Genomic DNA, 62082 nt, shown 5'->3' with positions numbered 1-62082 from the left:
CCCCTCTGAGATGCTTGCTCATCCAGCTCGGTCTAAATCTCCTGCCTATGAACCGTTTTCCCTTTCTTGGGATACACGCCTCTGACAGCTCCTGCAACTTCAATTTGAAATAATCCCAGGCGCCTTCCACCTTTAGATCCCTAAATATGTTAGTCCAATCCACTTCCCTAACCAGTCTCCTTAATTTATTAAAGTTAGCGTAAACCTTAGTCTCCGATTTAATTCTGTTAATCTTTCCATTTAGTTCAAACTGAATTAGCTCATGATCACTTGAGCCAAGGATGTCCCCTATAACCATTTCCTCAACGAGGTCCTCACTACTCACCAGCACCAAATCTAAAATGGCATCCCCCCTCGTCGGTTCAGCAACTACTTGATGAAGGAATTCATCAGCTATTATGTCTAGGAAAATCTGAGCCCTATTATTGTTACTAGCATTTGTTCCCCAATCTATATCTGGGAAGTTAAAGTCTCCCATGATTACACAGTTCCTATTAGTATTTACTTCCCTAAAAATGTTAATGAGTTCTCTGTCCATATCCAGGCTAGATCCCGGTGGTCTATAGCACACCCCAAGCACTATCCCAGGGGAGGCTCTAGTAGTTCTTTTACCCAATGTGAGTAATGCCCAGACAGACTCCGTCTTATCCATTCCATCGCTTATTATTTCTTTACAGTTTACCTCATTATTGACATACAATGCTACTCCCCCACCTTTACCTTTGATCCGGTCTTTCCTAAACAGCACAGACCCTTCCATACCTGTACTCCAGTCATGACTACCGTTCCACCACGTTTCAGTTATTCCTACGATATCCGGTTTCATTTCTCGGACCAGGAGCTCCAATTCCTCCATTTTGTTACCTAGGCTTCTCGCATTGGTGTATAAACATCTTAATTTATGCCTTTTGGCCTCTCTCACATTCATTCTCCCATTTGATATGGACACCGTACTGCTAGTATGACCCATTAGTCTGGTATCCACCCCCTCCGCTCCTCCTTATGTCCAATCTCTTCCCCCTGGCTGTATCTGTTCTTATCTCATTGTCCTCCCTCTCAATGTTATAATCTGGTGTGGAGATTAATTGGACATCTCCCAACCGTCTCCCGCAAATTCCTAGTTTAAAGCTCTTTTGATGAGATGAGCCAGCCTCCCTCCCAGAAGTCTATTTCCTTCCCTACTCAGATGAAGTCCGTCCCGTGAGAACAGTTTTCTGTCCCCGAAAGCCTCCCAGTGGCCATACATCTCAAAGCCCTCTTTATAGCACCACTCCCTTAGCCAACTATTTGTCATCACAATCCTTTCACCCCTTTACTGCCCTTCTCTAGGAACAGGCAGAATCCCACTGAAGATGATCTGAGCCTCGAATTCCTTAAGCGTCTTCCCCAGCCTGGCATAATCTCCCTTGATTCTCTCTAGCGAGAACCTAGCCGTGTCATTTGTTCCTATGTGAAGGATGATCAAGGGGTTCTTACCTGCTCCTTTTAGGATCCTTTTCAGCCGCAAGTCCACATCCCGTATCTTAGCACCCGGGAGACAGCACACCCTTCTGTTCTCTGGGTCCACCCTGGTTACAGGCCTGTCCAATCTCCTCAGTAAGGGTCTGGCTGGAGAATCTTGCCTACATGCTCGGGTTTCTACTGATCGCCATATTTGGGGTCGGGAAGGAATTTTCCTCCAGGGTAGATTGGCAGAGGCCCTGGAGGTTTTTCGCCTTCCTCCGCAGCATGGGGCGGGGGTCGCTAGCTGGAGGATTCTCTGCGACTTGAAGTCTTTAAATCACAGGATTTGGGGACTTCAACAGCTGAGTCAAGGGAAAGGGGGTGGGTCAGCTTTTGTGGCCTGCATCATGCAGGGGGTCAGACCAGATGATCATAATGGTCCCTTCTGACCTGAAAGTCTATGAGTCTATGAGTAAGGAGTCCCCAATCACGTACACCTGCCTTTGCCTGGTGGCAGTGCGATCTACTAATCTATCCCCGTTCCCTCTAGTTGCAACCCCTGTCCATTCCTATTTTCCCTTATAGTCCCCCTTACGTCATCCTGTATCCTCAGAATTGGTGCTGTCTCCATCAACTCCTCCCCTCTTTCTATGGGACTAGCTGCTCGTCTCTTTTTCCTCACCCTGCCCCCTTCAGTTACCACCTGCTGCACCCCTTCCTCGTTCTCCAAACACCCAAACCTGTTCCTGAGCTCTATTTCTCCTTCACTGGCCCTCCTTTTCCTTTGCCTGCTTCTCACAGTCACATGCTTCCACTGCCCTTGTTCTCCCCCTGGCATTCCCCCCTCACAGGTCTTAGCCCCTGCTTCCACCTGTGCCCCTGAGCATTCCCCTTCAGCCACTCCTTGCCTTTGCTCCATCAGCTGCTCGAACCCCCTTCTAAACTCTATCAGGGTATCTACCTGCATCTCCAAGCCTCGGATCTTTTCTTCCAGCAGTTCTATTAGGCGGCATTTCATGCACGCATACCTGGGGAAACACAGCACACAGGGCACCATGCCCTCCTGCCTCCCCTTCCACCTCCTCCAATGGAACTCCCACTCAAACTCCCGTTAGCAGCCCTGTTCGCTGCCTCCTGTGCCGCTGCTTGCAGCTGTTGCCGCTGCCTGGCCGGGTGGCCGCTTTTATAGGCCCTCTCCTCAGCCAAGCTCCACCCCCATTCAGGGCTCAGCTGCCCGCCCAGCACGTTGCCCCTACAGGCCTCTACACATACAAGCAATACAAAGACAGACGCAAATACAGGTACCTTCTCCTCCAAGATGTGTGGGAACTCCCACTCAAAGATCTGTGTGTGTCAGGGCACTGGGGGTCTGTGTGGGGCATTGTTTAGTTGTGGTGGTGGGGCTGTGGGGAAGGGCACTGAGAGGGAGGGAGGAGAAATCTGTGTGTATTGGGAAACTAGCGAGTGGGGGGTTCTATGTGGGGTGCTGATGTGTATTAAGAGTTACCAGCTAGACTGAGGACTGATCTTATTATTCTGTTCTCTACTAAGGTTTTTCGCTAAACTGGCTGCTTTAATTATTTTTTCATTTGGGCTCAATTTGGCGAGATTGGGATGCTTAGTTTCAAAGTGCCACCAAAGGTTGTATTCTTTCGGAACGGCTAACGTTTCGCGACACACGAGGCACAGTATTTTGTCTTTGGAAATAGTACATAAGTATTTATTCGTCCATTCAGTGTTGAAAACTCTGTGCTCTGATTCTATTTTTCTATTTTTCTTTTCACTCATGGTATCCATTATGAAGCTCAAGATTTTGTTGAATAAATTCACACACAAGGGAAACACTCACAGTCACACACAAAGAGAAGAGATATCTCACGGCGCATGGCACACTAGCAAGGCACTGACGGCGTGTGGAAGCCTGTAGGTCCAGGGGTCACTATATTACTGCACACAGCAGTCAATCAATGCAGTTGTAGATAAATCTCTGCATTATGCATTTTTGTATAACTTTTATATGACTTTGTATTGAACCTTGGTACTATGTTATAGCGGGCTCCTAAGATAGTATAATTAAAGTAAAAGAAAAATTTCTTCTGTGCAAATTTTTGAAGCAGAGTTCAAATTTGTGTGCCATGAGGCAAATGCGCCCAAGTGAGTAAAATGCTTATACATTTAAAAAGTTTTAATTTGCAATTTGTGTCAATTTATATGGGTTTTCAGATAGAGACATCATAAGTAAAAAAAAGAAAAACAAAAGTTTGTGTTTTAAATTGAAAATTTTCCTAAGAAATATCAATAAATGATTATCAGCCAAGAATAAGATATGTAATTACAAATGCATTTTGATTTCTTTATTTGTCGAAATGTCAAAGACTGCTAAACTAACCTTACTGTTTTTCCCTGTGATCTTTTTCATTTGCCCATTCAAATAAACTCTGTCCAAATCTATCAGTCCTCAGTCCAGCTGGTAACTCTTAATACACACCAGCACCCCACATAGAACCCCCCACTCGCTAGTTTCCCAATACACACAGATTTCTCCTCCCTCCCTCCCAGTGCCCTTCCCCACAGCCCCACCACCACAACTAAACAATGCCCCACACAGACCCCCAGTGCCCTGACACACACAGATCTCCCTCACTGCCCAGCACCCCCCAACAGGCCCCCACTGCCTAGCACCCCAAAACACACAAACCTCCCCCACTGCCCAGCGACCTCCACACCCTCACAGCCCAGCACCCCCCGCACACCTCCCAGACACTCACTCCACCACACCCTTCCCCCTTCCCTGGCCGCACTCACCAGCCCTGCTGGGAGGTCTCTGGCTCCTAGGGTGAGAGCGGCAAGGGGAGTCTCCAGTGGTGAGCGGGAGCCGGTTCGCGGGAACCGGTTGTTAAATTTAGAAGCCCTTTTAGAACCAGTTGTCCTGCACGGGACCGGTTCTAAAAGGGCTTCTAAATTTAACAACCGGTAAGTTGAAGTGACCAGGACCGTAGCTGGGGGGGAGCAGAGGGAGTGGCTGCTCCCCCTGAGCACATTATCCAAAAGTGGTGCCTTAGGAGCCGACCCCATGGGTGCTCCAGCTCTCCGCCCCGCTCCCCGGCCCCAGCTCACCTCTGCTCCGCCTCCCTGGGCCTGAGCGCGAAGCCGCCGCTTGCTTTTCAGCCCTCCCAGGCTTCCTGCGCGAACAGCTGATTGGCGGGAAGCGGGGGGGCTGCAAGCTCAGACTGACCCGGTGCTCCAGGCACTGTGCGGTAGCAGTGTGGCCCGGCTCCAGCCGAGCGGCGCGGCTGTAGCACCGCCAGCCACCTCCAGGCAGCGCGGTAAGGGAGCAGGGAGGGGGTATTGGATAGAGGGCAGGGGAGTTCAGGGGGGTGGAGGGGTGGATAGGGGTCGGGGCGGTCAGATGGCAGGGAACAGGGGGATTGAATGGGGGCAAGGGTCCCGGGGGGCAGTCAGGAAGGAGCAGGGGTTGGATGGGGTGGTGGGAGGCAGTCAGGGGCAGGGGTTCCAAGGGTGGTCAGGGGACAGGGAGAAGGGGTGGTTGGATGGGGAATCAGGAGAGGAGTTGGATGGGGCGGCGGAGGGCAGTCAGGGGACAGGGAAGGGGGTGGATGGGGCAGGGGTCTCGGTGGGGGCATCAAGGAACGCAGGGGGTTGGATGGGGCAGGAGTCCTGGGGGGAGGTGGGCCAAAAAGCGCTCAGGACGGGGGCGGTGGCTGAGCCCCATGTCCCGCTGGGGGGGGGGGGGCGAGGGCTCCGTGCCCGTGTCCCGCTTGGGGCAGTGGGGAGGGGCAGCGGCGTGCGCGGGCTCCGTGTCCCGCTTGTGGCCGGGTGGGGGGTGGAGGCGTGGCGGCGCACGAGGGCTCCATCCCTGTGTCCCGCTTGGGGCGGGGGGGGTGGAGGCGCGGCGGCGCCCGAGGGCTCCATCCCTGTGTCCCGCTTGGGGCGCGGGGGGAGGTGGAGGTGGAGGCGCGGCGGCGCGCGAGGGCTCCATCCCCGTGTCCCGCTTGGGGCGGGGGGGGGGGTGGAGGCGCGGCAGCGCGCGAGGGCTCCATCCTCGTGTTCCGCTTTGCGCGGGGGGGGTTCAGGCGCGGCGGCACGCGAGGGCTCCATCCCCGTGTCCCGCTTGGGGCGGGGGGGGGTGGAGGCGCGGCGGCGCGCGAGGGCTCCATCCTCGTGTCCCGCTTGGGGCGGGGGGGGTGGAGGCGCGGCGGCGCGCGAGGGCTCCATCCCCGTGTCCCGCTTGGGGCGGGGGGGGGGGGTGGAGGCGCGGCGGCGCGCGAGGGCTCCATCCTCGTGTCCTGCTTGGGGCGTGGGGGGGTGGTGGAGGCGCGGCGGCGCGCGAGGGCTCCATCCTCGTGTCCTGCTTGGGGCGTGGGGGGGTGGTGGAGGCGCGGCGGCACGCGAGGGCTCCATCCTCGTGTCCCGCTTGGGGCGGGGGGGGTGGAGGCGCAGCGATGCGCGAGGGCTCCATCCCTGTGTCCCGCTTGGGGCGCGGGGGGAGGTGGAGGTGGAGGCGCGGCGGCGCGCGAGGGCTCCATCCCTGTGTCCCGCTTGGGGCGTGGGGGGGTGGTGGAGGCGCGGCGGCGCGCGAGGGCTCCATTCCCGTGTCCCGCTTGGGGCGTGGGGGGGTGGTGGAGGCGCGGCGGCGCACAAGGGCTCCATCCTCGTGTCCCGCTTGGGGCGCGGGGGGAGGTGGAGGCGTGGTGGCGTGCGAGGGCTCCATCCCTGTGTCCCGCTTGGGGCGCGGGGGGGTGGTGGAGGCACGGCGGCGTGCGAGGGCTCCATCCCTGTGTCCTGCTTGGGGCACGAGGGGGGGAGGTGAAGGCGCGGCGGCGCGCAAGGGCTCCATCCCCGTATCCCGCTTAGGGCGCGGGGGGAGGTGGAGGTGGAGGCGCGGCAATGCGCGAGGACTCCATCCCTGTGTCCCGCTTGGGGCGGGGGCAGGTGGAGGAGCGGCGGCGCGCAAGGGCTCCATCCCCGTGTCCCGCTTGGGGCACGAGGGGGCGAGGTGGAGGCGCGGCGATGTGCGAGGGCTCCATCCCCATGTCCCGCTGAGGGCGGGGGCAGGTGGAGGCGTGGCGGCGCGCGAGGGCTCCATCCCCGTGTCCCGCTTGGGGCACGAGGGGGGGAGGTGGAGGCGCGGCGATGCGCGAGGACTCCATCCCCGTGTCCCGCTTAGGACGGGGGCAGGTGGAGGAGCGGCGGCGCGCAAGGGCTCCATTCCCGTGTCCCGCTTGGGGCGCGGGGGGGAGGTGGAGGTGGAGGAGCGGCGATGCGCGAGGGCTCCATCCCCGTGTCCCGCTTGGGGCGGGAGGGGGTGGTGGTGGAGGCGTGGTGGCGCGCGAGGGCTCCATCCCTGTGTCCCGCTTGGGGCGGGAGGGGGGGGTGGTGGAGGCGCGGCGATGCACGAGGGCTCCATCCCTGTGTCCCGCTTGGGGCGGGGGTGGGGCCGGCAGCGCGCGAGGACTCCGTGCCCTGCTTGGGGCAGGGGGGGCGGTGGCGCGCGAGGGCGGAAAAATATCCTTTCGCCGGCGCTGGCATCAGGTCGGGGGGGGGGCGCCTGAAAGCCCCGCCACCGCAGCTCTGATTGGGCTGGACTCAGCCGCCCGCATTGCTGGCTCCTGTCGGCGGGCAGGCACGCCACCGCGGGCCGTATGTTGTGCAGGCCTGCTATATGGCATGAACCTGTTAGTCCCTCGTAGATTCGTCCACACTGCATCTACTTCTGCTGTCAAACCTTCTCGTGGCTCCGTAGCATGAGAGGGCTAATGCACAGATTCCATCTCTTCCTACAAGGTCACAAAGACTGTATCAGAGATCGGAGGCTAATCAGAAGAAAGGGAAAAGGTCAATAATGCCGTGGCTGATGTAATGAACCCGCTGTCTTGCAACTCATCCTGTTATGGAAGGAAGACAGAGACGTGAGAGAAATGAGGTTGCAAGGTGCCCCAGACATATATATGGGGCACTGCCAGTTGTGAGAATATGGGACTGAGCAACGCTTTGCAATCTCAGTTCAACAAGTCAACAAAACTTACCTCAGCAAAGAAGGCAACTGAGGTGAGCGTGTGCTTCTTCCTGCCCCACTTGGGCCTTGGGCCTGAAATCCTTCCCTCTCTCATGTGGGGCTCTGGAACATAAATACCCATGAGTAACAGGGACAGCAAGCTCTACAGAGCAAATCCGTATGGCAGATGGTAGAAAGAATAGCTTATACTATCTATCTATCTGTCTATCTATCATTACATGTTAATTCACTTACAGCATCTAAGCCTCCCCATTGTAGCTGAATGGCTCACAGTCAGAAGCTGGGATGTATCTGTTGAGGGGTTGGATTGTAGGATGAGAGTCCATGCATAGGCTCAGGCCAATGTCTTCCTATGTCACTGTCCAAAGTCTGGCACTAACATTCATATTCAGGCATCTAAACGAGTGGATTGATTTTCAGAGGAGCTGAACAGCCACGGCTTCGGCAGATTCGAGTGAGAAGTTCTTGGTATTCAGCATTTGAGAAAGGTCAGGCCATTTATTTAGGTGCCTGAGTGTGGCATTGCAGCCTCTGCCATGGGTCGTTTACAATGAAGACGGAATCAACATCACTTCGGCACGACAACCAAGTTCAGGATCTAATCGAGCTGTATCCTCTCTGTACTGCTGTACGGTTGCGAAACATTGGGACTGCGCCACTCAGAGTGGGCAAAGCTGGAGGCTTTCCACATAAAATGCCAACGTTGTATATTGGGCATAGAGTGGAACGACTTCATTTGTAAAGCAGATGTTTATGGTCGCTCCGGTCTACAGACTACTGGGGCCATTGTCCGCAGATGGCGTCTTATGCTTTTCAGACATGTTGCGAGTATGCCACAAGATGTTCCGGCAAACGCCGTTCTCTGAGTGGCTCGTAACATCCGAGAGACAATTCCACCAATCAAGGGGTGCAGGCAGCCCAAAGGCAGGCCCCCTATTACATGGGTGCCTCAAGTCTATTCCGAAGTTGGGCTCTCGGCCCGTCAAGCACAGGAATGGATCAATGGTGAACAATTGCTACGGCCGACCGTTCGGCTAAGCGTTGAAGAAGAAGTATGGATTTAGGTATCTAACTTTTGACATCCATGTTTGAAAGTGCTGGCCCAAGTGTCTAAAGAAAAGTGAGATTATATAATGTCAATGGATGGAGAGACGAAGAGTTTTATTTAACTGTCCAAGGGGAACTAGAGGCCTGGAGCATACGAACAGCCATATTGGATCAGACCAGTGGTCCATCTAGCCCAGCATTCCATCTTCTGACAGTGGCCAGTGCCAGATACTTCAGAAGGAATGAACAGAACAGGGCAATTTATCAAGTGATCCATCCCCATCATCCAGATTCCATCTCTTCCTACAAGGTCACAAAGACTGTATCAGAGATCGGAGGCTAATCAGAAGAAAGGGAAAAGGTCATTAATGCCGTGGCTGATGTAATGAACCAGCTATCTTGCAACTCGTTCCATTATGGAAGGAAGACAGAGATGTGAGAGCAAATGCCCTTGGTTTTACACTAACAGTCTTGTCACCTTTTTGTTTAGCTGGAGCCAGTAGCCATCATTCTGCTGAGTACTGGGGTCACTTAAACTCATCCCCAGCTGCCTACATCTCATGGGGAACAATGCAGGTAATTACCACAGGATCATGCAGGCACTGGCTTCGGGGCTGGGGTGGTGGCTCAGCTGACCTCCTCCAGTCACCAACTTGTCTGTGGGAACTCAGGGCCCTCCTGAGTCCCATCGGTGGCTTTGGGAAGGGTCCGGGCCACCCAAGAGATCTCTGTCAGGAGCATTTTCCCTCTCCTCCTGGCCAGTCAAGCAGCAGAACAGGTTCCTGAATCTAGCTCCTAGGGTCTGAGGTGACTGGTTTCTGCCACCATCCCGAACTTGCTGAATGGCCCGTGAGACACTGACACGGACAGAGGAATCCGGATCTTGCTGCAGGCCACTGAGAGCTGAGACAGAGAGAGGAAGCTCAGGTCAAAACACATATCGTATTAGCATGCCCTAGCACCTGCACCATGGGTCTCTGTATCTTCCACAGGGGCGGCTCTATGTTTTTGGCCACCCCAAGCACAGCAGTCAGGCGGCCTCTGGTGGCATGCCTGCGGGCGGTCCGCTGGTCACGCGGATTCAGCGGCGTTTCTGTCGGTGATCTGCCGGTCCCGCGCCTTCAGCGTACCTGCCGCCGAATTGCCGCCGAAGCTGCGGGACCGGCGGTCCTCCCGCAGGCATGCCGCCGAAGGCTGCCTGACTGCCGCCCTCACGGCGACCGGCACGCCGCCCCCCGAGGCTTGCCGTCCCAGGTACGCACTTGCTGCGCTGGTGCCTGGAGCCGCCCCTGATCTTCCACAGCAACTAACTCCTCCCAGATGCTCTGGACCCACCAGGGCTATCAGTGTCATCGCCAGCTGATAACCGCTTAAGTCCTCAGGGACATCTGCCCTTGGCAGCACCATCTTCCACTGCATTCTGGGGCATCCACCTCCTTAGCACCATCTCCCTGACACATGCCAGGGCTTCTCACCCTGCCTGGCATTTACTTTCTCCTGGTAAAACCTTCTGGCACCTGGAGATGGAAGTGACGCCTGACATCAGAGAAAACAAAGCTGGGACTGATGTCCAGGCTCTCTCAACAGCTACCTCTGGCCACGTCTAAATTGAACTCAATGCAGCAGCGTGGCGGGGGAGTTGCACTTTTTCCTAGACTGGTTCACAAGTGGGAGGGATAGCTCAGTGGTTCAAGCATTGGCCTGCTAAACCCAGGGTTGTGAGTTCAATCCTTGAGGGGGCCATTTAGGGAACTGGGGTTTAAAAAACAAACAAACACTCTCTGGGGATTGGTCCTGCTTTGAGCAGGGGGTTGGATTAGATGATCTCCTGAGGTCCCTTCTAACCCTGATATCCTACAAGGAGCATGAGCTCTCCTTCCACATGCAAACACAGCCATGTGGCAACTACTTACAGTGAAGTATCAGCTCCTTCTCTTGCCTGACCATGGCGGGCTCTGAGCTTTGAACAGTGCAACCTGGAACGTACAATGGAAATGAATCTTGCAGGAGTTTTCACCTCCCCTGGGGCTACCTTTTAAAAAATGTCAGTCTTTCCAACCAGCAAAACAGCTTTCAAGTGGTCCCTGGGATAATCAGACAAGTCCACAAGCTCCAAGACAAAGAGGCTCATGTCTTGGAAGATACAGAGAGCCTGATTGCCAATGGCTATGGTATTGCTGCAGTCCCACAGGGATTCCAGTCGGTGGAGCTGGAGGGTAGGGTTGTAATTTGCTCCAGGCCTTTTGATATAATCCCCAGCCCAACTGCCTCAAGGGCAGGAAATCTAGACACTAGGATCCCAGGGGGTTAATTCTTGCTGCTAGTGCCCTCCAAGCAGAACACGGGACAACCTCTCAGATAGAAGTTGCTTAAGAAAAGTCGTGATTACCGATAAAGATGGCTGCTGCCCGTCGTATTGGAGCCTGGGGGCTTTGGAGGTGATCCAGACATTGGAGCAAGATGTCAGATATGCTCTTGAGCTTCAGCACCTAGGAATAGAAACCAAAGAAGCTTCTTGTTGCTGGGGCCGCAGGGTGAGGAGAAGAGAGATTTCATCTCCAGGTGGCTGCTTGGCTTGGAGGGGTGGGAAGAATGCAGCTCCCATCTCCATGTATCCTGGGGGCGACCATCTACATGCCAGGGAGTCATTAAATGACCATTTCAAAGTGTCACCAGACACATTGCTGGTGTCTGAGCTGCTGGCACTGCAGGGCTGGAGCCTGGCACTAGAGAACACTGAAGCCCGGTTGTATGGGCTTCATCTGGGGAGGACATTAGAGAGGGTGCAGAGCATAGGAAATACGGTGCAGAAGTGGCCAATGGGCTGGGGTAAGGTGAAAAATGGGGACATCCAGTTTCCTGCAGGATTTGGAAGGCATTTTTGCCATCAACTGATTCTTTATGTTGTGAGCTTTCACCTCCGTACTGAACTCCTGACCAGGTCTGGCTGTTCAGATCTGACAGGCACTGGGAGGAGTGGGGGAGCTGGGTGCTTCTAAGAGGAAGCCAGAGTGCAGTATGCTAGTACTAGACATGCAATCAGAGCAGTGAGTGAGGGAACATGTTTCCGGTCCCACCTCTAGAAGCAGCACTCACGAGAAGCCGATTGTTCACTTACAAAGTGCTGGCAGATCTTGTCCACCACCCGGGGATGGGTGTGCCAAGCCTTCTTGCTGTTAATCTGCTTAGGACAAGACCATCCCAGGAGCTGAAAACACCCAGCCAAGGCTTTCTGACACCTCTGCAACACAAGATGGGAGAAGGAGAGTTTGCATCATGAGAAGAGCCGGAATCTGTGGTCACTCTGCAGTGAAAAGCCAGCTGAAATGATCAATGAGGGAAAGGAATGTGGGGGTCACATGGTATCCTGCTGACCCTTGGTGTCTCTTTGTTCCTATTAGTGGAGGCTCCTGGCGTTTGATCTTAGGAAGTGGCTGCTGGGAGCCATAAAACATCTCCACTTGTGTGTCCATTGAAGGCCAGGGAACTTGCTTGGGTAAGTGGGTAGGGCTGAGATTTTTCACTTTTGGGAGGCGGCTCTGGAGACAGACCTAGCAGGAGAGCTGGAGCAGTCAGGGCCTGCTGCACCAGGGAGCACATGGCAGCGGGACTCACCTTGCCCACGTCAGGGTCCTCGTCCTGTAAGTGAAGGAGCAGTGGGACCAGGCTGCGGGTCACTTCCTCCTGCAGCAGGGGCTTCTGCCTCCTCTTCACTGTGTTAAGCAACTCTGTAAAGAGCATGATGGCAGCAGAGCGCACCTGGGGTCTCACCTGTGATGGACACACAACCATGAGGGGATCTCACCGAGGGAGCTTCACACTCTCCTTACAGGGTGAGCTCGGCACAATGCAAACCACAGGTAGGGGCCAGTCTGACTAATAACTCCATGGTCTGCCCACCAAGAGGGCACCCATTTGCAGAAAGGTTTGGGTGGAGGGGCAGACAACACAGGATAGGACAGTGGTTCCTAAATTTCCCTGGAGGCCTCGTGTAAGTGCTGACTCCATCCACAGTGAAGGGCTCTTTGGAGGGTTTCTTTAATGGGTTCAACACTCTCATCGTTTCATAGCATTTAAGGGCCATTCATTCATCTAGACTCCAAAGCACAGGACATTACATTTCACCCCATGACCACTACATTGAGCATGTTAACTTGAGTTAGATTAAAGCATATCAGTCCTCAGGAGACCAAACGGTTGCATGCCACACACAGAGAACATGAGAGACCAAGGTGTCACCAATGCCTGAGGCCCAGGCAATGGCTCGGAACTGATCAGGTCAGATATGCCACCACTACGACTCCAGAGTCACAACACTGCCTGGCTGGGGATGGGCAGGTCAAGAGCCCCTGACTTACAACATCGAGTAAGGGGATTAGCTTCCTGGCCACGCTGGTGAGCTCACTCCCATCCAGGCTCTGCAGAAGGTTCTGAACAGCTGAGATGGCCTCCAGAATACTCCCATCATCCATCTCATCCGAGCCCCAAAGGATGGCAGGCAGCAGGGCCTTGACTTGTTCCACCTACACACACACACATGGGGGGGCTCATCAGATCTCCCAGCCCTCCAGTGAGTACACGCCACAGTGCCAGGGCTGTGTTTATTCTACCCCATGGCACCAAGTCAGAGAGAAGCTCCGTCTCCACAGTCGGAGGCGTGGTGCTTTAGAATCGATGGGGATGCCTGACGAGGCAATCAGTGAATCCTAACCCCGTCCCGGGTCGTTCTGGTGTAGGGTGGGCAAAGCTGTGGTTTGCTTCGGGGCTTTTCTCTCTTTTCTACGTGCTATTAATTATTATTATAACAGATGCTGGCAGCAATCTCCATAGTTAAGGCTGGTACACAGTTTCCATTCTAGTTGCTCCTTTTGATACGTTCCTAAAAACATTCCCTTTTTGGATGGAAATGTTCCATGCTGTCTCCCCAGTCAATTGTGATTTTTTCCTGGGGTGATTGCGTCTCTGAGCTGTAGGACAGTTTTTCCACTTACAAACAAACAAACGAAAACTTCTTTTCCCATGCAGACAATCCCCCAAATGGTGAAACTTGGGGAAAAAAATCAAACCTGGCCCATGGGGAGTCCTAGGTGAGAGCTGAACCCTCTGCAAAGTTTGAGAAACTTGGACCTGATAATGCAAGGCATTGAAATATCATTTGGGGGCAGGGTCACAAACACACTTTAAGAGAGTGCTCTGCCTCTCTCAGGGCCAGAGACTTTGGGGCCAGCCAGCCCCATGCATTAATCAGATGCAGCGGAGGAGGAGAGAACTATTTTGGGCTGTCAGGAAGGAAGGGGAAGCAGGAGCAGGGGGGAGTGGCTCCTAGAGTACCCTGGGGGGGGGAAGGCAGGGGGAATCTGATGGGGGAAAAGGGCCTCCAGGGAGGAAGCCTTGGGAAGCAGTCGTCCCCCAAGAGAACAAAGAACTCCGCAGAGCCTAGGGGCAAAAAGCTTGCAGAAGGGGTGCCCAGGAAGGGGGCCAAAGTTAAGTTTTCTTATGTTTACTAAGGACAGGGTGGAACCTTTGTTGAGTGAGCTCAGAAGAGGAGATGTGGTAATGGCAGAAGATCCTGTTTCTGATTTTTAGTCCGTTGGACACTGTCAGGTTTGATTCTGAGGGTTTTATCTTTGGCCTTCAAAGGCTTGTTTGTCTTAATAAATGAGCCTGAATAAGGGTGTTATTGAACGAGGTATTTGTGAAGTCAAGCCGAGGAGGGGAAACTGAGGCAGTGCTGCAATGTTGGGTCTTGCCACTGGAGGGGGCGATGAGACAGGGCCCTGTGTGCTCGCTAAGGTCTTTAGACCAATCAAGGTCTTCTTTTGTGACAGCACCAGGAATGGTCTCTCCAAGAAGGAACAGGAATGCTGCTGGGGTAATTTGCATGGGGGAGAATTAGGGTTACCATATCTGAACTTTCAAAGAGAGGACACTCCATGGGGGGGTAGCCCCGCCCCCTAGCCACTCCCTCCCACTTCCCGCCCCCTGACAGCCCCCCCAGAACCCCCAACCCATCTAACCCCCCGTGCTCCCTGTCCCTGACTGTCCCAACCCCTCTCCACACCCCTGCCCCCCTGACAGCCCCCCCAGAACCCCCGACCCATCTAACCCCCCCGCTCCCTGTCCCCTGACTGCCCCCCTTCTCCAACTCCCCGGCCCCCTTACCGTGCCACTCGGCTTAGAGCAGGTGCCTGGCTCCGCGCCCCAAGGAGCGCCCCGCCCCGCCCGAGTGCTGCCGAGCGGCGTGCTGTGGCTGGGGGGGGGGGAAGCGGGGGAGGGGCTCTGGCCACCGCTGCCAGCCCCGCCGCCGCGTTCCCTCACAGGCGAACAGCCCCGCCCCCCAGCGCTGCCCGGCGGCGTGCTACGGCTGCAGGGGATGGGGGGAGCTGGGAAGGGACTTTGGCTGCCAAGGCCCCAATGCGAGCGGCGCTCGGCCGCCCTGTCAGCCACTTTTCGGTCGATAAATAGCCGACTGGCGGGAAATCCGGGACATTTTTAGATTTTTAGAAATCCCCCCCGGACGGCTATTTAAAGAGCGAAAAGCTGGACATGTCCGGGGAAACCCGGACGTGTGGTAGCCCTAGGAGAATGATAACGTCCACCTGAAATCCAAGCAGTAAAATCCCATCTAAAATACTCTCCGAGGAAAGATCTGCATTGAGGGGCTGTTGTGATCCCCGTTCCTGCTGGGGAAATGGAGGCACCGAGAGGGTCAGCAAGCCAGCAGCAGAGGTGGGCTCAGAACACTGTGCCTCACTGCCTGCCCAGAACTCAGTCCACTGGGTCACAGCCACCTCGTCGTTTTCCAGTTAACCAAGCCTGGGCTCTCACCTTCCCTGGTTGGGTTGCCAGGATGCCGAGTCCTCTTAGACCAAGTGAACGGAAAACTGGGCTGGGGTGTTTTGTCCACTCCTCGAGACGGTCCAAAGTGTCTGGATATGGAAGCTTCTTGGCCTCTTCGTAACGCAGAAGCTGAAAACAACACAGAGCGAATCAGCAGCAGGGTGCTTACCGGAGAACTTTGTGTCGGTTCTGTGGAGAGGCATCATAACCTACATGTTGTACCGTCCATTGCTATACATCAGCCCCACTTTGTGTGTGACACCCAGTCCTCCCACTGACTTCCTGGCCGTTAGCACTAGACTCAGCCATAGGCGTTAGCAGAGCTGCTCTACCCTCCAGGAGAACATGTAGGGCAACAAAATGTTCAGTGACCATTTGTATGGCGGACTCTTGTGCATCTGGGGGTTTGCCAAGAGCAGCCGAACCCCTCGTGGTGACCCTGTGAAGCAGAACAAGCCGCTCTGAGATAACGCGAAAGCTGGGACTGAGAAATCAAACCCCTGTAGGGTGACCAGATGTCCTGATTTTATAGGGACAGTCCCGATTTTTGGGTCTTTTTCTTATATAGGCTCCTATTACCCCCCACCCCCATCCCGATTTTTCACACTTGCTGTCTGGTCACCCTAAACCCCTGAGTTGAAATCCTGACCCCACTGAAGTCAGTGGAAGTTTTGCCATTATTCTCAATGGGCCCAGGATTGGACTCCTGGTGAGGAGAGAATTAAACCCCATCCCTTAATGAGTTAGATGAGGAGACAATCCCTGAAAACTGAAAATAGGAACTAGCCAGACAGAACCCGTGGAAATGGGGAGGACAACCTAGCGATGGACTATAGAGCCACCTCATTCCTGGTGATGTGCCTCTAACTAACCCATCCAATAGAGAAGGTTAAAGATTGCTCAGCACATTCAGAGCTAATGATCCTGCATCTGGGGGAGCTTTTACCATGATCCTCTCTCCTCCATACCCACTCTCAATGCCCCCCTTTGCTTTTCCTTAGTGACTTCGCAGGGAGGAACCTTTCATGGACCTGCAGAAAGGCTGATGCCGACAGGAGACCCAGCTGCCCTTCGGGAGAGTCCAGGCTGATGCTGTTCTACAGAACCTTGGTTTCTTGGATATTCCCATCAGGCTCCTGATTACAACTTTGGAGCAACCAATGATCCCCTAAAGGATCCATCTCAGATTTTACACTGAGCGTGCTGGGACAGGACTGGGGCAGCCTAGTCAGTGCTGCATGGACACCTGGCAATGTGGACATGACCAATAAAGCTCATCGTTTATGTAGCGCAAGAATGAGTCTCAAAGGCTTGATTTAAGGAGTTGCTCACTAATCTAGGACACAAGACCCAATTGCTCTCATCAGCTAATGAAACTTACTTCTACAAAGAAGGCCATCATGGTCAGCCTGTGTTTCTTATCACCTCTGTCGAGGAGCGGGATCACTAGGTCCAGCAGCATCCTTGTGGTCTCAGGGCAAGCATAGTGCACCATGGCTCTGTGACACAAAGCAGAAATACCTTTGTTAGTAAGGGAAGAAGCACGTTCTGCAACAAGGGGGTGAGGGGTCAGCTTGGGGCCACATGGCAGCCCAGAAGTGAGGAATGTTTCATTCTGGAATTGCCCCCACTAGCAGGACTGACTGCATGGAAAACGCTTGTGTATTACCTGGCCAGCAGGCTCACCCCACGGAGGTGATCTTGGGGGCTTTGTAGGAGGATCCAGCCTTGCTCCTTCTCCATAACAGTCAGCTCGGAACGGCAGCCAACACAGAGAAGCAGCATCTTTATAGCCTCCACTGCAGAGCTAGATTCAAACAACACACCAGCGTGACTGAGTGCCAGGAGCCCCCTCACGGTAGGTCTGTCAGGGAGTGACAGATTCACTTGTGTGTGGAAAGACACACCAATGGTTTAAATAGAGCTTAGGAAGGCACAGGTTCGTGACTGGGGTTCCTAGGCACTATAGTAATACAATTTAATAATATGAAGAAAGAGAAAGAGTTCTGAGCAAATCCTACAGACAATTGCACATCAGCACTAGGGCATGTCAATGTCACAGAACAGGAGAACTTCAGCCCTTTAGTGTCGGACCCACATTCCTTTGACACACTGGCAAATTGGCTCCCACTAATTTCTCCCCATAGCTGCTGGGATAGTCTTTCTACTTCCTCTGCAGTGCATTGGTCGGTATGTCATTTACCACTGAGAGACACCCTTGCAACCTAAGCCCTGCCTGCTAACTCCCTCAGAATTAGAGAGTTATGGAAAACCTGCAGGGGCCACATGAGAGCTGGAGAAGAGAACTATGACTTCTCTATGACTGTCCATGTAATTAGACCGTTGACTTTCCAGTAGGCGCAGTACCTGGTGTGGAGGCTCTGCCGGCTGCTTTCCCTTCCAGAGACTTTATCCCCTGGTATGCTCTGTCCCAGGCTGAAATGGATTTCGACAAGAAGAGCCATTAGCAGCTGAGGATAGAGGCGGGTTGTGGCATCTCTGGACTTGCTCACCGAGATCATCTCATAGAGGGCGCATGTGGCCTGAAGAGGGAACAAGACAGACACAAGCTTACTTGGAAATCCTACTCCCTCCTGCGTCAGTTCTCAGGACTTCCTGCTTATGTGCTATGAAACTCCCCTGATTCATGGAGAAACAAACCGAGTTAAACTGCCCCGAGCAGCAGGGCGGGGGAAGCCGGGCACTGGCAGGTTGAAGGCTTTGCCTTGTGGAGTCTGGTGACACTAGGCTGCATTGCCACACAGGGGACCTAGCTTTGATTTCGGATCTCGCAGAGCTTCCTGACCTGCAGGGGCTGCAGAGACAGCATGCTTGGGGTGGGGGTAATGCCTCATGGGACTAAGAATGGGAGAGAATAAATTAATGAAGAGAAGAGTGGGTCTTTCATCAGCTTCCTCGGCATCTTTCTTCTCCCTCATTTGGACTTCCACCGTCATTCTTTCATGCTTGCATTGTTTCTTGGCTTCCAAGTGCCTCAGAGGGGCCTTTTCTTCTGCATCTGGGGTCTAGGGGGGCTGAGACCCTGCTTTTTGGTCAAAGTCCATGAGCAAATCTCTCAGTTCGTGTTCTGCGGCTTTCTTCTTAACAGCCCCCTTTCTTTGCATACTTTTTCAAGTTCTTTTGAGTCAAGACTCTCATAGGATTGTGATTCACCCATTGTAACTCATCTTTAACCCTTAAAACTCTCCATATCAAATTTAAACTTTAAATAGTGTTGGGTTATGATCTTTAAGCCCAATTGACCTGTGGCATGTGACTCCTGTGCTGACTACGCCAATTGTCACGCTCTCTGGAGTGGTTCACAACTGTGAGTGCCAATCTTAGATCAGACTGTCATAAAACAGGGCAGGCACCCCAAACTAGTAGTATATTCTATAATTGGATTTCACAAAGCCAGTAACAATTGTGCATTCCTGGGTTACAGTACCAGTTTTACCAAGGACAGTCTTACCACAGACAGTCCCCTTAGACATTCCAGCCTATCTTGCCACCCAGACAAACTGAACTTTGTGATTAAAGGTTATTAAAACCAAAAATCACACCACATCAGGTTACTCCCAACCCCAAAGGGTCAGTCACTTACCCTAGGTCAATTGGTACTCTGGATCTCACACCAAAAACAACACTGGCAGCCAATTCTCTAGTAAACTAACTAAAGATTTATTAGCTAGGAAAAATAAATGAGAGTTATTGAGAGGTTAAAGCAGGTAAAATACATTAACAGGTGAGTCAAAATTTGTAAATCCCAAATGATAGTGGAGATGTAGTAATCTCTTGATTTCCTAAAAGTCTTTTCAGGAACCCAGATGTTTCTGGGGATCTCCATTTTGCATTTGGCATCTTCCCTGTAAGAGTCCAAACAGTCAGAGATACAGGATCATTCCTTGACATCTATTTTATAGCTTTTCCAGAAACCAATCTGAACAGTGTCTTTACCCAAGTGGGTTTTGATGAGTAGGAAATTCAGACTTAGTCTGTGAATTCCCGTTGTCAAACACAGTAGCCCTTGCTTTGAAGTTAGCAGTCTTCTTCATTTACATTTCCAAGTCTCCAATTGTGTTTGATGGGTAATTTAATTACAGGGATATACACGATGCCAATGTCATGTAATAGCAAACAAGAATCCTTCATTAGTTTTCATAAACTTTACACATCAAGTTCATTCTCATCTTTTAACACCAACGCACACTTTTGATCTAGGGTTAACTAATTACAGGGATATACACAATACAATAGCAATCAACAGGTTATAAAGATAAGTGTTTCCTTTAACTTTTCCTTTGAACTAAACAAACACACAGGTGAACTGCCTGATTACACTACAATAGCTTTTGACGTCTTTGATTTCTGTTAGCATCTGAGTGAATTAGCCTGCAACCCTATCCTGAGCTGCACCAGGGCAGACAGCGTCACAGGGGTTTCTCAGAGCTCCAACATGGATGCGATGAATGGAACCCTCCCCCAAGGGTTTGTCAGGACATTATGGAGTAGCCCCAAAATGGAGGGGATAGTCTGTCCCTGTAAAGGTAGCGGTGCTAGGGGTCAGCCCACCCTTGTCAAGTGGAGTGGCCCTGTCAGATTTTGAGATGTCTGATATACATAAGGAGCTGGGAAATACTGGTAGGGAAGAAGTGGTCCAAGGAATAAGTCGTGTTCAGGAGGAACTCCTGTTATGTTTCTGTAAGGACCTGGGACCAGGAGCCTGGCAAAATGGGAGGGCCAGGACTCCCCTCCCTCCCAGTGAATTGGGATGAGCTTTAGGAAGGAGATCAGCATACATGCTGCCTCCTCCCTCCTAGCAGAGAAAACACCAGCAGGAGAAGGCTGAACCCAGGGGTGCTGGAATACGTTGTGTAGTGGGGGTGCTGAGAGCCATTGAACCAAACTGTGAACCCTGTATATGATGGAAACTGCTTCAAGCCAGGGGGTGCTACAGCACCCCCGTTCCCCCAGTTCCAGCACCTATGCCTGAACCCTCTGAGCCTGAGGACTGACTGGGGAAAAAGGGCCACCAGGAGAATCTGGCTAAGGCCCCACAGTTGGCTAACTTACAACCCAGCATAAAGGAGGAGACTGGGGGAGTCCTGCCTGCCGGAGAGGTGGAGGGACTGCCTGAAGTAAATGCCACCTCCAGAAGGAAGGCTAGGGGGCAGGGACTCCTATCTTATGGAGGGAAACCAGAAGGACTGTTTGAAACACAGCCCAGCTGCTGCCAGGGAGGCTGGGAACAGCTTTGAGGAAGCTCCTCAGAAGTTGGGTGGGAAGAAGTCACAAGGAGCCACAAATCCAGGGCAGGAAAAGCAGAAGCTGCAGACCCATGGGAGTTGCTAACAAGCAGGAAAAAGGGAGGAGCAGCTCAGGGAAGTGGTGAGGGATTGAAGGAACAGTCCTTAGCAGCCTATCATGGGGTCCGTGGGCTGGAACCCAGAGCAGAGGTCAGGTCTGGGTTCCCCAGCAAGAGGCAAAGTACCGACCTCAGGACTAAGAGACCAAGAATGATGAGGCTCAGATGGGGGCTGAGGGCCTGGCACAGAGGCCACTACATGTTGGGTTTTCCCATATTGGACTTTTCTGTTAACCCTGGAAGAGGTGACGTGGCCAGAAGGCCAGACCATGGAACCTGCGGAGTGTTGCAGAACCAGGAGGCTGGACAAGGGGACACCAGTGTGGAATAAACCCTGCAACATCATGTCCTGGCACGAGGAGGCGCGTTGGCAGTGAGTGTGCCCTGTGACCGAGACATAGGATAGATTTAACTGTATGGGGCTATGGATGTTTGAACAGTGACTTACGGCAGCAGACGTGTGAGAGGCTTGGTGCTCAGAGCTGTGGTGACTCTGCAGCTTCACAACCAGGTTCTCCATCACCTGTCCTCCGAGGGCCGGGTCAGCAGACAGGAACTGCCACAGCTCGGCCGAATTGCTAGAAATTCAGAAATACGGCAACGTGAGGGACTGGATGGCTTAGGAGAAAAGCTATTAAACCTCTTCACCAATGTAACCTCTTTGTAAGAGAAATCCTCCTGTGGAGCCAATGCCCTGCCCAGCAGTCCAGTCCCCAGAGCTTGTGCAATTCAATGTGGAGCATGAACAAGGACTCCATGGACCTCAGATTGAGAATCACTGGCACAGGATATGGAGCATTTCAGCTCAAGGCTGCCAGTGTGAATCTGGCCTCAATTGGTCACGACCTGTTACTGGCTGATGGCTAATACCGAGAGGCTGATGGCTAATGGCTAAGACAGCTTCTCTGGCAGCAGATGTCCTATATGAAATGAACTAAGGGTCTCGGACCAGTGCCCAGTGCACACTGTCCACATTACAGAGTCAACCACCATACTTGGCCCTTGTTGGTAGGTTCAGGGATTGAACGGGACATGGAGGCTGAATGAGCCTTTCTTGCCTAGTCGGCAGCCCCTCCAGTTATGAGCTCAGAGTGTTGTTAGGGGCAGTGTGGAGGAAGCTTCATTGTCACTTCCTGGGCTGCAACTGAGGTCTTCATTGTCCAAGGGTGTCAATGGGGCACCTTTCACCAGCATTAAATTCCCTTTAAAAAAAAAGGGAGCGGGCATGCAGCAGCGTGGCTCAGATCTCCGCAGCGCTCAGCCAACAACTGTGTGAGGGAGGGTTTCAGTGGAGTCCTCTGATATGCAGGGCTGGCTCTAGGATTTTTGCCGCCCCAAGCAAAAAAATTTTTTGCCGCCCCCACTTTTTTTTTAGTGACCCCCTCCCACAGCCCCGCCCCAACTCCACCCCTTCCAAACCCCTTCCCCAAATCCCCAGCCCCGCCTCCTCCCCCGGGCGTGCCACATTTCGCCCCCCCCATTGCTTCCTGGGGGCCCCCGCGACCTCCTGCCCTAGCTCACCTCCACTCCGCCTGCTCCCCCGGGTGCGCTGCCGCTCTGCTTCTCCCCTCTCCCTCTCAGGCAAAGGAGGGGGGAGAAGCGGAGCAGCGGCGTGTTCAGGGGAGCAGGCCGAGCGGAGGTGAGCTAGGGTGGTGGGGGGCGCAGGAAGTAACGGGGGGGGTAGAGGAACCGCTCCCCACTCCAGCTCACCTCTGCTCCACCACCGCCGCCTCCCGCGAGCGCCCTGCTGCTCGGCTTCTCCTCCCTCCCAGACTTGTTGCGCGAAACAGCTGTTTCGCGTGCAGCAAGCCTGGGAGGGACGGGGGAGAAGCGGAGCGGCGGCGGTGCGCTCAGGGAAGCAGGAGGAGGCGGAGGGGAGGCGAGCTGGGGCGGCGAGCTGGGGTGGCGGGGGCACTTTTTCCCCATGCCCCGGAGTCAGCACCTATGATGGCCGGTTCCAGAATGCCGCCCCTAGAAATGTGCCGGCTCCAAGCACCTGTTTGTTTTGCTGGTGCCTGGAGCCGGCCCTGCTGATATGGATTGTTTTTGGAACTCACCGCTTGGGATCATCCATCATAAAACCACGCTTTGCGTCATCACTGTTGCTCAACTTTTCCTGCCCAAACACAAATGTGCTTCAGACAGCAAACGTTCCACCTAGGCTCACTATCTGTACGTTCCGATGAAGGAGAACGGCGGAATGAGCTCTGCGCTTGCCAGCCGGAGTAGCAAAGGGATAGTGAACTCAAGAACACAGACTTAAATCCACCCCCTGCTCCAGGACCCATGAGCACTGACCGTAGGTGTGGGGGACTGTGCTTTTGAGAACCCCTCCCACAGGCAGATCTCTAACAAGTCCCAGGGGCCGGGAGAGGGGGACTGGGAATGAGAGCTCCTGCCTTGCTAGGGTTACCATTCGTCCGGATTTACCCGGACATGTCCTCCTTTTTGTACTAAAAATAGCGTCCGGGGGGAATTTGTAAAGCACTCACAATGTCCGGGATTTCCCCCCCAGGCAGAGCAGACCGAGCGGCTGGGAGGGCTGCAGGGAAGTCCCGGGCTGGACTCCGGAGCAGCTGTAGAGGAGCCGGATCCGCCCTGCATTCTGAGCAAGTGTATCAGCACAAAGTGCAGCCCTCCCCTTTTGCAACTGGGAGCGGTTTCTGCCATGCAGCGTAGCAAAACGGGAGCGAGAGCACTTTGTGCTGATACAAGGGCAGCTCTCCCCTGCAGTCCGGTCCGGGCCAGGGACCGGGTTTTGTTGTGCAGGGCCAGGGACCCGGTTTTGTTGTGCTGGGGAGCTCAGCCACGTGTCCGGCTCGCACAGAGCCCAACACCCTGTTCTGAGCAGCAGGGTAAGGGGGCCAGGGGGCAGGAAGGTTCTGGAGGTGGCAGTCAAGAAACGGGGAGGGGGCTTTTTGGGGGGAGTGGAGAAAGTTTTGGGCAGTCAGGGTACAGGTAGGGGGTAGGGTCCTGGGGGGCAGTTGGGGGGGTCTTAGGAGGGGGCAGTTAGGGGACAAGGAACAGGGAATCTTAGGTAGGGGGTGGGGTTCTGGAGGGCAGTTAGGAGCAGGGGTCCCAGGAGGGGGCAGTCAGGGGACAAGGAGCGGGGTGGGGGGCTGAGAGTTCTGGGGGGGAGCTGTCAGGGGGCAGGAGTGGGGAGAGGGATCGGAGCAGTCAGGGGACAGGGAGCAGAGGGGTTTAGATGGGTTGGGAGTTCTGGGGGGGGGCTGTCAGGGGGCAGGAGTGGGGAGAGGGATCGGAGCAGTCAGGGGACAGGGAGCAGAGGGGTTTAGATGGGTTGGGAGTTCTGGGGGGGGGGCTGTCAGGGGGTGGGGAGTGGTTGGATGGGGCGTGGGAGTCCCAGGGGTCTGTCTGGGGGTGGGGGTGTGGATAAGGGTTGGGGCAGTCAGGGGACAAGAGGCAGGGAGGCTTAGATAGGGAGTGGAGTCCTGGGGGGCAGTTAGGGGCAGGGGTCCCAGGAGGGGGCAGTCAGGGGACAAGGAACGGGGGGAGGGTTGGGGGTTCTGGGGGGGCGGGAAGTGGGAGGGGCTAGGGCGGGGCTCCTCCCGTCCTCTTTTTTGCTTGCTGAAATATGGTAACCCTAGCCTTGCACATGGGGAGACACATTCAGGGAATGGGGGAGAGGAATCTCTGACAGGCGGATTTCGCTCACTGTGGTTTGTGGCTGAAAAGAGAAGAGCCATCAGGAGGAGAGGGCAGGTAATTTGCCCCATGTAGAGGGGGGAGATTCAGTCCCCAACAGTCAGTGCTTTATACTTTGCCTTAGTAAGACCAAACAATGTGCTCAGTGGTGAGGTTCTCATATAGGGCCTCAAAGGATCACGCGAGGCCTGAAGAGTGGAGGCATTTCGTACCTGTCTGTAGGGAAGGAGTAGTCCAGAAGGCATGAGATCACTGTGTCCAGATGCTCCGCCTCGCCAGCCAGCAGGGCCACTAACTTCTTCATCAGGGTCCTGGAGCTGGGCTGCTGGACTGAATCCAACCGGCTGCAAACCCCAGCCACAAGGTCTGCTGCCTGAGAGAGAGGGAACCAGATGAGACGGGACAAGACTCTCATCCCATCCTGCAGCTGGGGCAAGAGGGAACCTCAGCATCCCAGGAGAATCAGAGTTAGCCTCTAGGTTTTGCCTAAAAGTCACAATTTCCTATATTATTGGCAGGGCTCATTTCAGAGCCTTACAAGGTGCACTGTCGCAAAGACCACATATCAATGGCTCAAAGGAGATGAGTCCTATCTAGGCACAATACAGGGGTAACATAAGAATGGCCATACTGGGTCAGACCAATTGTCCATCTAGCCCAGTATCCTGTCTTCTGCTGGTGCCAGATGCTTCAGAAGAAATGAACAGAACAGGGCAATTTATCGAGTGATCCATCCCCTGTCACCCAGTTCCAGTTTCAATCAGAAGGCGTAGGGACACCCTGTGCATGGTGTTGCACCCCTGACCACCTTGGCTAATAGCCATTGATGGACCTGTCCTCCAGGAACTTCTCTAATTCTTTTTTGAACCTGGTTATACTTTCGGCCTTCATGACATTCCCTGGCAATGAGTTACGAGTTGTGTTGTGTGAAGAAATATTTCCTTAGGTTTGTATTAACCCAGGTTTGTGTGTGTGTGTGTGTCTGTGTGTGTCTGTGTGTGAAAGGATAAATAAAACTTCCCTATTTACTTTCTCCACACCATTCATGAATTTATAGGTGTGGGCATCCCATGGATTTATACAGAAGCAATATGATATTTTCTGTCTTATTATCTATCCCTTTCCTAATGCTTCCTAACATTCTGGGAGCCTTTTTGACTGCCATTGCACACTGAGTGGATGTTTTCAGAGAATTGTCCATGATGACTCCACCCTTGAGTGGTAACAGCTGATTTAGACCCCCTCCGTTTGTATGTATAGTTGGGATTATGTTTTCCAAGATACAGGAATCAGACTAGAAGATCTGATGGTTCCTTCTGGCCTTAAACTCTCTGAACGTATGACTGTTCCCAGCACTGGGAATTCTAGTTTCTGTCCATCTCAGCAGCAGCGCCCCATACCTTCTCCACCTTAGTCCCACCGCTGTTCACCATGGCAGACAGCAATCCCTCTGCAGTTGGCTGGCAGTTATTGTTGCAGTGATTCGTCAGGCCATCCATAACAGTCAGAATGAAATCTGTCCTCTCTCTTGGGTTGAAATAGACTCCAAAGAGCTGAAGCATACAGGGAAAAGTGTAATTTACAAAAGGCCTCGTCCTGATTCCACGGGGGGCTGATAACTACTGGAGCCCAGAGTAAGCCCTGTCTGGGGGTTGCAGGTCCTCTCCAGCTTCTCAGGGGCTCTGTTTTACTCCTTTCTATTACAGGGCCCCAGTGGCTGATGAGGCTTCTGCTGCGAAACCATATCACTCACAGTGAGGCAAGAGGACTAGTTAAACCATTACAGTGGCCCACCTAGGAGTGCTGCCCTGCACGTCAGGATGTGCATTTAGTGGTGTCAGACACCTACTTCTCAGGCATCCGAGGTGCAAGGGTCACCATTAAAAGATCAGCAGTTGCGGGATCCATGTAGTAATATTAGTAATGAGTGTTACAGTACTCGGTCTTTGACTGTGACTGTATGTGATACCCTCCAACAACACATCTCAGCATAAATATAGCACCCAAGTCCTGATTACGACACCATCACCATACTTCCTGGCTTGCAGCCTGACCCAAAGACCACTGAAATCAATGGAAAGACTTCCATTGGCTTCAATAGGTTTTGGATCAAGCCTATATAGTATAGACCTCGTTGTGACAGCTTCTAACAGCCCAAAGTACTAGAGCAGCAGGCGTTCAACCTTCCCCATATGGACACTCCCTTTCCTATACTAGGACCCTCCCAGAGTCCCCTTCCAAACTAGCCAAGACCCTGTCCCATTTGGCAATAAGGAAAGGGCAGGGTGGCTGTGCCCCCCAGGTTGGGAACCCATCTGCTAGAGCAGTGGTTCTCCATCAGGGATACGCATACCCCTGGGGGTATACACAGGGGTGGCAGGTTTGTATAATTTTTGGCATTGCCCAGAATGGGTCCAAGTCCCGCCTCCCCCTACACCTGCCTAAGGCTCTGGGAGGGAGTCTGGGTGCGGGAGGGGGTTTGGGGTGCAGGCTCTGGGAGGAAGTTTGAGCATAGGCTCCGGGAGGGAGTCTGGGTGCGGGAGGGGGTTTGGGGTGCAGGCTCTGGGAGGAAGTTTGAGCATAGGCTCCGGGAGGGAGTCTGAGTGCGGGAGGGGGTTTGGGGTGCAGGCTCTGGGAGGAAGTTTGAGTGCGGGCTCTGGGAGGGAGTCTGGGTGCGGGAGGGGGTTTGGGGTGTAGGCTCTGGGAGGAAGTTTGGGTGCAGGAGAGGTGCAGGCTCTGAGATGGAGTTTGGGTGCTGGGTGCAAGCTCTGGGTTGAGGCAGGGGGCTGGGGTGCAGGAGTGGCTGCGGGCTCTGGGAGTGAGTCTGGGTGCGGGAGGGGGTTTGGGGTGCAGGCTCTGGGAGGAAGTTTGAGTGCGGGCTCTGGGAGGGAGTCTGGGTGCGGGAGGGGGTTTGGGGTGCAGGCTCTGGGAGGAAGTTTGAGTGCGGGCTCTGGGAGGGAGTCTGGGTGCGGGAGGGGGTTTGGGGTGTAGGCTCTGGGAGGAAGTTTGGGTGCAGGAGAGGTGCAGGCTCTGAGATGGAGTTTGGGTGCTGGGTGCAAGCTCTGGGTTGAGGCAGGGGACTAGGGTGCAGGAGGGGCTGCGGGCTCTGGGAGGGAGTTTGGGTGCTGGGTGCAGGCTCTGGGTTGAGGCAGGGGACTGGGGTGCAGGAGGGGCTGCGGGCTCTGGGAGGGAGTTTGGGTGCTGGGTGCAGGCTCTGGGTTGAGGCAGGGGGCTGGGGTGCAGGAGTGGCTGCGGGCTCTGGGAGGGAGTCTGGGTGCGGGAGGAGGTTTGGGGTGCAGGCTCTGGGAGGAAGTTTGGGTGCAGGAGGGGTGCAGGCTCTGAGATGGAGTTTGGGTGCTGGGTGCAAGCTCTGGGTTGAGGCAGGGGACTGGGGTGCAGGAGGGGCTGCGGGCTCTGGGAGGGAGTTTGGGTGCTGGGTGCAAGCTCTGGGTTGAGGCAGGGGACTGGAGTGCAGGAGGGGCTGCGGGCTCTGGGAGGGAGTTTGGGTGCTGGGTGCAGGCTCTGGGTTGAGGCAGGGGGCTGGGGTGCAGGAGTGGCTGCGGGCTCTGGGAGGGAGTCTGGGTGCGGGAGGAGGTTTGGGGTGCAGGCTCTGGGAGGAAGTTTGAGTGCGGGCTCTGGGAGGGAGTCTGGGTGCGGGAGGGGGTTTGGGGTGCATGCTCTGGGAGGAAGTTTGGGTGCAGGAGGGGTGCAGGCTCTGAGATGGAGTTTGGGTGCTGGGTGCAGGCTCTGGGCTGGGATAGAGGGTTTGGGTGTGGGAGGGGGCGTGCGGCTGGTCCAAGGATGAGGAGTTTGGGGTGCAGCAGGCAGGCTGACCCTGGGCTGGGGCAGGGGGCCAGAGAGGAGGACTCCCCCCAGCCCTCTCCCTGCTGGCGGCAGCGAGCTCTGGGTGTGGGAGGGGGTTTGGGGTGCAGGCTCTGGGAGGGAGTCTGGGTGTGGGAGGGGGTTTGGGGTGCAGGCTCTGGGAGGAAGTTTGAGTGCGGGCTCTGGGAGGGAGTCTGGCGGCAGCGAGCTCTGGGGGAGAGGAAGGGGGGGCCTCCTCACCGACCCCCAACACGACACTCATCCAAGCCCCCCCAGGCTGCTGCTCAGGAGGTCCAGCCAGGAGAAGCCTCCCCCTCCCGTCCCCCGAGTCGACTCGGAGTCTCCTGCCGGGGGGCGGGGGGGAGGGCTGCCATGCGCTCCTCCCTCCTCCCTCCGCAGGCGCAGCAGCCACCTCAGCCTGCCCCCGGCGCCGCTTCCTTGTAGCCGGCTGCGGCAGCGGCTGGCGAGGGAGCACAGTGCGGAGCTGCAGGGGGCAGCCCCCCGCTGCCCAGGGAAGGCAGGGGCGCTTGGGGGAGGCGCGCGGGGGTGGCAGCCGGGGCCGGGAGAGGTGCGTGGGGGCGGCAGGCGGGGCTGGGAGAGAGACCCGGCCCCGAACATTGGTGGAGCCGGGTCCCCTGGGCCCTGAATTTTCTCAAGCCAGGGCACCATGGGCCCACATAACTTGCCGTCCCTGGGGGTACAGGGGGTACATCAACTCATCTGGATATTTGCTTAGTTTTACAACAGGCTACATAAAAAGCACTAGCAAAGTCAGTCCAAACTAACATTTCATACAGACAATGACTTGTTTATACTATCTACTATATCAGTGTTTCTCAATCTGGGGGTGGCAACCCCCAGGGGGGTCATGGGATGGGTTTAGGGGGGGTCTCAAGTTTAGGGTCGCCATTTGGGGTGGCAAGCAGGGCCCCCGCAAATCTAAGATACATGCAGAAGCTGAAGCCCAAGCCAAGCCCACTGCCTAGGTTTGCCAACTTTGTAATATTTAAAAACCGGACACTCATGCAGGAGTGCTGGACCTCTTCTGCCCTGCCTCTTCCCCCCGAGGCCCTGCCCCCCATTTGGTCCTCTTCTCCCCTTCCACTGTTGCTCACTGCTCTTCCCCTCTTCCCCGCCCAGGTCAGGAGCAATTTGCCTGCTGGGAGCTGCAGCCACATGATGTGGGTAGGTGGCGGCCCCGGTTGAGTAGGGGCTGGTGCGGGTGATGACCTGGCACCTCCCCACCTCCCTCACCCACAGTAACTGGACTTTGGGTGACCAGTCAGTAGATCTGACCGGACACTATCAGATCCCCTTTTCAACCAGATTTTCTGGTCGAAAACCGGGCACCCGGCCACCTTACCACCGCCCGGGGCTCAAGCTGAAGCCCGAACCCCGCCCCCTGGGACTGAAATCAGGTACAATAGTCTGGAAAGGTTGAGAACCACTTGCTGCAGAGTAGATCACTCTTTATGAGCACTTGTTGTCTTCACTGTTGTAGCCGTGTCGGTCCCAGCGTATTAGAGACACAAGGTGGGTGAGGTTCTATCTTTTATTGAACCAACTTCTGGTAGTGAGAGAGACCAGCTTTTGAGCTACACAGAGCTCTTCTGTCTCTGTCTGAAGAAGAGCTCTGTATGGCTCAAAAGTTTGTCTCTTTCACCCACAGAAGTTGATCCAATAAAAAAATTGGACCTCACCCATCTTGTTTCTTTCTGAGCATGTCATTTCTAGCCATGAGTAAGGGCAGGAGCTGTAATTCTTGGGTAAGCCATACACAATAGAGATGGGCGATCCAGGGACAGGAAGTAGTTTGGAGCTGTACGATACCGTATTGTACTGACACCAATGTAGAATGGTCATTAGTGCCAGGATTTGATTACCTCTGCGATCCTGGAGGGGCTGTTGCAAACCACAGTGGGGCTCCAAGCAGCCAGAAATTCCTTGTTCCTCTGTTCAGTCCATTCCACATTCTTTCTGTCCAACTGAGCAACTGAAATACATGTTAATAACACTCTTAACTTTCCATTCTGCTTCCTGGCTTCTGCTCTCATCCCTCTTTACTGGACAAAGCCCTTTGTTTGGCCCTGATCCAGGAAAGCATTTAAGCACCTACATTATTCTAAGCAGATGAATAATCCCAGGGACTTCCGTGGGACTACTCGCCTGATGAAAGTTACAGATGTGCGTAAATGTTGTGCTGGATCAGGGCCTTGACCCCCAGAGTAAAATGGCTCTATCAAGTGGTGACTGGAATCTAGCCAAAACACTTCAGTGGCATAGAAGTGGATTAACACAGTCATGAATCGAGCCCCAGATTTGGATCCAGATTTCCAACAGCCATCAAAGTTCTGGGGCGTTCGGGGTACAGGCATCTCGAACTGAACTAATTGGTCTGATGGCGTTGAATCCCCTATCATCGTGTCCCACTGACCCTTCCCATTCCCACTGACGGAATGAGCTCTACCAGTCTCAGTTTGCGGTAACGTGTGTTGCCTTTCTCTGTATTCCCCCCCTCCCCTTTCCTTTCTTTGAAAGTCAGGGCTAGAATTACGGGATGACTATCAGACGCTTGTTTCTAGATCCACAAAAAAACCAGCACTCTGTTCAAAGGAACAAATACCGAGCCAGATGCTCTACTTCTTCCTCAGGCACTATCCTGAATGGGAGCTTTGTCTGAGGAAAGTCTCGAGCATTTAGCTCCCAGGAGGGGGATTCAGATGCTCATCACTGCTTCTCTTACTCTTTTGGCGCCATGCAATAGAGACGAGGTAATGAACAGCCCCTGCTGCCTTTGAGCTGATCGCCTTGACGGGATCCCCACAGCGGATCCCCAGCACTGCAACCAGGTGTCCGAGCCTGGTGAATGGAGACGCTTCCTAATTGTACAAAAGAGGAGAGGAGGAATCCATTACCACTGCAGGGAAAGCGGGCTGTGTCTCCTAGGCAAGGAGTCTATATCCACACAGTCCCTTTCTATAATGGGGCGTGATCCTCAGCTCTCCCTCTTCAGAAGAGACTTGGGAGCCAGAAGAAGAATATAGGGCTCGATCCCGCACCACAGACGTCCACTGGAGTTTTGCCACAGACGTCAGTGGGAGCAAGATCAGGATCATAATGATCTGTAACGGCTGAGGTGGGCTGGAATGGAGAGGCCTCTTCCTGCAGCTCCACAAGAGGAAAGTATCCCATGGTACTAGGATGAGGAATGGAGGCAAACAGGGAACCAGTTGGGGATGAACTGTCTTCAGTCTCTAGGATTTTGAAATCTCTTTTCTCTGAAATTCATTAGATCCAACCATAGAAAAACCCGTTCTTCCTGTGCCCCTTGTTAGCTGCCTTTCCTGCATTGGAAAGAGGTGGCCTATTCCTCCAGGGCACTGGATTTATTTTCCAAGTGTATCAGACGCCAACCCATCTCAGTCAGGATGATGGACGAGCAACGAGATCGGTTTTTCCTCCGCCTATTAGGGAGCATTGCACTGTGGGGCCTATCAACACACTTCTAAGCCGGAAGTTTCTCTGGCGTGGGAGAGTGCCCTGTAGGTCTAGTTTGCAATCAGGTCACTAGAAGTCAAGAGTTACTCACATCCAGTTTGACTTCTGTGGCCACGAAGTCTAGGAGCAGTATGCTGCTCCATACAGCCCTCTCCCGCCGGCAAGCTTCCCTGGACTGCATCCAGGAGTCCATGAGCTGCAGGAAAAACAAGACAGGTTAAAAATAACAGGGGGAAAGGGTGTATACAAGTGATCCCCAAAGGATAATCTTTATTCTGGCTGAATCATCTCACTCTTACAGATACAGGCTGCGTCTGCTTTGTGCAGACTCAAAATACACATGGAATTCTTCTCTTGGAACGAAAGCAAAGTGCCTTTCTCTCTGAGGGCCCAGTCACACACCCGCTGAAGTCAATGAAAGTTTTGACATTGATCTAAGGACCGATCCAATGCCCATTGAAGTCAACGGAAAGGTCCCCATTTGATTTCAATGAGCATTGGATCGAGCCTTTAATGGATGCAGGATTGGGTCCTATGTAAGGAAGGGAAGGGCCAAGTCTTCTCTGGACAAGCCACACAATCCAGCATTTCATTCAGCAAAATAAGAGCAGCTGGAGGAAAACTTCTATTCTTTCATGATTGCAGAACTTGGGCCAGCCCTCATGCTCTGTAGTTAGCGGCAGTCTTGGTTCCCATTGCACCCATTGGTTCTCACTGTGGGACAGCTGGAGCTGGGAGTTCTGTGGAGGCCGGGTGCCAGCCCTCACGGGGGACTAAAGTCCTGGCAGCGACCCCTCCAATTGCATCAGGAGTGGCAATGATGGGCAGTAAAGGGAATAACGTCCTCATTTGGAAAGGACACTGTGATGTAAGGGCCACCAGGAGACAGGAAAGAAACTGAGGGTAACAATGGAGGAGATTGTCAGACCTCACAGATGGAAATAGAAGACTCCCCCGTGCTACATGAACCTTGTCACATATGCCCTAATAGGAGAACCCTGTGGAGATGGGGCACTCCGTTCTTTCCTTAACTCTCCTTTCCCTCACAAGCTCTTAACAAGATTTTCCTGTTCCTCTTCCCTACCTTACCATCCTCCAACCGGCATCTCCAGATCCTGTTTACCTGCAAGATCCTCTCTAGCTCAGCCGGAACTGGATTTTCTAAAATCAGACTCTGGAGCATCTCGTTGAGGGTCTGCAATGTTTCAATGAAGAGAACCTGAAAGGAGGGGGAACCGTTATGCTCAGCGCCACAGAGCTGTGGATTATACAAATAATTTATCTTATGGGCTTGAGGCAAGAATCACAGGGTGAAATTCTTTGGCCTGTATTATACAAGAAATCAGGCTAGATCAGGGGTGGCCAACCTGTGGCTCCGGAGCCACATGCGGCTCTTCAGAAGTTAATATGCGGCTCCTTGTATAGGCACCGACTCCGGGACTGGAGCTACAGGCGCCAACGTTCCAATGTGCCCGGGGGTGCTCATCAGGGGCGTAGCCAGGTGGAGGGAACAGGGGCAGTGGAAAAAGAAAGGCGCCACCCGCTGCGGCGCTTTTACTGACAGGGCGGCGCTCCGGGTCTTCGGCGGCACCTCGGCGGCGGGACCTTCACTCGCTCTGCGGGTCTTCGGCGGCACCTCGGCGGCGGGACCTTCGCTCGCTCTGCGGGTCTTCGGTGGCACCTCGGCGGCGGGACCTTCGCTCGCTCTGCAGGTCTTCGGCGTCATTTCGGCAATGAAGCTTCAGTGCCGCCGAAGACACCCGGAGCTAGTGAAGGTCCCGCCGCCGAAGTACCGCCAAGACCCGGAGCACCGCCCCGTCAGTAAAAGCGCCGCAGCAGGTGGCGCCTTTTTTTTTCCTGCTCCCGGGTGAGTAAAATGAAAAAGGCGCCATTTGTGCTCGGTGGGGGAGCGGCCGCTGCCCCACTTCCACCCTAGCTACGGTACTGGTGCTCACTGCTCAACCCCTGGCTCTGCCACAGGCTCTGCCCCCACTCCACCCCTTCCCGCCTCATCCCCTGAGCCTGCCGTGCCATCGCTCCTCCCCTCCAGAGCCTCCTGCACGCCACCAAACAGCTGATCGGGACGTGCGGAGAGGGAGGGGGAGGCGCTGATCAGCGGGGCTGCCAGAGGGCAGGAGGCGCTGGGAGTGGGGTGGGGGAGCTGATGGGGGGCTGCTGACATATTACTGTGGGTCTTCAGCAATGTACATTGGTAAATTCTGGCTCCTTCTCAGGCTCAGGTTGGCCACCCCTGGGTTAGATGATCTAATGGTCCTTTCTGGCTTCCAAGTCATAAACCAATAGAATTTATAGTTCAGACCTTGGCCTAAGACAAGGTCTATAAAAATAAGGCCAGATCCTCAATGAGTGCATATTGACATAGCTCCATCAGTGGGCGTGAAGCTACACGGATTCATACCAGCGAAGGGTCTGGCCCATACTTCTTGTACACAATAGTTGCTAAATAATTAGCTACTTCACTTATTCAATAATGTGGGTGCCCTGAGCGCAAGAGAAACCGTATTTAGATTTGTTCTGGGCAGTGAATCCTTCAGGAATCTCGAGAAAACTAGCCTCATGTTTCAACTGATATTGGCCTGCCGTGATTCAAAGCTGTGCTCTTGACAATCACCCAGAAAGCCAGATGCATCGTTATATCCCTGCCTCATTTCCATTATAAACCAAAGGAAACTGAGAACAGAAAGACATCTGCAGTATAAATGACCCTTTTCTTATAATTGATCTTCCAAATCATCCCCCAAACCTGATGTAATGAATTCAACAATGCCTCCCTTGGGAAGATAACATGCAGCAAAGCCCTTATCAGAGAGTAAGGAAAATGTTATAGCAAAAAAAAGTCCTACGTTGAAATGAGATTTTTTAACATTAGAAATAAATATCACTTTAATAAATATATCACCTTGTCTTTGCAGGAGTGCCGCCAGCTTTTCTGCTGCCCTAGGCGGCGGAGGTGGAAGGTCCCGCCGCCGAAATACCGCTGTGGTCGCCACCCCCCAAATTGTAGCGCCCTAGGCGACCGCCTAATGGGTTGCGCCGGCCCTGTGTCTTTGCCCTTTACTCCTCTGGGTCTTAGATATTATTCACTCCAATGATTTGGTTAGAGAGAGCATATGTGAGCATGCGGGATGTGAGGCAAATTAAGTGTTCTAAATTCTATTGACTTTGGTAGTGAATTTGGTCCAGTGTCTGTAATTTCTCTCCCCTCAACTTTAGGGCCATAAATGGCTTTTCAGAATTAAAAAAGCGCAGGCACTGAAAGCTTTAGCAACTCTGACAGTACGGGTCAGATGGTTAAAGATTTGCCACCATATTTACACCCACAATTTGCAGGCGCAGCTTTGCTCCTACTGGTCTTTTCACCCGTCAAGTTGATCACTTCGATGCCAAAGTACTGGATTTAGGTGTGAAATCAGGTATTTCAGGTGCCCACGTGAGCTAAGGTGTAACTGCAAATAATTGCAGGTCACAGGTAGGGACTAAAGTAAAGTTCAGGCTGAAAATGTGGCTGTATCGAGTGCCGCAGGACCCCAACTTTATTCAGCCCCTTCATGCAAGAGGACCTAGCTGTGGGAGGTGCCACACACCAGAAATACCCGGTCAGTGATCAAACAATAGCCAGCCCCATTTCTGGGGCAAGCACTAAGTACGTTTTCCTCATTCCAGATGCCTCATTCTAGCTTCACCACCCAGATTGGGATCCCCAGTAGTTCCCTAGTAAATTGAAAACGGATGGATCATTTTCATAATTGGGAATGTGGCAGCTACTTGCTGTATGCATGGGACGAATGATCAGGGCCACGTCACCGGGGCTAAAGTCCCCAACTGCTACTCCACAATGGCGTTCCATGAGAAATTTCGCTGACAGTGTAGTCACATATCACCAATATGGGCCCAAAGTAAGTAACAGGAAACCATTCTTGAGTTACCTTTGTGTACTGGCCGCTTATACCCCTGATTACTCCTTGCACCTGCAATGTCACTAGAAGTGGCAGGGAAAACACGCTCTTGAGGAATGTTCTCAGCAGGACCCATCTCTGGTGGGAGCCCATGGCCTTCACCACATGCTTTTTGCTGATAAAAGGAAGAAGCCTGGATTGGACTTTGAGGTGCTGAAGGGTAACGGAGGCATCAGATGGTGAGGACATGAACTGAGGGTTATGCTCAAGGAGTGTGAGACTAAGAGACATCTGGACTATACAAGAGAACAAGATCATGTGAACAGTAACAATGTAGAAGAGTAAGACACTGGCAAAGATTAACAGAATACAGGAAAAGCACGGGAGGGCAAGGACTGGTGACCTGAATAGTAAATCCATCTCAGAAACGCTACAGAAGAGAGTGAAGGAAATGACTCAGCTGACACCTCCAGAAAGAAAATCATCTCAAAATGTCTGCAGAGACTCTTGGCTTTGAATCCCATGTGGAGTAAAGAGGATTACAAAGTTACTGGGTAGAAAATCATCAGTCAGCCATGCAATAGTCCCCCAGCTCCTCCCCAAAGAGTCCTCAGCATCTAAAGAGAAAAAGGCACGAAGTGAGGGACTGCTATTGGCAACTCTGGTCCCACCGAGCATGGAGTGAGAAGCCAGGTGTGAAGGCTGGGCAGTTAAATGAGAAGTCACGTTACCTCAGCTCGATAATGATGGCCATGGCCTGGAGCCGTATGGTGCTGGAGAGAGAGTCCCGGGGTTCTTTCATAATCATCTCCTGTAAGTCACAAAGGGGCAAACACAGTAAATGAGACACAAGTGCTCCCAGCATCAGTCCTACTCCCTCACACATTCGTTGAGGAGGTTATACAAAGCCCTGGCATCACAGCTAACTCTGGAGGCCTCAAAAAAGGCTAAATTAGCCACAGGCTTCTCCGGAGTCTCCAATAAATCCCCAGCTAAAAGAACATCAGATATTCCAAAAGTAACAAGGAGCCCAGCCAAAACCCAGGATCTTCCTTTCTGATTGAAGAGCTCCCAGATCATGAAGCTGCTCAGCCAGTGGTGTTGTCCAAAGGGATCTCATCTGTTTCTACCCAGCCACAAATTCACTCCCTCATTTCCTCATCCATCTCTGTTCACTCATCTCCTACTTCCCACCAACTAGCATCCTCTCTCTGTCCATTCACACTAATATTTCCAGTCAATCAGCACTGACCTCAATTTTACACACTGAAATAATTGCTTCAGTGTATACAACAAAGTTCTTTACAACTCTCCAGATTCCATGGACCCTAGCGTGGGTTTAGCAGCTAAGTATTCTCCACAGTTCATCAATCTTTTCCAACCAACAACACGGACCCTGTGTATATTATTTACTCACCACTATGGCTCCTGCAGTGTCTGATGCAAAGTTGAGAATAAAAAAATCAGGCATGTTATGCCAGTCGATGCTCTTGCTGAGAACAAACAAGAGTCTTAAGAAACTTTTTTTCATAATGAAATCCTACACCAAAATGAGAAAAAATATATATCAGGGTGAAAGGGATTTAGATAGAGAACATCATCGGGTAGAATATTCTACCTTCATTCAAAACCCCTCCACACGGAACACCTGGTAGATAAATTAACAATGTTGCAGAGCAATGAATAGTCAGGATCAGAAATCGTGGTGAGTTGAGGATGATGATGTATCCGGGCAGCACCTACAATATACTGGGCTCTGTCTGCAAACAAAGGAAGACACAGGCCCAGCTCCCAAGAATTGACAGTCAGGGTTCTGATGGCTTCCAGCAGAATGTTGGCTTGTGTAGGACCTGACTGTGTGAGCTACTTGTTCAGAGAAGGGTTGGATCAAGGAGAACAAGCAGAACAGCAATGGGACTCCATGTGGAGGACTCCACACAGGGCCTGTTTTCTGTAGGACACGTAGCCAGATGTAGCGTGACCATGTGTAATAAATGAACGGGGGGGGGGCTCCCTTTTATGAACACCCAGCCAGCCAGTTAGCTATAAAGTCCCTCTTGGTGGCTGTTCTCTGCTTGCTTTACCTGTAAAGGGTTAACAAAGTTCCCCAGCTAAAGGAAAAGGAGTGGGCACCTGACCAAAAGATCCAATGGGAGGGCTAAAACTTTTTAAAATGGGGAAAAAACTTCTCTTTGTCTGTGTCTGTTCTCTGGAGACGGGACACGGAGCAGCAATTCTGTGTAAGGCTGGAACCAGGTATGAAAATTCATCTTCCATACCGAGAAAAATCATTGGACAGGGAATGACGCGATCAGGTTTATTTCTTTATTTTGGCTTGTGGATCTCCTCTGTGCTAACCCCAGATACTTTTGTTTTGCTTGTAACCTTGAAGCTGAACCTCAAGAGAGCTATCTTGATGCTTAGTTTTTGTAATTGTTTTCTTTTAAGATCTAGCAAAAAGCCTAAGTTCCAGATGTACTTTCTTCCTTTTTGTTTTTAACAAAATTTACCTTTTTTAAGAACAGAATTGGATTTTTGGTGTCCTAAGAGGTTTGTGCATGTTGTTTAATTAGCTGGTGGCAACAGCAGATTTCCTTTGTTTTCTTTCTCAGCTCTTCCCCGGGGGGAGGGGGGGCGGGATTTGAAAGGGCTTGAGGATACCCCACAGGGAAGAATTCCCAAGTGCTCCTTCCTGGGTCCAAGGGGTTTTTTTGCATTTGGGTGGTGGCAGCGTTTACCAAGACAAGGTCAGAGAAAAGCTGTAACCTTGGGAGTGTAATACAAGCCTGGAGTGGCAAGTATTGATTTTTTAAATCCTTGCCAGCCTCCACCTTCTGCACTCGAAGTGCCAGAGTAGGGATTCAGCCTTGACACCATGTGTATAAGCGACAAAGCTGGACCCATTTGTTTTGTCAGTGAAGGTCTAAGGGTACGTCTTCACTACCTGCCGGATCGGCGGGTAGTAATCGATCTATCGAGGATCGATTTATCGTGTCTCATCTAGAGCTCTCACCAGAGCGAGAGGCGGAAGCGGAGTTGACGGGGGAGCCGCGGCCGTCGATCCCGCGCTGTGAGGACACGAGGGAAATCGATCTAAGATAGGTCGACTTCAGCTACTCTATTCTCGTAGCTGAAGTTGCGTATCTTAGATCGATTCCCCCCCCCCCCCCAGTGTAGACCAGCCCTGAGAGAGGAGCAGTCGCCAGGGGAGACCTTGGGTGGAAATGTCTCGTCCTTGAGTCCAATGGATAGTGTGAGACAGGGGAGTAGCCGGGCAAGAATCTACTGAAACTAGCACAGAGTGGTGGGAAATCCCTGCAAATCAAGGATACCACCGACAAACGAGGCATGAGATCACCAAAGAGTTTGTGGGATGTATCTGGAGAAGGCCCCTAATCTGTATAATAGGAGAAAAGCATCCAGAGGCTGGATTGTCTGGAGTAAGTGAAAGAAGAAAGGTTGAGTGCTGTAGGCAAAGGGTTTGAAGAGAAGTCAGACCCTATGTGATAAACCTTCTGGGATGTCCCAGGCTGGGTCAGGTGGGACGGACAGCGTGAGGGGACACTAGTTTACAGATTAGATGGAGAAGGTTTATACCTCTTTGTTACTATTGAAGTAGTCAACAGTGTTTCTCCATGATTCCAGCAGGAGCATGGCTCCCTCCATAGCACAGCCATGCTGCTCACGTCCACTTTCATCCGCCTCCCAAATTGTCTCCATGCACGAGATATCGGGGACTAATAAGAAAGAAGGAATGACAGAAAGAAAGAAATTACTGCCATTGCTGGTTAAAGGGGAACGAACGCGCCCTGAGGTGTCATTCATGGACTGATTGGTGCCCAAAAGACAGTTCATTTAAACCAAAGAAAGGACACGGTCTGTCTGTCTTGGGGTTGTATACTGCTGCCCACCACCGTGGTATCTGGGCTCCTTCCAGCTAAAATCAATGAGCAATAGCGAAGTTCCTAGTGGAAAGCTTGGCGTCACTAGCACATCTCCCTTTTTGGGGTAAGATATCTCTGCTCTGGGTAGGGTTATCTTTTGTTTGTTGGCTTGATTGGTTTGATTCCTACTGTTTGTTTTGAATAGGGCTAGACATCTATATCCTGCTTGAGCAGGGGAGAAGTGAAGGAAACTGTGATGCTGGTGAAATAAGCCACTGACCCTCAAAGCAAGAGAGATTGGGGTGATCAAAATCAGGATCAAATTGGGGATTCCTTAAAAAACAAAAACAAAATAAGAGAGACCCAGAATGAGGCTCCTTTGCACTTCTATGGAGTTTTTCAGTGGAGGATCTCCAAATGGCTTTTAAAGGTGGGCCGGTATTATTACCACCATTTTTATGGCCGGAGAAACCATGGCACAGGGAGGTGAAGTGACTGGCTCAGTCAAACAGCAGGTCACTGGCAATGCTGGGAATAGAAGATAGTTCTCCTGACTCCAGTCACATCCTCTACCCCCTTTATTTCTTGGATAAATGTCATTGATTCATTACACAATAAATATCTTGTGCTCTCCGATTGGACATGAATGAGCACAGACCCAAAGAAATACCAGGACTCGCTGTACTGTATAGGGCCAACCAAATAATAGATTTGTCCGACAGCATGAACATTAGCCAGCCAAATATGGCTGAATAGGACTGGCTGATGCTCTTGCAATTAGGATTCAGTTCACATATCCTGCTTTGCCGCCGTCAGCAGCATGGGAAAGCAGCTAGGAGCTCGTGATGGGTGGAACAGCCAGGATAACATCCTCCCAAGGGAAGTGGTGGAAGCCCCATTGCTTAAGTCTGTGGTTTTCAGGTTGGCCACTTATTCAAAGTCAAAGAATTTCGCCTTTACACTCACTATAAGAGTTAGAAATGTGTCATTGCTAACAACGTTAGCCCTACAGAATTCACCTGCACGTGTGTTGTGAGAGGTTGGCCAAGAATATTTGACCTTGAAGGGTAAAGGTGTGCAGGGAGTGGGGGAGCAAGATTATTTTTGCTTTAGGTTATAATACAATTTTCAATGCCTCCTGACTCCCTTGATTGCTCTGTGTAATCATCTGGGGTCAAGACCCACTGTTTGAGAAACGTTGGCTAAAGACATTTAAAACTAGACTGGACTAAACCAGGGCTCAGCGTGGGATGGGCCGCGGTGGCCTGGCATATTGGCTTCTTTTTTCTAATGCCTTTTTGTTCTGCAGCATCTAAGCTTTCATTTAGAAACAATGTAAGTCTCTAGCTGTTATTTAAGATTTTTAGTACAGTAATGCCTACGGGCTCTCCAAGAGCAGGGCCCTATTGTGGAGAGGCACCAGGTGGGCCCAGAGTGTGTGTGGGGGTGTCTCCTTTGCACACTTCTGGGTGCAGAGGCGTGGCCACACCTAGGCCCCATTTTACTCCCTCCCCATTCCTCCTTATGGTTCCTGAGAGAGATGTACCTGCCAGAGCAGTGGAAAGAGGCCTTAGTGTAATGGGAACCAGGCTCTAGGATCCAGAAATAGGACTCCCATTCCAACCCAGTTATTGGGCTAGTCAGTCATCCCTAGTGTTGTATTGTTCTGCCTGCTCCAAGCAATGACTTCACTACAAGGGTAAGAAAGAGAAGGGAGAGCAGTGTGTGGTGGAGAGAAATAGAAACTGCCCTTCCTCTTCCAGCAGCCAGAGATTCCCAGAGAAATACAGGCTCTGGGGGCATCATCACCTCCACCAGTGCTGGAGAACCTTAGAAATACAGGGGTCTGACCGTCACCCGGGTCTAGTGTTTGTATCAGGGCTTGTAAGTATTGTGTTCACACTGGGGGAATGGAAGGACCTCACGGAGATCCAGCATTTACCAAACTGGTCCTGATTGAGGAACACTGTCTCCTGTCATTCCAGTCTCTGGGAGATTCTGGGATGATTAGTACTGGGACTGATTACTGCTAGCTCATTATTTATTTGCCAAGCTCCAGCAGTGATCTCTGCCCCCCGTGCAGAACAGAGGGCTGCCCTCGAGCTGCATGCAGACTCAGCCATGGAAGAGCGCTGTCCACCCACTAGCAAAGCCATGCGGCCACATCTATTTGTTCTCCCCTCCTCCACTTTTTCCATGTTCCCCCCCCGTCCCCCACTCTCTGTGCCTTGTCTTCAGTTTCCCCTAAGTGGAACACAAACCCAAGAGCCTTTGGGATCACTGCAAATCTTTGAACACATGGGGGTTGAGACTGAGTTTGCCTCCATTCATTCCCACCCCTTAGCGAATCCTTAGCCTTTCCTTTTACCTGTAGTGACAGTTCGGGGATATCGCGTCTGGCCTCTCTTCGCTTTTTGGCAGATTCGCTTTAGACACCTTAGGATGGGCCCACTCTGCTTAGGAACGACCTTGGCTGGGCCATCTTGAGTATCTTCTCGAGCCAGCTCCGGCTCACGCTGACTCCCACTGGAATGTTCCTCTCTTCCCAAGGTGGACGTGCCCTCAGCAGCCGCGTCCTCCTCCTTCTCCTCCCTTGGCAAGCTGTGCACGTCCATTCTGCAACAAGTCAGGAAGGGGGGCCAGTTTTGTTTCAGTCGATCTTATTGTCTGCGGGACAATTTCCAGCCTGAAGCTACTGAGAATGTGTGTGTCGTCCTCCAGCTAAAAATGTGAGCCACAGACAGCAGAGCCCAAGAACTGGGGCCCAGATCCTCAAAGGTATGGAGTTTCCTAACTTCCATGGAAATCAATGGCAGTTAGGAGCTTAAATACCTCTGAGAATCTGGGCCTGGGACCCTGCACCCCCTGCCAATCCCCCCACCAAGTGTATCTCTACACTTGCAGCTGGGGGTGTGATACCCAGCTCGCATACACATATTCGCACTGGCTTGCTAAAATAGCACTGTAGCAAGGATAGCATGGACAGCGGTGAGAGGGGCTAACCACCCCGAGTACAACCCCACCCGGACCCTATGAGTACGTACTCCGGCGGCTAGCCCAAGCCACTGCCTGAACTGTCGCAGCCACGCTGCTATTTAACACGCTAGCTTGATGACAGCTAGCGCAGGGATGTCTCCTCAAGCAGGGAATCGCACCCTGCTTGGTCCTGCCTCAGCGTAGGGGGCTGGACTTGATGATTTCTTGAGGAGCCGTCCAGCCCCACAGTTCTGCGATTCTACAAAATGAGAAGTAGCTGGGGCCAGATGAAAGGTTGGTGCCAGAACCTCAGTTGAGAATTGCCTTCCTTTTTAGCATGTAAATGCTCAGCTGTAATGAATCTAGTTCTTTTAAATACAGAAATAAATCCTCGACTCAAATTGTATATTAGCAAAGGTTTGGGGGTTCCTTTTGGAACTTTGTTGTTTTAATAAAGTCAATAAATATACTCAAAACTATGCAAAGGATAAGCAGTGTGGTCTAATGGTTTGAGTATGGGACTGGAAACCAGAAATAGATTTCTCATCCTGGCTTTGCCACTCACTCACTGTGTGATGCTGGGCAACTCACATCCCCGCCCCATGCCTCAGTTTCCTAATGTACCAAAAAGGGATGATACTGACCCTTCTGTACCTCCCAGGGATGAGGAAGGTTACTTAGGTAATGTTTGTAAAGAGAAAAGAGGCGACAAAACTAATCTGACACAATGACGACACCAAGAGTGGAATTATAAAGCACCTAAAAATCCAAACAAATATATATGTATCACAATATTTGCCAACCCAAAATTCAGTTATGGTGCTTCTAAAAAAACCCACATTGAACACTGTCCATCGCATACGCGTTTCATTTGAATAATACATTTGTTGAGTCAGATCCGCAGCTGCTGGAAATCAGAATACTTCATTCAAGTCAATGGAGCTGTCGATTTATAGCAGCTGAAGATCTGGCCCATAAAACCCAACACATGTTAAGCCCGAAGTTTACTTGCTTTAGAAGTTGGGACTCTTAACTAATTTCACAATCATTGGTTTCCTCCAATACTTGAGCTGTGAACAAAGATGGAGAAAGAAGTTCACAAAGCTAAGATTACAGGCTTGATGGTCATCAATCAATATCACAATATACTTCTTAGTCTAGTGGGCAACACAAAGTTGAGCTGTATTCAAAATATCACATTGTGCTCCAATATTACTTAAATCCTCTGTCAAAGATTTACATTTTAATCTACATGCTTGCGCTCAGGGGAGGCTCTAGCTTTTTTGCCGCCCCAAGCATGGCAGGCAGGCTGCCTTCGGTGGTGCGCCTGCGGGAGGTCCGTCGGTCCCGCAGATTCGGCGTACCCGCTGCCGAATTACCGCCGAATCCACGGGACCGGCCGACCTCCCACAGGCGCGCCGCCGAAGGCATCCTGACTGCCGCCCTCGCAGCGACCGGCAGGGCACCCCCCGCGGCTTGCCGCCCCAGGTACGCGCTTGGAGCGCTGGTGCCTGGAGCCGCCGCTGCTTGTGCTCCACTGGAGACAGCAGGAAAAATTACAGCTCTTCACATTCATTGCAAAATTTCATTGCACTCTCCAAGGCTCTGGATTTTACTGGGATGTAAGAGGTACATGACTTTTTGCTGACCCTCAGCCCCGGGGAGAATTGCACCCCCAAAAGCATTAAAGAGCATGTATCTGTATCTCCTCATTCCTTCCTAATCCTGGAAAATTTTAAACATTGAAATGGGCAGCGCAAAACCAAAATGATCTGCCATAGCGGGGAAAGGAAATGTTATTCTTCATTCAAGATGGAGAATTATGGAGAATCAACTTGAAGGCAGATTTTAAGGGCCATGTCTCGAGCCCAATTGCTGCCTCTCATGCCAGCTGTGAGGGTGAGGCCACAGAATGGGGATCAGCTTCCCTAAATCTCCAGGAACTGAAGTGGAAATCCCCTACTGTCCATTCTGCACCTGGAGGAAATAATGCCACAGCAAAGAGCCTCTCCTTTCCACACTCTGCTGCAGGGACAGCGGGAGCCATCTTTTTATTGGGCCTATATCTGGGCCTGATCCAAGCCCACTGAAGTTAGTGGGCGACTCCCCTGATTGTGTCCTCTGGGGTCTGTGCGTATGGAGCTCGTCTACAGATGAATGGAGGCCTGGAACAGAACCCACTTCCTTTCATTCTCCACTTCAGAGACAAGGGCCCTGTGTGAGATCCTAGAACAGGGTCCCAGAGAGGGATCAGTGGAAGAGACTCCCAGAGGGGGCAAGTCTTTCTAGGGATCTCAGTGATCTCCGGAAGTCCCTGCTGGGTTAATGAAATATAACCTTACCATGCAGCCTTATCAACTCTGGAGTTATTCCCTATCTGCCACAATTTTTACAGCTGAACTAAAGAATTGAGTGTAAGAGAGAGGAGGGCACAAGTAGCCCCTGATCAGAGAGCTGGATTGCCTCCTGGATTCTGTTAGGATGGCACTTTTCATGCCAGAGCGAGAGAGACATAAAATGGAACAAAGGCCCAGACTCTCAAAGGTAGTTAGGCTCCTAACTCCCATGGATTTCAGTGGGAGTTAAGTGCCTAAATACCTTTGAGGTGCTGGGCCAAAAAAACGAATTTAATTTGGTGACCCTTTTTCAAACAGAATTTAAGCAAAGTGGGTCTCTGTTGGTCAGAGGTAGGACAGCCATGGGGAGTAAGAAAGCCCACTTACTTTTTTCCCCTCAGTAATAGATTCGATCTTGGATCTGAAATCGACTTTAGCCAGCACAATACCCAGCCTCTCCTTCTGTCCAAGTAAAAGCAACTGACATTGAGGGCCAACTGCCAGTGTTCAAATCACAGCATTGTGAGGTCACACTGCAGCACTTATGTCGTTGTTGCCATGAACACGGGCGGGTAATAAAGGAAGGACCAAGGGTTGTTAACCATATAAGCGACATAAAGTATTATGGAGGTGCCTGGTGGTGACTCCAGTTAAGGTTAAGGTTTTGTCTAAATTGGGGCATAAATTCCTGCTTTTCCCTATGAGCAGGTGGTTAACCAGTATGGATTAACCTTTACTCTGACCTTTACTCAGTCAGGGAGTTAGGCTCCTAACTCCCATGGATTTCAGTGGGAGTTAAGTGCCTAAATACTCATAGACTCATAGACTTTAAGGTCAGAAGGGACCATTATGATCATCTGGTCTGACCTCCCGCATGATGCAGGCCACAAAGCCGTCCCTACCCTTTCCCTTGACTCTGCTGTTGAAGTCCCCAAATCCTGTGGCTTAGAGACTTCAATTAGCAGAGAATCCTCCTGCTAGCGATCACTGCCCCATGCTGCGGAGGAAGGCGAAAAACCTCCAGGGCCTCTCCAATCTACCCTGGAGGAAAATTCCTTCCCGACCCCAAATATGGCGATCAGTAAAACCCCGAGCACGTAGGCAAGATTCTCCAGCCTGACCCTCATTAGCCATTATACTATTTACCTGCCATGGCACACTGTTCATTTGACTAAAATCCTGTTATCCCATTAAACCATTCCCTCCATAAACTTATCTAGCTTAATCTTAAAACCAGACAGGTCCTTCGCCCCCACCGTTTCCCTCGGAAGGCTGTTCCAATATTTCACCCCTCTGACGGTCAGAAACCTTCGTCTAATTTCAAGCCTAAACTTCCCCACGGCCAGTTTATATCCATTCGTTCTCGTGTCCACATTAGTACTGAGCTGGAATAATTCCTCTCCCTCCCTGGTATTTATCCCTCTGATATATTTAAAGATAGCAATCATATCCCCCCTCAGCCTTCGTTTGGTCAGGCTAAACAACCCGAGCTCCTCAAGTCTCCTTTCATACGACAGGTTTTCCATTCCTCTGATCATCCTAGTGGCCCTTCTCTGTACCCGTTCCAGTTTGAGTTCATCTTTTTTAAACATGGGAGACCAGAACTGCACACAGTACTCCAAATGAGGTCTCACCAGCGCCTTGTACAACGGAAGCAGCACCTCCTTATCCCTACTAGATATACCTCGCCTAATGCATCCCAAGTCCTCATTGGCTTTTTTCACATCACATTGTCGACTCATAGTCATCCTGCGGTCTACAAGGACCCCGAGGTCTTTCTCCTCCTCTGTTACTCAAATACCTTTGAGGTTCTGGGCCAAAAAAACGAATTTAATTTGTTGACCCTTTTCAAACAGAATTTAAGCAAAGTGGGTCTCTGTTGGTCAGAGGTAGGACAGCCATGGGGAGTAAGAAAGCCCACTTACTTTTTTCCCCTCAGTAATAGATTCGATCTTGGATCTGAAATCGACTTTAGCCAGCACAATACCCAGCCTCTCCTTCTGTCCAAGTAAAAGCAACTGACACTGAGGGCCAACTGACCCAGTGTTCAAATCACAGCATTGTGAGGTCACACTGCAGCACTTATGTCATTGTTGCCATGAACACGGGCGGGTAATAAAGGAAGGACCAAGGGTTGTTAACCATATAAGCGACATAAAGTATTATGGAGGTGCCTGGTGGTGACTCCAGTTAAGGTTAAGGTTTTGTCTAAAATGGGGCATAAATGCCTGCTTTTCCCTATGAGCAGGTGGTTAACCAGTATGGATTAACCTTTACTCTGACCTTTACTCAGTCAGGGAGTTAGGCACATAAATAACTGCAAAACTCTGGGCCCAACTGCCACTCAGAACTTCCCCTGAAGATGGTGGCCTCATTGGTTCTAACTGTCAACATTCCTATGCTGCTCATAGACATTGCAGATGCTCCATCCATACATGTATATTTTGTGCTTTTAAAAAGGCAGTTTCATAAAACTGGAAATGAATTGAGCCAATGAGCTCAGAAGAAGAATCTAAATCGAACAAAGGTGTCTGAGAATTGAGTGATGTTTAAGAACACTTTAGTCAATGCCCAGAAGTTGACAATTGAAGGCGGCAGCACACTGATAAAAACCCCACAAACCTGACTTAGAGGGGAACTGACGGCATTTCTATAAAATCAACCTACCCACATCAGCTCCGGGTTCCAATCCAGGGCCCGGCACTGCACAGCCAAGGCCTGTATCTGCTCCAAGCACCATTGACAAGAGGTCGTGGGTTCAAACTGCAGCACCACAGATCTCGAGTCAATCCCAGGAGAAACTGCCTCACTGTAAGAGCAGTAGGACAATGGAACAGAGGCCTCAGGAGGTCATGGAGGCTTCTTCGTGGAGGTTTTCAAAAGGGGGCTGGGCAGCCATCTGTCTGGAACACAACAAACCCTGCATCTTGGCAGGGGGTTAGACTAGAGCAGCGGTTCTCAAACCTTGACCCCCTTCTGACAACAAAATTACTACATGACCACAGGCAGGAGGACCAATGTCTGAGCTCCGCCGCCAGGTAATGGCACATTCCTACGGGGAGCAGTTTAATACACTACACCTGTAGGGGGTTGAAGAGGGGCAGGGGATGTGAGAGCCAGAGGGCATTGAGGGGGGAACAGAGAGGTGGAAGGGGGCAGGAGGGAAAAACAGGGATGCAGGGGGGCGGGAGGGGCAGGAATTGGGGAACAGGGATGTAGGAGGGGGTAGGAATTGGGGAACAGGGATGTGGGAGGGAGAGGAGGGTGGTGAATGGGATGTGGAAAGGGGCAGGAGGGGGAAGGGGGATGTGGGGGGGGAGGGGGTGAATGGGATGTGGAAAGGGGCAGGAGGGGGAAGGGGGATGTGGGGGGGAGGGGGTGAATAGGATGTGGAAAGGGGCAGGAGGGGGAAGGGGGATGTGGGAGGGGGCAGGAATTGGGAAACAGGGATGCAGGGGGCGGGAGGGGGCTGGGGGATGTGGGGCGTTGGAGGGAGGCTGGGGGAACACACAGGTATCGGGACAGGGGGAGGATTCTGGGGCTTAGGGGAGCAGACCTGGATTAGAGGGAAACTCTGAGGGGGGGATAAAAGGAAGAAAAGGGGGGATGTGGGGAGGGGCTGGGGGGGCTGGAGGGAGAATATGGAGCAAGCAGAGGCTGGCTGGGGAGGGCAGAGCCAGAGGGCAGGAAGAGGGAGGGAGATGGGCCGAGATACAATGGCAGCTCCCCCAGCCCATGGGGTAGGAGATGGGGAGGGGCTGCCCCGCCCAGCAGCCACTGGGAATCTTTTTCCCTAGACAGGGTCAGACCAGGGATATAAAAGGTTAACCGATAAGTACTGGGTTTACTGGTTTGCTTACCAGTTAACCGGACCTTGCCAGTTAACCCCGCCGACCAGCCAGCCCCCCTGGGCTGGAGGAGCCCCGGCCGCAGCGGGCTGGCTGGACCTGAGCCCCGGCCGCAGTGGGCTGGGGGGTGTGGAGCAGCCCCAGCCCCGGTGGTCAGGCAGGATCCTGGACACAGCCACGCTGGAGTGGCTCCAGGCCTGTCTGCGGTGGGCAGGCCGGCCTGGAGCAGACCCTGACATACCTGGCCGGCGGGACCCCAGCCCCGGCTGCCCTGCGCCAGCCCGCTGGACAGACCTCGAAGGGTTAATTGGTTATATGATATAATTTTAATCGGTGTCATGGAGTGTGGGGGAGTCAGGTCCCTGCACCCCCACTTCCTGCGATTCACCGGGACTCTCAGCCAGCCAGTAACATGGAAGGTTTATTGTACAACAGGAACACAGTCCCAAACAGAGGTTGTAGGTACAACCAGGACCCCTCAGTCACGTCCTTCTTGGGGGCAGGGAGCTTAGACCCCAGTCTTGGGGCTCTCTTCGTTTCCCCAGCGAGCTCCAAACTGAAACCCCCTCCAGCCGTCTCCCCCAGTCTCCCCCTCCCCCCCGGCTCCTCCTCCAGCCTTTGTCCAGTTTCCCCGGACAGAAGGTGTCACCTGGCCCCAACCCCCCTCCTGGGTGCTCATGTCTCCCATCCCACACACAGTCCCAGTAAAAGTCCCCTGCAACATTCCCAGGTCAATACTCCCCACTCCCTGCTGCGTCACAATCGGTTCACTGTTTTAATTGATTTTTACATCCCTAGGTCAAACAAGCATGGGGGGGCGCCATCAGACTTCCCCCTAAGGGCTCAGAGTTTACAAGGCAAATACCCTCCCCCCACCATGCACACCCCCTGCTCCTAATTTAGTCTTTGTTTTATTAAGACAATCTCATTATTGGGGGGTCTGACGGCTGAATGATAAATGTTTGGGGCTGATAGAACTCAACAGGGCCCTGCTCCAATTTCTGTGTCAACCAGTCACTGCTAGCAACAGCAGGCACGGAGCCCAACTGGCCTTTTTTTTTTTTTTTAGTTTAAATCATGTTCAGGTTCAGTTCCATTGAATACGTTCAGTTTCATTTCCGGTTCAAGCCACCCAAAGAAACAAAAATAGAAGTTCAGTTACCGGTTTCAATCCTATATCGATCTCAGGGGAGGTAAATCCAGCTGCAACTTAAATGGAAACTGTTTTGATTTTTGATTATTTATTTATTTTGTAACTTAAACTTTATGTGAGTTTTCCTAGTGTTTTTGTGTTGTCAAATATACATGATTATTTTTTTCCCTAAACAGTCTGTTTGAGAAACCTAAAAAAACATATTTAAGCATTTGCTTTTGGGATCTCTGCAGAGAACGGATACATTTGAGGTCTGGAAGTTTTCTTTTGACGCTCACTTGTGTTGCTGTTAGTGCAGTACGAATTTTGCTAGTTGATTTAGCGTGGGCATGATATTTTTCAGATGTTCCCAGTAGTTCGGTATGTTTTCTTTCTTATGGAGGCGTAGACCATCTGCGAATGAATCAGGAATTGGCCCAATCCTTTTTTGGGCTCTCCATCATCCAGATATCGCTTCCTTTTTAGAGATTTTACAAGCGTTCAGAAGAAATTCCAATTCATCTTTCAATTTCAGACGTGTCTGACTGACTCTCTGACATCATTATTTCTGACTCAGACATTTCCATCTTCATCCATGTTTTGGTGTCATGAAATTTTGCCTTGACTTTGTCCTCTGCTGACAGTGGGGGTTGATGTCTAGATCAAGATATATGTGTGAGAGAAACAGAGCTCTCTGGGGTAGGGGGAGGGGTGGACGTGGGTATCAGACAGTGCCGCGGAGGGGGCTGGCAGGAGGCTTCAGTGGGGAAGGGAGTTTGGAGCATGAACCCTGCCTCAAGTGGGGCAACTGGAGGGAGGAGCTGCCCCAGGGGTGGGGCTGGTGGGAGGAGGCACGTCAAGGGGAGAGGTTTGGGGAGCCGTTACCTTTGCCCTTGGACTTGAAGAGTTATTGTGAACTTCAGGGCCCAGGGAGCATCCAACCCCTTCTCTCCCCAGGGGGATCTCAGAGATGGGTCATCTACCTCTGGGCCCCCTTCTGCCTCCCATGGTGTGCAGGCAGCCCCCAAGGTTCTCCTCTCCCTCCCTGCTCTTGTGGGCTGGCCCCCTTCTCTTCTCACTGTCCTGGGGCAGGCCGTTCTGGGGCCATCACCAGCCCGCTGGCTAGTCTGTTGTCTTCTCTTACAATGAAAATAAGATCTCCATAGTTTTTAAAAAAAAATAATGAGCTTTAAAAATGCTGAATCTTTATTTTAACTGGTAACAGCCCCTCCACCCTCCTTTTTTTGTTCAGTTCAGTTCTGGTTCAGTCAGTAAAACAAATGCATGGGTGAGATTCGGTTCTGGTTCATGTACGAAATCCCGGGTTGAACTGGGTCTCCGGTTCCACTATGGGTCCAGAGGGGCAAATGAGATCAGCATCGGCCTGACTGTCCCTGGGGGCTGCGGGGGCAGCGCAGGGAGGCTCGGTCGTTAGCTGCCCCTAGCAGAGGCTCTGGTCATTGCTCAGGCCGAGGAGTCGGTGTCCGTCTCTCTCTGAGCTCAGGATACTGGAGCCCTGGAGCTCGCAGGGCTTCCTGGGGCAGATGCTGCTGCCTCTGCTGGGATCTGGGGGCCTGGGCTGAGGAGCTGCTGCTGCCGAGTGGGGACTGGGCTGGGACAGACCATCACTATGATCCCAGACCAGCTGTGCCCAGCCAAAGGGGGACTTTCTCCTGGGTCTGGAACTATCCCCCTGGGGCAGCCCTGGGCTCTGCTGGTATCAGCTCCTGAGCCAGAGACTGCAGGTGATACGAGAGATCTGGGGTAAGTGCTGGGGCCTGGCTGGAAAGTGACTCTGCAGAAATGGCGCCTGCTCGCCCCATCTCTGCCCCGGAGTTTCTGCGCGGCACAGAGCTGCTGCCCCAGCGCCCCCAGGCTCACCCCCGTTAGCAGTGGCTGTAGCTATTGGCGAGGAAACGCCCACGGGAATGCAGGACAGTGACCGGCTCTTCGTGCAGGAGGGAGAGGGGAGAGACTGGACGGGGCAGCTGGAGCAATCAGTGGGGAGGGCGGTTCCGGGCACCCATCCCTGCCCAGCCCCATTCCCTGCAGCCCCCCGGGGCAGTGACTTTTCTGGGAGAGGGAAGGCGCAGGGAGAGGACAAGCCAGTTCCTGCCTCTGCCTGGTCCCTGCGCTGCTGAGGGAATGGGCTGTTCTGGGGACAGTGTCGGGGGATCCCCCAAAGCGGCTCCTTTGATTCTGCTCTTTTCTGGCGTTTGGCTCAGAGACTCTTTTCCTGGGAGAGTGTAATAGCGTCTGGTAGGTTTAGTCCTGGGGGAGAGGTCGGGTCTGTGCTGTAATAGCATCACTGAGGCTTCTCCCAGCATGGCAGAGTCTAGAGTGTCTGTCTACAGGGACAGAGCCTGGGGGAATCGGGGTGTGAAATGGACTAACACTAATTCAGAAACCTCCTGAACTTCCCTTCTCGCCCTGACAGGCTGCAGAATAACGACCCCGTTTTGCTCCAGATCGTCCCATCTTCCTAGGGGCCGGGGCAGGGAAATGGCTGTGGTGGATCCAGCTCAGGTAGGGGATTTTGGGGGAGCTGCTGGGGAGGGTTGTTGTAGAGGGGGAGGGTCAGGAAACACTTACGGTGAGGTGTGGGGGGGGCAGGGACTGATAAACCTGCTGGGACATGCTCAGTCTAGGGCCTGGTTTATGAACAGACCCATTGGGAGCGTGTGAACATTCCCCCATTTCTGAAACTGGAAACAACCCCCTGGACAGGGCTGGGAAAACAGAGCAGAGCACTGGAGCCTGAACCCCCTAGGCAGAGACTGCAGTGAAATACAAAGAGAAGGTGCTGGGATTCCTGTCCTCTGCCCAGAGCTCTGCCTCCCACATCAGCCTGTGGCTAGTAGGTGGGTGGGAAATTAGAAGACCCCACACTCCTCTGTCTGCTGGGAGGGACAAGGAGCTCTCCCCTTCTCTCTGTTCCCTGCAGCCTCCTGGCCATTCTGGCAGGCTGGGGTGGGATTCTGCTCCTCTGGCCCTCCCACAGCCATCCTATTGTTGTGCTTCTTCCCCCATGAATAGTGGGGCTGTGGCTGGGGCAGCAGGCACTGAGAGGGGGGCACCTGTTGTTTCAGGGGCCGGTGAGCTTCAAGGAGGTGGCTGTGTATTTCACCGCAGGGCAGGGGGCTCTGCTGGACCCCGCTCAGAGAGCCCTCTACAGGGACGTCCTGCAGGAGAATTAGGAGACTGTGACCTCGCTGGGTAAGGGTTCCTATCCCCTCAGCTATGTGAAGCCATGGGGCCTGTATTTCTGCCTCTGGTCAGTTACATGAGAGGGGAATGGGTCGCATAGTCCACAGCGCCAGTGTGAGAGAGGCGTTCACGTCCAACCCCCCTCCAATGCGATAGGGGAGTCATGGACCTAATGGACATGCTAATTCATCCCCATCCCTCCAGCTTTCCCGGGGGCAGAAGCAGTGTCTTATTCTCTGCATTAATTCTCACTCACACACAGGATCTCAGTGCACCTCCCTTCCTGGGACTGGCTCCATGTGTGGGGAGGGCTCTGGGGGTTCAGACACAGGCAGGGATTTAACACCAGAGCTGTGTGTGCCTCGGCAAGTCCCCCAGAGCCCACAGACCCTGAAAATTCCTAGTGAGGCTGTGACAGCTTCCGCCCCCCCCCCCGACATCAACGTCTCCCACGGGGTCTCAGTGACCATGTTTCCATCTGTTCACATCCCACAACCCACCAGCAAATCATGGGGTCAGTTTTAACTCAAGATGTGCCGTTTGCGACAAATACACACCAATCCTCAGTGCACTCTGCTCATACCTGATTTCGCCCCCTGAGCAGGACTCCCCATTCCCAAACCTGCCCTGATCGCCCGGCTGGAAGCAGGAGAAGAGCGGTGGGTCCCGGATCTCCAGGCCTCCGAGGAAAGCAACATCCCAAGAGGCACCTGCACAGGTGAGAGTCAGTGACACTGACACAGAAACTATCTGGCAAATGAAGGAAAAATCTGAAAATCCCCAAAATGTGGTGTGAGCCCCCCTCAGTTCTGCCTCATCTCACCCAGGTCAGGCGCTGGTCAGAAGGTGTCGTATCATCATGGCAGATATCGCTCATGGCTTCCCACCCACCCTGTTCACTGTCAGGAGTTTTCTCCCTGACTTCACTTCCCTGGGAGTGTTTGGATGGGATGTGGAGACAGAATCCAATTGCTCAGTCTCCCAACAGTCATTGTGTTGTGTTTTCCCTCTTTGCTACTCCCCTTTGTGTCCTTTCTGCCAGCCCATGCACTGACTCCTGCCTGGACTCTCTCTCTCCCCCAGCAGGTGACATGAGAATGAGGACAGGAATCCACAGCAGACAGGTCCTGACCAAGTGGAACTGCAGGGGACCTTGAAGAGCTGGACACTATTTTTTCCCAGGGCTTGGAACAGAGAAAAGCCTGGAGTAATCGGCACAGGTCAGAGAGGACGCTGGGAAACAGCCCCTGGAAGAAAGTGGATGAATCCATTGAATGTGGGAGAGGAGACAATGGTCTCAAGGAAACCACAGCCCAGCAGACAAATCACAAAGAAAAGAAACCCGAGAAATGCTTGTACTGTGGGAAAAGCTTCAGTCGGCAGTCTGGCTTTATAAAGCATGGGAGAATCCGCACAGGAGAGAGGCCATATCAGTTCTTTTATTGTGGGAAAAGTTTCAGTGCACCATCAGCCCGTTACATTAGAAAACACACATGGAGTAGAAACCCTTTAAATGCTTGGACTGTGGGAACAGTTTCAGTCAGTGCTCAAGCCTTATTAAGCATAGAAGAACCCACACAGGGAAGTGCCCCTCAGATGTCCTTAGCATGGAAAACACGTCAATTGGAGTTAACACCACATTGGCCATCAGAGATTCCTCCCCACTGGAGGGAAATTCTCTCCGTGTCCTGACTGGGGCTGGCCATAGTAAAAACTCCATTTCCTAATTCCCACCTGCAGCAGGGGCATTTGGTTCCCAAGTATCCAGCTGCCCATGTCTGGGAGCAGGTTCCAGCAGCATCTGGCCCGGAGCTGATCAGTGACCCGCTGGTTTTGCCTGGTCTCAGCAAAGCCCAGGCAGAGAAGTCCTGGTCAGCCCCTGCTCCCTGCCGCAGTCCGGGCTGCTGAACTGCTGGGTCTCCCTGCCAGCCTGCTGGGGGAAGGGAGAGAGAAACTGCTTTTGACACTCCACCCCAGATTCGTCATCATTAGGATGCATTTTGTACAAGATGGTCGTGTAAGGTGTCATTGGAAAAGTTATGACTTGCGGAATAGGAGTATCCTGTTTGTATGCAGGTATCAATTCGGTAGCTGAAGTTATGAGTCTTGACTATGTATCTTTATTTCAAATGTAGTTACACCTGGGTGACACCCACTAGGAAAGGGAGCAAGGAGGGTCCTGTGGGGGCAGTTAGGGTGGGGTCTCTGGAGGGGGTGATCGGGGACAAGGAGCTGAGGGGAGGGCCTTTTAGGGCAGAAGTGTGGAGAAGAGGTTTCCTGAAGTGATGTGAAAGTCTCATAAGTGAACAGAAAGAGATGGAAAGGGAGCGCCTGGCACAGGAAAGTGAGATGATGCATCTGGGGTGTTACACAGGGCCATCTTCTCTGCCAATTCCACACGTTCCAGAAAATCTCTCCCTGTCCGCCATCCACCCATCAGCATGGATCTCCCCAAAGCACCTGGCACAGAGCTCTCAATCTGCAGCTACTCAGCATATAGTCCAATGGCTGCTCTCTCCTCTCTGTTGACAAGAAACCTGACCAAGTGCCTTTGCCCTTTGCTACAGACCAAGTCTGTGGATTTATTGGGCAGTTTGATTGGAGCCTGCTGGGCTGTCCGGCCAGAGTCAGTAGAGCCTGCAGAAAGAACACGCACATGCAGCCTAACATCTGACCACACCTCCCACTGCACACGGACAAGCTACCCTGATGTGAACTCTGGCGAGGGGGAGTCTGATTACGAATGAAGTTGCACTGCATCAGCAGTACCCAGTGCATTCTGCTCTGTGCCCTTGTGGCTGGGGGCTAGGGAGGGCGAAGGAAAACAAACAGGTGCTCTGACGACACTCAGTTCAGCGCACTTATGACATCATAGTGCATTTATGACACGTCTGTTTTCCACTTATTTTACATAATTCTTTATGGCAGCTCAGCTGCCGGAGCAAAATACTGTAATTCTTTATTAATTGAGTCCCATATCAGATATTCCATCATCTTGCCTGGGATGGACGTCAGGCTGATGGCTTATAATTCCCACATCACCCCCCCCCCCCCATGTTCCAAGAGTTACTGAAAATCAACTCTGACAGCACAGTGAGCTCCTAAGCCAGATCTTTTAATACTCTTGATGCAAGTTATCTTGACTTGCTGATTTAAAAAAAAATCTCACTTTAGTAGCTGCTGTTTAACATCCCCCAGAAATCCTTTAGGAATGGAAAGCATTTCATCAGCATCATCTGCTATGAGCACAATATCCAGCTATTTCCCAAATACAAAACAGAAATAGTTATTGAAGACTTCAGCTTTCTCTGCATTATTTTTGACAATTCTACCATTTCCATCTAATAATGGACCATAATCATTTTTAGAATTCCTTTTGTTCTTAATATTCTTTAAAAACCCCTTCATAACTCCTCTGTGTCATCCTTAACTCTGCTGCCATAGAGTTCGCCTGGTGTTTCTGTCCTTCCCCTTTCACTTTTCTATAGTTCTTAGCTGCTGATTGGTTTGTATAACTAGCAATTTTCACTTTTTGCATTTGAGAGATGGATTGATCGACTGATTTTATATAGCTGCCTTCAACCAGTTTTGTTGAAGCCAGCGTGCCTTCTTGTTCACAACCTCACAATCACAATTTTGGACATTTACTAATGTGCTATTAAACAATGCCCAATTCTCGTTCATATTTTTCTATTTCGATTCTTCTGCCCAGCTGATGTGGCTCAAATTATTTTCAGCTTCATGTAACTGGCCTCTGAAAAGCACCAAGTATACATCTAGATTACTGCTCTGGACTTCGTTCGTTTGCAAATAACAAATGTAGTCAAGTCACAAGGACTTTTACTCAAACTACCACTGAGTTTCAGTTCTGTGATCCATTTTTCTTTCTCGGTCAGGATGAGGGTCTGATGTGCAATTTTCCGGTGTGGGATGCCGCAACTTTTGAGTCAGGACATTGTCCTCTGTGATATTTACAAATCCCCCCGGGGATGTTCCAGCAGCCTCCAGCACGTGTCACTCCCAATGAAGTACCCGCATCAGGCAGCTTTGAGTCTGGCTACTCCGAGAGTCGCGCACCCTGTTCCCTGGAGCCCCTCTCGGGCCCGGCCGCCCCGTTTGATCCGCCCCCACCAGGGCTTGGGCCCCGCCCATCCCCCCGCCCCGCCTTGTGGCTGCTGCTGGGAGCGGGAGGGGCTGGCAAGTGAGGGCAGCGCGGGGGGGGGGCAGCGGCTTCAGCAGCGGTTACTGCGCATGCCCCGAGCCCCCCCCCCGGAGTAGCCGATCCCGGGGCCGGGCTTCCAGCTCCCAGGCTCCGCGAATCCGGGGCTGGACTTCCCGGGTCACACGCTGCCGCCGCCTCCATTGTGAGCCGAGCCCGGGCCGAGCCTGCAGGTGAGGGGGCCCCGGGGGAAGGGCCGGGCAGGGAGGTGACTCTGCCCCAGCGGCCCCTCCGCCCCCCAGCTCTGCTCCCGGGGGGGCTGCGAGTCCCAGAGCTGCTGCCCCCCCCCCCCCGGGATCTGCCCCCCCCAGCGCCTGCAGGAGCCGAGCCAGCCCCGGGAGAGTGACCGCCCCAGGCCGGGCCAGGGCCCGAGTCTCCCAGCCCGAGGGGGCAGGAGGGAGCCGGGGCAGAGACTGGCCGGGGCAGCAGGAGCAATGGGAGGAGGGAGATTCCTGGCTCCCAGCCCCGCCCAGCCCCACTCCCTGCAGCCCCCCGGGGCAGTGACTGCCCTGGGGAGAAGGGGAGGGGCAGGGAGAGGAAAAGCCAGTTCCTGGCTCTGCCTGGTCCCGCACTGCTGGGGGACACGCTGCCCTGGGGACAGGGTCACGAGGATCCCCCAAAGAGGCACCTTTGATTCTGCTCTTTGGCTGCACAATTTTATCCTTTTCAGTTGTTTATAAAGGGCTGAACGTCACTGGATGGACCTTGGCTCTGAGCCCGTCTGGCAGCAGTGCCCACGTTCATCTTCAGGGTAGAAAGCCTCTGTCCAGAGCAAATTTGTTTTGGAAACAGATTAAAAAGCACCACTTAGCCTCATTTTGAGCAAGGGGGAAACAACCCTTTTACCATTATTTTTAAAAAGTGTTATCAACTTTTGAACTAATTCGGTAGCAGAAGGATTTAGGCTGGTAACTTTACATTTGATGCAGAGAGAATTCCTGGGTCAGACAGTCTCGTCTCTCAGCTCTGGTTAAAAACGACCTGTGATGTGTGTCAAGTATCAGAGGGGTAGCCGTGTTAGTCTGAATCTGTAAAAAGCAACAGAGGGTCCTGTGGCACCTTTGAGACTAACAGGAGTACTGGGAGCATAAGCTTTCGTGGGTAAGAACCTCACTTCTTCAGATGTGTGTGTTTTCTGAAGGTTCAATAACTCTCCGTTCTGCACACACACTGATTCCTTCTTCCATTTGGTAAGTTTTGTTTATTAACTTAGGGTCTGATTTTGCCAAACACTTCCACACATGGGTGTGTCTTCAGCCATCTGAACGGCATCACTGACTTTATTAAATCTCTGTTACTAGCCAGATCTACAAATGTCTCACAGATTTATTCCCGGTGGCAGGGGCAGAGTCTGTGCTATAATCACATGACCAAGGCCAGGAACTTTAATTACGGGACCCTAAAAGTACATTTCCAAATCCCTAGTCAGGCAGCGGAATAAGTGGCCGGGTCTCAATAACTCTGGACACTCCGAACCGAACCCCGGCATTGCAGGCTCAGCATTTGTGAAACTCAGGCCACGTATTGAGATAACTGACTGTTGGGCCCTAACTTGATATTGCTCATTTGTTTGCTTGACCCCAAGTAGGAGTTCCCATTTCCAGACCTGACGTGATCTCCTGGCTGGAGTGAAGGGAGGAGCTGTGGGTCCCCAGTCTCCGGGGAGAGGAGGAAAGAGAGATACTGAGAGATGCCTGCAGAGGTAAGGAATTGGCAAAAGTGGCTCAGAATCCGTGTTTTACACCCTCATGGCAAATGCCAGTTCTGAGTTTTCACTAGAAACAAACTCTCTCCTAACTATTCAGATGGGAATGAGGTGCCAGAATTGGTTCCCTCCTTTCTCTCTCTAGGGAAGGATTTGGGGGCAGTTGTTCGGTGTGTTTCCACTTTCCCACTCCCCTTTTGGTTTGTCCCCTTTTTTCTGCAGCAGAGGGTGTGACGTGAACTGGATTATCTCTGTGTCTCTGGGACGGTGAGTGAGACCGAGGAGAAGAATCCTCAGCTGGGAGTCCGTAGCAGGGGGAACCACACAGGACAGTTTGGGGAGATCGTAGGAGACTCAGCCCAGGCCATCCGGGCACCAGGGAAAAGAGACAGGGCAGAGACAGGGTGAATCAGCTCACCGGAGCAGAGGGGTTGGAAAAATCAAAGAAACTTCCAAGCAGAGAATCCCCACTGGAGACAGACCCAGTATGTTTGGTGACTGTGGGAACAGCTTCCCTGGGAGTTCTGCCCATATTACTCAGCAGACAATCCACATGGGAGAAAAACGCTATAGATGTGCTGAGTGTGGGAAAAGCTTCTCTCAGAGTACGACGCTCATTAACCATCAGAGACTCCACACAGGAGAGAAGCCCTACATGTGCCCCACGTGTGGGATCAGCTTTGTTCAGCTCTCACAAGTTGTTAGACACCAGAGAATCCACACGGGAGAAAAGCCCTATACATGCCTGACCTGTGGGAAAAGCTTCAGTGATAAATCACATTTCAATCAACACCAGAAGATCCACACGGGAGAAAAACCCTATACATGTCTTACCTGTGGGAAAAGCTTCCGATACAGTTCAGCTCTTACCACACATCAGAGAAAACACACTGGAGAGAAACCTTATAAATGTCCCGAGTGCCAAAAAACATTCAGTGACAGTTCAATCTTTAGCAGGCATCGGCGGGTACACACAGGAGAGAAGCCCTTCAAATGCTGTGATTGTGGGAAAAGCTTTGGGGAGAGCTCAGACCTTCTTGTACATCAGAGAGTACACACGGGAGAGAAACCCTATAAATGCCTTGAGTGTGGGACAAGTTTCAGAGTACCGTCAGCACTTATTGTGCACCAGAGAGTACACACTGGAGAGAGGCCCTATAAGTGCCTGACCTGTGGGAAAACATACCGGTGTAGCTCACACCTTACTAAACATCAGAGAATCCACCCAGGCAAGAAATCCTTGAAGTGCCCTAACTAGGGAAGGGCCAAGTGAATAACGTCTTTGCCAGTTCCTGTGAACCTCAGAGCATCAGGCCAGGCTGGAGTGGCTGTGTGGGATGTTATTGACATGAACTGGGAACATACAGATTATTGTTGCAACCAAGGTCCTGTAGTGGCACCAAATCTTGTATAAAGGGGGTCAGATAAGGTGTCTAAAACAAGGTTATGGTTTGCTGGTTATGATTATGCTATCTGTATGCATGTGCCATTTTAGTATTTAAAGTTGTAAGTATTGGCTCTATACTGTCTGTATTTCAAACTTGTGCAATGCTTCTGGATGATACCCCAGACAATGTGGCGTCAGCACTGCCTAGCCTGCTTGATGGTCCATTAAGGACCATCAGCTATACAACTGACCCATGGAGAGAAGGCAGATACACCTTGTGACTCAGCAAGGTATGCAGGAACCTGCCTATGGACTGAACTCTAAGGGTTTTTTCTTGCCATGTGTCCGAATGCTTGTCTTTGCAACAAAGAAAGAAAGGCCACATCACAAGAGACTATAAAAGACTGCTGCATCTCCTCCATCTTGTCTTCATTCCTGCTTCTTGCCTGTGGAGGGATTTTGCTACAAACTGAAGCTCTAAACAAAGGACTGAGGACCCATCCCAGCTGGGGATGTATTCCAGAGACTTGATTTGAACCTGCAGTTTATTCTAACAGTGCTATAAGCCTGAACCAAGAACTTTGCCATTACTGTATGTAATTGATTCCATTTAACCAATTCTAGCTCTCATCTCTATCTTTTTCCTTTTATGAATAAACCTTTAGATTTTAGATTCTAAAGGATTGGCAACAGCATGATTTGTGGGTAAGATCTAATTTGTATATTGACCTGGGTCTGGGGCTTGGTCCTTTGGGATCAAGAGAAAAGAAAAAAGGTTACTGGGATATTGGTTTTCATAACCATTTGTCCCCATAATGAGTGGCACTGGTGGTGTACTGGGAAACTGGAGTGTCTAAGGGAATTGCTTGTGTGACTTGTGGTTAGCCAGTGGGGTAAAACCAAAGTCCTCTCTGTCTGGCTGGTTTGGTTTGCCTTAGAGGTGGAAAAACCCCAGCTCTGGGCTGTAACTGCCCTGCTTTAAATATTTTGTCCTGAATTGGCACTCTCAGTTGGGTCCCACCAAGGGCACCATCGTTACACTGTGTAATGGGGATATGCAATTGTTATAAAGCAGAGAATAAAATCCCATTCCTGGAACAGATTTGTGTAGGGCAGGAGGCTGGGTTAAGATTCCCACACGGTGATGGGATTTGATTATGATTTTTCAAGACTCTCTGAATGTCCCCTGATCCACTCCTACATTTAAGTTAATTCCCCACAGGAGAGTTGGCACCGTCCCAGAGCGCTGGGCAATTCCCTGAGCTGAGCTCTCCCACAGGAGCTGATCGCAGACTCGGGGTGATTCTAACGCTGGGCGTGTCCCTACCTGTGTGGCTGGAAAGGGGGGTTTGAGAGCCTGACACAGCAGCACAGAGTCGGGGGGGGGGGACCCAGGCTGGGGGGACAGGCACATCCAGTGGGATCCCAGCACATCCAGTGGCACCTCAGAAATGGGGGCTCAACCCATCACAGCACTGCACATACTTCTCCCCCATTAAAGGATGAGAGAACCAACAGGCTGCTTATTACACCACTGATAGGTGGGAGTGCTCACACACTGTGGGGTTGAGCACGGTAGAAGCACCCACACACCATAGAAATGATCTTATCTTACGCTCTGTGACCTCTCATTTCTACTTGATAGTACGGTGTTTAATAAAATGGATACATTCAGGAGCAATAATGGTCTCTAGTATCAGAGGGGTAGCCGTGTTAGTCTGAATCTGTAAAAAGCAACAGAGGGTCCTGTGGC

At 52.2% G+C, this 62082-nt stretch overlaps 2 protein-coding genes and 2 long non-coding RNA genes across 6 annotated transcripts; 2 read left to right on the top strand and 2 right to left on the bottom strand.

Annotated features, from left to right (window-relative positions):
• Positions 1-16702: 16702 nt before the first annotated feature.
• On the bottom strand, positions 16703-30201 carry LOC135977898 (maestro heat-like repeat-containing protein family member 7). Its single transcript, XM_065579050.1, has 7 exons — positions 30104-30201; positions 25799-25951; positions 24611-24771; positions 21181-21310; positions 17735-17910; positions 17037-17174; positions 16703-16866 (listed from the first exon to the last, which is right to left on the bottom strand). Exons 2-7 carry the CDS (start codon positions 25895-25897, stop codon positions 16731-16733), a joined length of 840 nt encoding a protein of 279 aa, XP_065435122.1. The 5' UTR covers positions 25898-25951; positions 30104-30201; the 3' UTR covers positions 16703-16730.
• A 1593-nt stretch (positions 30202-31794) lies between these two features.
• Positions 31795-36847, bottom strand: LOC135977902 (protein MROH8-like). Its single transcript, XM_065579053.1, has 4 exons — positions 36367-36847; positions 35666-35810; positions 32842-32937; positions 31795-31914 (listed from the first exon to the last, which is right to left on the bottom strand). Exons 1-4 carry the CDS (start codon positions 36519-36521, stop codon positions 31795-31797), a joined length of 516 nt encoding a protein of 171 aa, XP_065435125.1. The 5' UTR covers positions 36522-36847.
• A 702-nt stretch (positions 36848-37549) lies between these two features.
• Positions 37550-55197, top strand: LOC122172819 (uncharacterized). 2 transcript variants are annotated; one of them, XR_010595338.1, is made up of 5 exons: positions 37550-37891; positions 52249-52337; positions 52901-53027; positions 53623-53736; positions 54102-55197. It is a non-coding gene; the product is annotated as an uncharacterized LOC122172819 (long non-coding RNA). The 2 variants fall into 2 exon arrangements; XR_010595339.1 differs by lacking the exon at positions 37550-37891 and adding an exon at positions 49765-49872.
• A 2041-nt stretch (positions 55198-57238) lies between these two features.
• LOC135977901 (uncharacterized) lies at positions 57239-61009 on the top strand. Of its 2 annotated transcripts, none has more exons than XR_010595335.1 (3): positions 57239-57410; positions 58826-58939; positions 59165-61009. It is a non-coding gene; the product is annotated as an uncharacterized LOC135977901 (long non-coding RNA). The 2 variants fall into 2 exon arrangements; XR_010595336.1 differs by lacking the exon at positions 57239-57410 and adding an exon at positions 58362-58427.
• Positions 61010-62082: the final 1073 nt, after the last annotated feature.

The sequence above is a fragment of the Chrysemys picta genome, unplaced genomic scaffold (assembly GCF_011386835.1).
Source record: "Chrysemys picta bellii isolate R12L10 unplaced genomic scaffold, ASM1138683v2 scaf71, whole genome shotgun sequence".
NCBI classification, from domain to species: domain Eukaryota; kingdom Metazoa; phylum Chordata; order Testudines; family Emydidae; genus Chrysemys; species Chrysemys picta.
This window is presented reverse-complemented; position numbering and strand designations above follow the sequence as displayed.

What these genes read in the sequence shown, in the direction of transcription:
- LOC135977898 (XM_065579050.1), bottom strand. Translation starts at nt 25,897, where the DNA reads ATGGATGGCCTGACGAATCACTGCAACAATAACTGCCAGCCAACTGCA. An exon ending in GTGGGACTAAGGTGGAGAAG is followed by an intron (nt 24,772 to 25,798) that starts GTATGGGGCGCT and finishes CCTCTCTCTCAG; the next exon opens with GCAGCAGACCTTGTGGCTGG. An exon ending in GGGGTGAGCCTGCTGGCCAG is followed by an intron (nt 16,867 to 17,036) that starts GTAATACACAAG and finishes TTTGTGTCACAG; the next exon opens with AGCCATGGTGCACTATGCTT.
- LOC135977902 (XM_065579053.1), bottom strand. Translation starts at nt 36,521, where the DNA reads ATGTGTGAGGGAGTAGGACTGATGCTGGGAGCACTTGTGTCTCATTTA. An exon ending in TAAGCGGCCAGTACACAAAG is followed by an intron (nt 32,938 to 35,665) that starts GTAACTCAAGAA and finishes CCCTCCTTTCAG; the next exon opens with GTTCTCTTCATTGAAACATT. An exon ending in AGCTAGAGAGGATCTTGCAG is followed by an intron (nt 31,915 to 32,841) that starts GTAAACAGGATC and finishes TTTTTCCTGCAG; the next exon opens with CTCATGGACTCCTGGATGCA.